We start from the raw sequence: 72,089 nt of genomic DNA on the forward strand, positions 1-72,089 counted from the left end.
GCTTTCTTGGTGTTTTCAATACGTTGGCACTGCCAGGAAAAAAACAGTAGAGGGGCACCTATACAGAGACTCAAAGGTCCTTACAAGGTTTTATTTGCATTAGGACACTATAATAATGATGAATTTAAGATGGCTACGATCCATTTATCATAGCCACTGTCAGAGGACTGTGGAGAAATGAGATAGGACTCAACCACTGTCCATATAAAACATTACTCTGAAACATAGGGCACTTTGTTCCCATAATGATAGTGCTTGTCAGATAACATTGATGAAGCTTTAACATTATTGTGCCCTGAAGTACATTTCATTGTAGCTACAGAGTTTGAGATGAACAAAGGTCTTGCCTTGTTTTTAAAGAAACACATTCAGAATTGCTTGAAACACGAGACCTTTAGCAAATTAATACTATAGCAAAGTCAGACTATGATGTCTACAGACTTGTCATTACATACCCCCTAAAACAGCAGCTCCTTTGCTGGCTCAAGAATGCACTCTTTAGGCTTAGGTAGGTTTACTTCTACCCCCCTTCCCTACCTACGCCAGCTGAAATAGGTTGTTAGAAAAGGTAACAGATGAAGCTGCAAATGGGAGCTCCTCCTTTATCCATTTAGAGCAGAGCCAGTCACTTCGCCAGTGCAACATGAAAACATGGTAAAATTTCTGAAAGGAATGATTCCATGGTATGTGATCTCTTCTGGGGTAGGGCAGTTTCAAATACTAGGCTTCTCAGCAGTTCATCTTAAGGCAGTGCGCTGCCTTAAACAGTTATGACAAATGCTATGACTTACCAGGAAAAATGAGGAGAAAACCAAGCAAGCAAACAAACAAAACATTAAACACTAAACATTTTTGTCTTCTGAATTCTGTAGCACATAGTATTTTAATGCCAAATCAGGACATCTTGCTTTTCTTCACCACAACAGCACTGCAAACTGTGATCAACTGTTCAGCAGGACACCATAGACCATAGTTTATTTTTATTCCTATTCAGGTTAACAGTAATTTGAAGACTGGTAAGCAGATAGATGGCAGAAAAGCAATGTCTTGATCTTTGCAGGGTGCCAAAAGCCCCAAAGTAATGCCCTCCCAGGTATCCAGCTCACTTTCTCAAAGTCATCACTAAGAACTCACAGGAATGCCAGTGAAAACTTAACAGTACCAAAATTTGTGCCATGCACTTCAAGATATTAAGGTGTTCTAATATCTCATAAAGGAGCAAATACAAAGCTGACTGACACAAATGAAAAAAAGTCCTCAGAAATGTTTTGGGTCAGACTCCAGGGAGGGAAAGCTTTTTCTTCTCAACATTTAAACTGAGGCAGAACATGCTAGCCCTGAACTTCGACCACATTTAGGATCCTAAAGAAACTAATTTTTTAATCACATTTTCAATACAGAAGTAACTTGCCTGAAAATAATTGCCCATCTGCCTTGTTGGTGCAAATACAAATAATGAGGGCTGACTCTCATGTACAGCTGCTCTGCAAATGGTTAAATTTTCAAAGTTTTAAGTCTCATTTGCATTATTCAGAAGTTTCTCAATATATTCATACATCCACATTTGAATGGACCACAACCATTTATTGAAATGATCAAATAAATATTTGCTTTAAAATGCAGTCTTGCTCTTGATTTATTGTATTCATTAAATGCTGTCTGCCCTCACAGGGACAGCAGCAAAACCAACACACATCAGTATTATTTTTCTTTGTGTGTGTGTGTGCACGCACGTATGTGTTGAATCTGACCACTGCCAATTTATCTGAAGGTGAATAAGCTAATTCATACTGATATATGACCTTATTTATGCTTTTGATGTTGTCTACCTGCCTAGATAGAAGTGGATTTTATATTAATTCATTATATTCTGCCTAAAGTATAAAATAAAATCTCACAAGACTGCTAAAACTGATTCACATAAAACAGAAGAGTAAAAATTTCTTTGTCTTATTTAACCTTGACTTGACTGTATCCTATTGACTATACATGCATGCTCTAAAACACATTAAGGCCTCTTCCAGATAGAATTAGTTCTTAAATTAAAAAGTACTAAAGAAACTTACTGACATATGCAGGTTACCCTACCTTTTTACAGTAACTTATACTCAATGTTCTTAACTGCTGTGGCTGTTTTTTGATCCTATCTGAGTCTTATGGTTAAAGGAGAATTGATTATAGTACAGTAGGTTTAAATGCTGATAAGAAATAAAAGACTTTCTGTCCTCAGAAAACAGAAGTTTTGAAATCAAATTTAAGGTGAGTAATAAGAAATGTGCCTTCATGAGTAACCAAATTCATACTGGTCTTGCACTGTTTTAAACAAGTGACAGATGATTAATAAAATTACAGTCACTGTGATGACCTCTTTCCTCATTAGTTTTCACTTACACATCTACAGCTGGATATGCTTTCTTTTTTGGAAAACAAAAATGTGGGCACAATTCAGGATTTCCTTAGTCTTTGTCATGAATTCTTAATCGCTATTTTTAGACGCAAAACCTAGCTGCAAAGCAAATAGACATCTAGGCAGAAAACTTGAAAGCCTCTGTTTTCCATGTGAATGGTCGTTCACTGAAGCCAAGGTATGGACCTCTGCTTTTGGCAGATTCTAGTCCATTCAATGTCTCCTAATTAATCCCAGACCGTATTCCTATCCCTTTCCTTTGCATGATAAATTGACGTTCCTTTTTGCTGAAGGCATCTGGGTTTTGCTGTTGCTAACATACATGCTGCCCGTGTTTTATAAGGCCATATGCTCATGATGACAACAGAAACTCCAAGGACTGGCTTTATTACTTTTCTGTGGCACCTGACTAAATTACATAAGGAATGATCCTGAAGGAAGTTGGAGCTGCAGAACATGGGAGACTCCACAAGTTGGCTGCACATGTCAGCGTGAAGTGCAAGGGAGAGCTTAGTGCTAGCAAAAACTCTGAGCAAAGATCTTTGATACTGAAGAGAGTAGGCTTCAAGTTTAGAAAGGCTGCACCCAGTCAAAATGCAATGCCAGCTAAACTAAATACCTCATATGCAGGAAAGAAACCTAAACAGTAGGATATTATGAAAAAAAGACCAAGTGAAAAGGAGAATAATATCTGAAGGCAGATTTCTTTTTCAACCTTGAGCTGATTCTTGTCTTCATAGGAAAGAAAAATCCCTAAAGCTTAACATACAAGCACTCTATGCAGGACTAAGTATAAATAAGACACAATGCTTCTTTAGAGTTTATTATATACAGAAGCTATGTGCCTCTTGCTTCTGAAGAAATTCAGTTAAAGCTTATTGGCTTCCTTAATCACATCAATGCTCATTTTGATCTCTTCATATAGTAACTCTAAAAAAGTTTACAGAAAAAATTGCTCTTTGATAATGAAATAAAAAACAAATAAGGACACTGGGGATTTAAAAGGGTAAAAGCCTAATTGATTGTAAACTGATGACAAAGTGAAAACTGGAAGATTTGTTTGAACCAGATGTTTGTTCTAGAGCTATTCAACCATCAAAAAAAGAATGTCTCCTGAATATTTACCAAATGAGGATTGATGAAAGAGTATAAAAGCTACACTAAACCTTTTACCTCCTCTGTTAAGTAAGGGTCCCAAAGCTTGCAAAGAGGGCTGCCACTGACAGGCATGGCCACACACATTAGAGAAGAGTAGTGTGTGATCTGCAAAAACCATGCTTGGAAGCTATCAGGGAATTTATGGCTTTCATAGCACAAAGGTTTAGAATGCAACTAAATTGTAATTAAGGTTTTGGAACAAAAACTGTGCCTCAGAAGCATAATCTAAACAGTGATCTTCCAGGGCTGGCATTCAGGAAAGCATCAAAAACCTCCGAAGTGTTATGAACTGTATGCTCCTTCTAAGTCACTAAAGTCAGCTGACAACTGTGTAGGGAAATGCTGTGTTTCAGTTTCATGCAAGCAAAGGTTTAGAGGGGTGAAAGGGGACTGTTACTACTTTTGATTTATGGTTAATGCAAAGAGAGGTTTGGGGGATGTGGAAGACAGTCTTTGAAGTAGAAAGCAAAAACAAACTGGGACATCATTTTTAAGAAATCCCCTGATAGTCCTGATTCAAAAGCCAGTTGCAACTAACAGACCATTCAGTGTCAAACCTGAAACAGCTGTATAAAAAACTAAGGTTGGAAGTACTAGCAACTAAAGTAAACAGAAAAGAAAAGAAAGCCCAAAGTATATAGTTTTGGAGCCTACACATTCTTAACTCTCCTCTTTAATGCTGTTATGGATGCTGCTATGCATAACATGTCAGTAAAAGGGTGAAAAACTTACATTTTTAAAACCCTGTTAACCTAATTTACCCTAAATCTATGCTATTGCTCAGAAAAGTAAGGATACATTTCCTTTTTCTGAGGAAATCTCCCAATGGTATTACAAAAAAAAGAGAACTACAAAATGATGATCCTGACAGCCTGATGGCTTGAAACGCATTTGTCAAGATGAGGGTAGCCCCATGGGTGACCATGAAGAGCTCAGCCCCTCACTTTCACACTGTTCTTCTCAGCAGCTCTGCCAGAAGTATAGCACCATTACTAGTACTAGGTGCTTGTTCTTGCACCCTAATCTTTTCTGATAAATAAAGACACCTAACAAATCCAGAGACTAGATTTTCTTAGTCAGAGAGCCACAAACAAATAATTTTAATAAATGTTTCATGGAGGCTGCTCTGTCATATTGCACAGTCTATTTATCTGCTGTTTTAATTATTAATAGCATAAGACAAACTGTCTCTTAGGGTCCAGTAATAGTTGGTGTTAAGCTTGAGGGAGATACAAACATTTCTGAGGAGGCCAAAAGTCTGAATGTGTTATTGCTTCCAATAAAAATCTGAAAAAGCTTCTATGGTGAAACTATTTCCTGAAGATTGGCCAGGAATAAGTGACTCCTGCAGTTTCTGAAATAAAGCCCATTATTCCAGCTTCTGGAAAGACTATATGCCCACTTTCCAGCAACTTAAAACAAGGACAGTCTTCACAATAACTGCAGTTCTGAGGGAAATGCTGAAGTGCTTCACCTGGCATGGATGAAAGGCAAAAACCAGTCATCGCAGCAAAGAACCAAATTTTGGGACTGTAGTCTGCTAAGTACACACAGATGTATATTACAATTCGGAACTTAATCTGTATAACCTAAATGGCATTTACTTTGAATGCAAATGCACTTTTGAATGTAATCTTAAAATGCTGTCTTGGGTATAGATTTGAAAGTCAAACATAGCCTAAGCACATTATTCGTTAGCAATCAGATATTCTATTGCTTCACTATCTTTTCTTTGTGTTTAATTCTTTATATCTAAAGAATGCATTATACTATAAACTTTCAGATTTAACTGTTAGTAAGATTCTCCTGCCACATGACTGTTATTACCAGTCACCATTTATTCATATAGTGGCATCCAAGGTAATTATATAAGGAAGCAACGACAAGTGTTTGATGTGTTAGCAAATGCAAGATGATAGAACTGAGTGTTATAAAGTCTGGACGTATATTGAGAACATTTGTGATGCCAGACAGTATTTGTATAGTTAGCATGATGAGCTTGTTTGCCATAGGGAACATACACATGCAGGGTGATATGCCCTACTGGATAGGTCTAGGATTTTATATTCATTTGTTCAGTAAAGGGCCTGATTCTGCAACTCCTGCTGGTGCTGCATGATAATGTTGTTCTGTATCTCTTCCCAGTACACAGGACATTGAAGGCACCCTCAGTGACAACTGAGTTTCATTTATATCTTTAAGAGTTTTCTTCAACTAGAAATACAGGGGCTAGCTTGTGAGCAAGGAAGTAGAGTTTTCCACTGTTTGGTGTTTTCAGCTTTTTATCACTAGCATTTTTAAACTTATATTCCAAATTTTCCTCATGACAAAGCCTGCCAAGAGGATCCTTGTTGAGGTTCCATTCAAGGTGAAGACAGAACAGCTCTACTGCTAGAGGGTGGCAACTGGCCACCTTGACTCAGTTTCTCATACTACTTGAAAACACAACTTTTAAGTTAACTTGGTCCCGTCTCTGTTTAGGATGTGTCCAGCAACCAGAAGTTCACATAAATATGATCTAGACATCTCCATTCTTGCTCTTTGCCTGAATACAGTCAGGTTTCAGGCATGTCCACGCAGATACCCACAGTGACTTGCTATTCCTGGAGGGGAACATTGTAGAATCTGACCAAAGCACAAGCTACCAAAAAGCTGTAACTACTCTCTTAGGATGGCTGTAACTCTTCTGTTAGGAGAGTTAGACCTGCAGAAAAATAAACAAGATTTGTTCTGAGGGCTCTACAATGGAGGTAACACTAAAAGTAGCTACCTCACATCTTCAGTTAGAGAAAGGAGGAGAATTGGAGGAATTTAGATACCAGCATAAAAACTGTAGAAGATTCAAATGACCTTAAAAATATCCTAAATGTCTTGTTGTATCTTGCTTGAAAGTTTCCCATCTAAATATTTTAATTACCTGGTTTTTTTCCCCCATTAAATATCATATTTCATTTTGGTGTTTATATACAGGAGTGGAGAGGATGGGTCAAGGGACTAGTGGGTCAAGAGAAGGACACAATCTCAATTCCCACCCCCCCACCCCTCCCCATATTAAACACTCCCAGTCTTGTAGTTTGCTTACTGACTCTACCAAAGCTCTGATGTATAAAAAAGAGTATAATTGAAGTTAAGGGCTTGCATAATCCTTTTTCTAAAGATGTAAGATATAGCTATGAACATGCTGCTTACTTGTAATACCTGCTGTGATCTGCAGTCTAGCTGCAGCTTGTCAACAGGATGAACACAAGACAGAGTTGTGTATCTATTTGTGCATGACAGCTGTGAAAAGGAGATTATAAAACTCCACTTAGCCACCAGCCTTATGGAAAGGAAGCTTTAAATGTTAAAGGAAAGATAACACTAAAAAGATATTTTTGTCACAAGAAAATAGTCTGCACCAACATCATACCTTTGTCTAATTTCTTATTAGTATGTATATTACCTCAAAACTTTTCAAAGACTTGACATTTTTATAGTTTTGGGTTCATTGCCCAGATTAAGGCTAATCTCTCTCCATTATATATTTAAAGTGGGATTTGTGGCTTTGGCTGCATGACTCCTATTGAAGTTAATGGGAGTCAGTAGGCCAGATCCTCACATGCTATTTTGACAGTTTTCTCCCTGTGTGTTTAAACCTTCTAAAAAAATGAACTTGAGCCTAATAAATAGTTAAACAAACAAAATCCACTTTGCTATTTTGACTAATAAATTAGGCTTCCAGTGACACCTGATGAGATTTACAAGATTGCTGAAAGAAGATCAGTTAAAAAAAACCCAACCTTAATTTTATGACTGCAGGACTGCAATGGCTTTCAAGGAATAATAAAGGAATTCCTCTGACCTACAAGCTCATTGCAGCTGGTTTAAATATGTGAAAGTTAGAACTTGTCAGGAATGTTTTGTCTTTTTTTTTTTTTTTTTTGTTACTAAACAGCCACATTTTTTAAACTTGCATCTTTCTTTTCTAAGCATATTCTAATTCTGACAAAAAATATCATTAAATATTCAGAATGCAATTTCTACAGGAATAGGATGAAATTTGAAAACCTCTATTCCCTCTAGAATACATAGCAGAAAAAGGCTTGATGATTATGTGAGGGACAAAATTTCTGATCCCAAATGTTAAAAAAAAAGTCAAGCACCCTAATAGAAATAATAAGTGTCAAGGAAAAAATACGTGGTGGCAATGGTGTTCTTCTGGAGTTGTTTTGGTTGAGAAACTTTGTTAATTCTCAAATTTACAGATTGGGACAACAAACCATTGTCACCCATATCTCATTGACAATGCTCCAAAACAGAGTAAAGGATTTAGCAAATACTCCTGAGAGAAAAAAAACCCTGCTTATCACATGTATCAACTTGACTTTATCCTTGGCAAAAGTTCAGTGACTCTATTGAGCCTTCTAGATAACACGCCACTGGAAGCTGAGTAGCTCTCTTTCCTGCTTGTGCAAATAAATCAGTTTAGTAACTAGAAGAGTATTTCCCACATCAGGGAGGAAGGGAGAGAGGGGAGCAGCGCGTTACCTATCCTAGAAAATCTAATCGACCAGTAACTCTGTTCTCTCCCATTGTGACATGGTATTCAGGATCCTCAAGAGGAAAAGGTTTTATTCTGTTGCAGAAATAGTTAAGTAAAATATTAACTATCATAATTTCTCAAAATCATGCCTCTCAGTGGCACATCAGAAATCGAACAGTAGCATCCTTGCAAAGGAATAGCAAAAGTCCGCTAGGACATGGTCTAGACATTATTTGTAGGATTACAGAAAACCTTGCAACACCTTATAACAAGCCCTAAGTGAGTTCACTATGGAAATCAGCACTCTTTAATGAAGGTGGCTTTAAGGGATGGATTTGCTTATTCTATCATGTCAGTCACTTTGATGATGGAGAACCAGCTGGCATATTCTGCAGATCCAGAGTTATATATCATCAGAAGTACATGCTTGTACTGGGAGAGACAATGGCAGACACAATGGGCTACCTAAGGCATATTGCACACAACAGCTCTGTAGTGTTCTGACATTTATCTCTGAGCGAGGAGTGGAGGAACAGCTCACTGGATTATGCGGAAACGACTGTCTTGGTTAATAGATTCAGTTTTGTCCACATTATGGTAGTTTATTATAATTTTATGTATGCTATGTATTTTCCATTCTTCTTCTCAACATGATGCCCAGGCCATTATGAATGATCTGTGTTGATTTGTTATTAATGCATACTGTATGTGATCACCCCACTGCCTCTGGGAATAAAGGTGTAAAGTGCTGGTTAACGTTCTTTCAAACATTTTTCATTGCTTCTTTACTGTGCACAATCTTTACTGACCCCCCACACTAATTTCATTTTAGAATCTGCCTGAAGGGAATAGCTAGAGGTGTGAAATAGCTGGAGGAGGATAATATGACACCTTATTATGAAGAAGCAGTTTGAAAGTTGTCAGCTTGGTCCTTGGTTTAAAAAATACAGCACCATACAAGAGCTGTATTTTGAACAGATGGACCTAGTCACAGCATGAAACCGACAGGCAACCCCACGCAGATTTAATACATATGATCCGTCTCCAGATCTATGCATATTATTATTGTTATCGTTGCCATTTTCATTCTGTTACTGTGGTAGATAGCAATCCCAGCTATAAACTAGATCTTCATCACACAGAACCGATCCCAAAGCATTCACAATCTATGAATGAGATGAGAAAAAAAGGAGAGCGAGCTAAAGACAGACAACTAGTACAAAGAAGCATGAAGAGAGTATTGATCAGTCTGACCAAGCAGCTGGTGGCTGATAGACCCACAGCCTGTGTGAGTGCTCAATTCCCCCTGGACAACTAATAAACTGCTGTTAATCAATTGTAGCACAAAACCACATTAAAGGGCAATTCTCTTTACTGGCTGAATATTTCTGAATGAATACCTTAAACTTCCATTGTCAATACCTGGAGACCTGCAGACCATCTAAATAAAGGGTCTTTACCATAGACACTTAGCATAGCTATGTCACTTCGACATTTGAAGAAGCTGAATTCCACAAGATACAGCTGAAATGAAGATCTTCCACAAAATCCTGGCTGAGAGCAATGATGGTCTGCACATGTCAGCAGCTTGACTGGAAACCACCATTCCGTCTCCTTCCTTCCCTTCCTCACTGTGTCTCTTCCAAGTTCTTCCCCCCACCCCATTTCCTCCTCCTGTTATTCTCTTTTTTGTTATTCATGTTTGTCTGTGTAGCACACAAGAATTTTTTAAGCCGTTTCCCTGTTAAGCACAGGGCCAGCCCTGCATATGATCCACTTGAGGATCACAAATAAAAAGTGACTTTTCTCTCTGAATGAACCAGTTCAACAGTCTCCTAATTTTCCAGTCCTAACCCCTAACATTGTTTGATAGAATTACCTTTCACAACACACTAGCTCAACATTTTTTTTTTTTTTTGCTTATCTTTACATTAATTTCAACAGTTACAACAGGAACAAGATTAGCAAGAGATTAGCAATGAGATGTGCTTTTGGGATGCACCTTTTACACTCAGAGCATCATTCTGAGCTTTTCTTAACATTGGCTCTGAAAAGTTAGAATAGAATTATAAACCCTATCCTCCAAAGGTGAACCCAACCCTCATTTACCCCACTTTTTGGAGCAGGGATACAGTTTGCCAATGGCTGCGCTTTATCACTGCTGCAGAAGACATAGCAATTTGTACTTCTTTTTCAGAGAAATAACATTGGACAAAACCTGAAAGTTAAAGAATAAAATCCTTAACTAGAAAAGATCCCTGGAGTGGGGTGTGTGGGGGGTGGGGGGGAAACCAAACATGTAACACAAGCACAAATATGGAATAGTAAAAAGGCAATCCAGAGAGAGGCTGATATATCTGATTAAGACCTCATGAAAACCAACACAGACAGTGAGCTGAATAATAAAGTATTCAGAAGGAAAGCGCTTAAGCAAATTATTTCTATTTATGGAAACAGGGATGTGTTATGAGAAACAAAGTCAGAAAAATCCTGGCATACGTAGGATGAAGCAATTAGGTGGTGGCAGATTTATTCTTGCCATTATAAACACAATAGGTAAGTTACTTCCAAAACCAAGTCATCTGTGTAGCCTCTACTCTTTTCTGAATGATAGATTATATATAAATCATGTTTTAAGGTACCTATCACTGTAGTATATGACTTAAATTGTAACAAATACCTCTTACCACTGAGGAAGAAAAAGTGAAGAATCAATGAGAATTAACTAAGCTTCTACAGCTCTGGTGTGCAGCAGGGACAAAATAGATGCCTATTGACTTCACTAGAGCTGCACAGAGGATGTAACCCCTTCTTGCCCAGAGCTTTAGAGTAAGTTGCCTACAAAGAAATTGCCATTTTACATGACCTAGGCTTGAGCCTCCTCTCTAATACACAAAAGGCCTGAACAGTAGCAAAGCACACTGTTCCTTCATCTGCCTCAGTTTGCACCAGCTTTCTTCAGACATCTCATTGCTCTCTGAAAAAAAAACTTTCCCATTACTTGAACCATAAAGTATTTCTTTTGAACAATGGGACAAAAGGAATATTTGATACCAATGATGCACAATTTTAGGACTCGACCTGTTGAGTGGAAAAAGCCATTCATGTTGAATTAGAAAGACATTTATAGAACTGCAGCCGAGCAGAAATGCTAATAAACTCCCCTCCTCTTTAATAATTAGATACCCATTTTTTTTGTGTGCAGGAAGTCACTATACAGATGTGCCAGCCATAGATTCGTATTAGTAATTAGCCATGATAATAAGGTAATGCTAAGGTAGCCACATACTTCTGCTACCTGAAAACCTATGACTGGTAGACGGCCCAGAATCCCAGGCACTGAACCAACAAAGTCAAAGCGTGCAAGCAGTGCAAGTACTTTCTGATGGCTAGTACTGGTTCCAGCATCAACTTGGCTCACACTTGTCACCACTCAGCTAGGGATCAGGAGGTCTGCACTGCTTGCCCAGAAGATAATAGAAAAACTTAACACTGCCAAGTCACAGCTGGAGTAAGGTAGGCTGAGTAAGTACAACAGTGCTGTCTTTCAAAACAAACAACAAAAATACTTCTGTTTTTACAAAAATAAATGTCTCTAGGTAAAAAAAGAAAAAAGTTGAAACAGTACCTTCTGGTTACAGAGCAAAATCTTTTAATTATTGTAGGGGTATGGGAATGATTTATGCTTGTTACTTGGTCTGCAGAGTCTGCAGATGCTGCCCAAGAACTACCCCTCTCCTGCTCTGTGCTCCCATGTCTCACAGAAGGCAAGCCTGAGCGTCAGACTCACTGGAAATTTTAGCAATAGGACAGCCTCATAAATAAGAGGTTAAAAACCTAGTGTGCAGTTCTGTACCTGGCATTAACCTGTGTCGGGGTAAGAAAGGGTCTTCTCTGCATCTCTTTTCAATCAAACTGGGACAGTGAACATCCTTTTACCTATTGTTCACCCGTCTCATTTATGTGGACTGCAAGCACCTTGGAGTCATGATTTTATTTTAATTAGCACAGTAGGCTCTGATCTAGGCAGTATGTACTACTGGAATATCAATTAGCTTTCAATGCTCCCATTCAGAAAGGCCTCTGTGCTGCAAATCTGAGAGCTCTGGGGTAATTTTTCTCAGAGCCCTGAGTGCCCCGGTAACCCTTACCTGCCTAGAGCAGTCTCATCCGAGGGCTCCACTCACACACCCTCAGCATGGGAGCTATGCTTCAGTACAGGTCCTTGCCCCAGCCCTTGCCCAAGCTGGGCTGCAGGTAAGCCTGTCCCGAGCCTTGACCCTCTGCTACCACGGACAACTGCCCAGCTTGACCTCAGACGTGCCTCGGCAGGAGAGGCTTGCCCAGCTGTCACAGGGTGGCCGCTGCCTGACCCTGGCTGCTGTCAGCAGACCTGCTCCACTCCTCTGCTCTGGGTCCCGTGTGGCACAGGCATGGCCTGTCTTCTACTCTTGGCTCCTCTTCATCTGCAGAGCCCCCTGCCCCTGCTGTTCCCCCACAGCCAGCCTGGGCAAGGACCCAAGCCCAGATGGAGCCCCCAGGCCCATGGGTGGAAGGTGCCTGGCTGGGGCCCCACGTGGGGCTGGTCCGGGCAACCAGTGCCTATAGATAGATGCCCTCAGGGCCCTGATAATTTTTAACACCGACATGTCTCCTCCTTCTGTCTTCCTCCTGTTAACATGCTGCTAGCATTTTAGTCCCAGAGTAGGGAGTGCATTTCACTTATTAGGATATGTGGAAGAATATGTGCAAAGGAAACAATATGTGCAAACCATTCTTATAATTTAGTACATCCATCATCTGGTTACATTTCATCTCTTTCTTAACTTTACCTTGCAAACACAACCTAAACTACATGCAGTATTCAGAAAGGTGAAGACAGAAGGTCATGCAAAACAGTCTTCTATGCTGCTTCAAACACTAGCAATTCAAATGTTTTCAAAAAGCAAACCCTCCAGAATCATTAATTGACTGAAAATCAAGAGGGATTTTTGTTGGTTTTTTTAGCAGTATCTTTGGATTTTATTTCAACTTCTTTACTTTCAGCTGTGCTGGGGAAGAAAGGATCTTGGCCCATTTGGAGGTTTATGCAAAACACTAAACTATGCCTGATAGCAGAGCTGATCCTTTTAAAACTGATGACTTCATATTAGGAAAATAAATAATATTAGAAAAAGATTCATAGTCAATACAAATACAGAAAATCAACATTTATGTGTTGTGCTATTAGAGAATGAATTATTTTTAAAGCATGGAATGAGATACTGGTTAAATACTGCACTGGACTCACTTTCAAAATGGGTAATACACTAATTTTCCTTCTTTGCCTAAATGGGCAAGCAGCCTGAAGCAAGACTTTCTGTTTTTCTTTACTTTCTTCTAATTTCCTATGTGAATTTATTCATGACTGGTTCTTACTAATTTTTTAAGTTGTGCTCACATTTTTATTTCAAATTAAATAGCTTTTCTTCCTTCTCTTTACTTTTTTGGTGTATCTGTAGAGACAAAGCTTTTGTCCCTTCCTTATGCCATGCTAAAGAAGCCAGATTCAGATATTCTTCTAATGCAAACTTTCCCTTTCCTCAAATCTCTTGTAATCTTCCTCTTTACTGGTAACTCTTTCTTACATACAGTTTGCCACTATATGCAGAGTTGGAGCAAATTCATACATGCAATTAATGAGCATCAATAAAATTAAATCTGATTTTTGTCTGTGCCCTACCTATTTCTATTAGTTCAGTAATGCCATTATGCTCACAGCTGGAGGCAAGCAGTGAGCTATCTATCTCGCTACTATCCCCAACAGGGACATAAAATTGTTGTAGTACCACAAATGTTCTCCCAAAAGAGCCAAATTTTACGCTACCAGTGAATTTGTCATTAATACCTAAGAAGATTGAGGAAGAAGAATTCTTCCCAGTTGCAGGCACAGACATTCAGGGATAAATACTCAGATCACAGATTCTGGCAGAACTCATGGATGTCTCTGAGTGAGCCATTCAGGGGTTTTTTTTGTCTTTTTACCAAACAAAACTGATTTTCTGCCATCTTGTGCCTTTTTTAATTACATGACAAGCCTTTGGAGATATTGATCTTCTGCCAGTAGGGATTATTGTAATATGAAAATATTAAGGAGCACATAAAAGGACAATAAAGCCAAAAGGTCCAGCTGGGCATTAAATTTTGTCAGCAGGGAAAGATTTTACTAGTTATAGCAGCATGGTACAAATGCTCTGTGACAATTCTCTTAGCTCAATATCTTCTTTTAAAGTAAAACCAAACAGATACATATTTTTTAAAACTTTAAAAAGGGGTTTTTAACGGTATTGGTCCAACATCATACTTAATGTTATAAAAAAAAAATTCTGTTGTAGGCCTGTCTTTGCAAATTTGAAATCCAGGCATAGAAAAATAGCAGAAAGATGCAAGCAAGGCGCTGAAATATCTCTCTCCTTCTTCTATCCTTCTGTAATAGTTACTCTTCCTACTTATCACCGATATATTTCTAAATTCTGATGCTTCACATGCCTAGACATTGATATGCTCTCATGAATCATGAGATAGGTTCTCTTCAAGCAGTTTTGTTTCCTCTTTCTGAGGCTACTAATAGAGTAGACATTTTTCAACTATTGCTACCTTTATCAGCAATCTTGCTAATGATATCTCAGACTTCAAAAAATCAATAACATTAAGTTATTAGAAGAACTGACACTGTAGTTAAGAGCAGGATGCAAAACACCTAACCAGGAAGACTCATCCTGAAGATGAAGTGATACTTGGCACAGCTGAGGAAAGAAATGTACTGAAAGTAGTGATGTATTAGAAAGGGAAATCTTCTCTCTGTCAGATGCAACATCTTATGTAATACCCATGCTGCAAATACTTGTGTCCTAATCTACACATAAAGTGTGAATGGCTGACTGTGTTTTTCCTCAAAGGTTTTATGCTCTTTATTTCAGCTTAAAGAAAAACAAGAGAAAAAAGTAATCAAATGTAAGCCTACTGTTTATATTATTTACTCATCCAAATTTCATTTTCAGACATCTTAGGGGCAGGAAAGTTCACTTGATCATCCAATTTGATTTCCCATTTACAAAAAACATGTGATTAAAGCATAATGTGTCTCTGACAAATGCATTTTCCAGAAAGGCACTCACCCCTAAAGAAATCCAGTGATGTTGCTTTTCAGTATTAAGACATTTACTCCTTCCAGAAGGCTCCTTTACAACTTTTCTGTGTACTATCTTCAACTGTCCAACAGACCTCTAAAAATATACACAAATTTAATTTGTGCTTCCAAACAGCATTTTGCCATGACCCAGCTGAGGGTTTTGCATGTTGTTAGTCCCTCAGGGTTGTGCAGGTGTCTCTTTATGGCTCACTCTTGGGTGGAGGGAGATCCTACCACACCCTCATTACAGCACTCACCAAGACTCCTACATAATGCTGTCATTGCTCAAGCCATAGCTGATGCCAGAACTGTCACTTTGGCCATGTTGACATCTAGCCATGCTCCTTCCTAGCCAAAGCCAGATGCTGTTAGTAAAGTCAGGAGCAAAAAACTCATTTTCTCTTGTGTCCACTTTGCTCTCAGCTTTGAGGCTGACTATAGCTGATGCAAATCAAAGACCTGCTCCAGGTGTCTGGAGCCTTCTGGACACCACACCCAGCAGGAGGCATCTTCAGCTCCTTTAGCACAGTGGGGAGCTAGGTCTCTGCGACAGCAGCAGGCTGCCACCACACCTCCTCCAGTCAGAGACATCTAGGTGCCACCCTTCTGGGTGAGGCCAGCACCCTCCCCCTCAAGAGGCCTTGCAGACTGAAACTGGACATGGTGTTCCAAAATTTGTCTTACCAATGACAAACATGAAGGAAGAAAAGTCATCCACCCACCCCTCTGCAGAACTCTCCAACACATTAGTCCTTTTCTCTCATATCAATATTTTTATTCATCATTATATTAAAATAATTCTTACTGAGCTGCTGCTTTCTAGGAACACTGCACACTCCCTTTGCATTGCAGCCCATACTCCTTTTTCCTGAATGTGTGCATCTGTGCAACTGGCTGTTTTAAAAGAGTATTTCATACAACTGGAAACAACTTACCAAGTGATCTATACAGCTCTCTAAGACTTCTGCTGCATCTCTCTCATTTTGATAAAGCTTCTTTATTGTCAAGCACTTTCAGAACAGTCAATTAGCCAGTTCTTTAGAAATTATTTTTATTGACAATGTCAAATCTAAGTAAAGTTACTGTTGAAAGTTATTTTTCTCAGCCAGACTCATAATCTAATCAACAAATAAAATTATGTTTGTCTCACAAGAACCATTTTCACAAAGTCATGTGAACTATCATTGGGTAAAAAAATGCTAACAAGGAATATTGTCATTCACTGGCAATCAAATGGAGGCTGGAGGTAGAGAAGCACTACAGTTTGGTCTCCCTTACTTGACCAAGCTGATGATAAATTAGAATGTATATCTGGATGACAACTAGCTGCATGGTCAGCATACTTATGACATATGAGTGTGACTGCATGGATTTAACATGAGCTACAGACCTGTTTTTTTAGAGAAGCACACTGGAAGACTGAAGAAGGAACTATGTCAATGTGTTCAATAGTGACTGCCTACACACACAAATGTGCGTTAAAATGGATCAATGTAAAAGTGACTGCTACTGCACGTGGTATTCACATCTGAAGTCAGAACACGAATACACTAAAAATTGACAGTTAGAAGTGCATAATGGTTGGGATTAATTAAACTCAGGACTCAATGTGTATCCCCCGACATATCAGAAGCTTTGTTGTAGATATTCAAAGAATAATAATTTGTGTGAGGATTCTCATAGAGATTTTACAAAATAGGCTTTACAGGGTCTTTGACACAATGGTTTGGTGAAGCAGACCGCACAGAGAATTAGCATAATCTTTTTTCATTTGAACAAAATCCCATCCTCAGTGGATAGCTGTATTTTTCTATGATTTTTGACAAAGAAGCATATTTATCAGACTATTACATGATATTAACAATCACTTTTAAAACAATTTCGAAGGAGATATTCAATGAAAACATATCAATTAAAGCTTTTGAAGAAATTATAACCAGGACCACTTATTCTCCTTTGAGTCACTGAATTTCTATGTAATTTTCTTCAGTGGAGTTAGACAGTCAACATACTGCAGAGGAAAGTCTGGTGTTGCCTATGTAGTTTGCTGGTGTGGAGCATCGTCATTTGTGTGTAATCTATAAATTAAACCCTCTTATGGTACCACCTGCCACAGCCATTCCTAACATGAATGCTAGGTTCTCATGTTGTCTATGCTAATTGTTTAGAGTTAAACTCCGGTAGGTGACCTCACAAGTGCTTGAGTATTAAAAGTAGTGAAGATAGGGACAGGAGAGAACAGCAAATCGGTTTTGTTAAAAACTGTACATATTTAAGATGTCCGATCATTCAGAAAAGGAACAAACTATAGAACTTTTGAAAAATAGCTTCCATCTCTATCCAGCATTTATGGATAATCTTGGAGGGGATGTGGAAGAAGGAGCTGGAAGACACTGGGAAATTAGAAAGGTAAGAAGTCAAGAATCTAGAGTTCTACACTTGACAGTACCCCAGCAGGCACACTGCCAAGGAACTGGGTGGGTGAGGTGATTGGAAATCTGCTCAGAAGGCAAATTCCTCAGCTCCATTTGAACAATCTGGTGATTGTCATAAAATGCTACATTGTCCCATGAAATCTGAGGGACTGGTAAATTTCAAGCCAAAAAATACTTATTTGCACACATTTATTTACTATTTAGGTATCTTTATAAACTGCAATTTAGAAGCACTTTTTCTGTGCATTTTAAACAACTGGGCATCAAACAGTAATGTAAAAACAAATAAGTGCTACAATTTTGCATTGAGTTTAAGGTGTAAAGACTACATAGTAAAAATATTCACAGATAAGCCTTTCAAAGTTAAAATTCTGTCTTCTACCATTAACTGCTTTAGCAGACATTGAATAAGCAAAGTATGAAAATATATTTTAAAAAGTTTTCCTTCTGAAAGATCCATTTGTAAGCTATCTTTACTGAAGAATAACAAGTCTGACAACAACTCTGAAAGCTACTAATGGTTGTCACGTCTTGAGGATGATTGTCACTTTTATTAATACTCTGTAAGTGGCTTTTCACACTTTGTTATAGCTGTGTTGGTTAACAGAACATTCTTTCATTGCATCCTGGACATAATTTTCTTGAGTGACTTTACTTGTTGGCTTCTATTGAATTTAAATTGAGAAATACCTACATTATATATATATATGTGTAATGAGATAATAAAAAATGCAGACTGCAATATGAATCCAGTGCAAATTTAGCAACTACACTAACAATATTATACTAAAATTATCAGAATGGAATTGCATCCTGGTGTATTGAAAATGAGTTTGTCTCTCCTCGTTATTTCCTTTGTGGCTCAAATTCTTGTATCTCAGTGTTTAATGGGGAAAATTATTTATGCGATTTATAGAATCTAACAACCTTTTAAATCTTGTCAACAAATACAAATAAATTTTTGGTGCAGATAGAAAATAATACTCCTTAGCATTACCAGCTTACACTAGCAAGGAGTTCAATTTTTACATTACACAAGTATGCATATATAAGTACGTAAAATTTTGGTCCTGCTTTAGGGCTGATTTCAGTGCTGATTTAGGGTAATTACAGTGTAATATGTGCCCAATCCAACCCTGCTGAAATGAAGTACAACACTGATTTCAGTGATTCTTCTGAGAATAAGATAAATAAAGCATGAACTGAGAAAGGGCTGGGGAGGGGGGTTGGGAGAAGGAAAAAAAAAACAATTTAGGAGATTTGCAGTGTCAGCAACTGTTCAGCCCTATACCACAATGGTAGACAAGTTTTTAACTTTTGCTATATAAAAGACAACATATTCTACTCCTATGAGGATTGAATTAACTTTATGAGACATCACGTATCAGATAGAGTCTGAATTAAAACTCAGTTTCTGCTGTAGTAGTGGAAAATGGGCTATAAAGATGGCCAACAATCTGGCTGTCAGACTCTCTTGCCCCTGCACATGCTTGTGAGTACACTTTTCCACCTTGTACCAACAAAAGGAATTTGCATTGCATTGCAAGGACAGTTGGGCTTTACTTCCATTTCAAAGAAATTATGCGGCAACTGTGAAAGAGGATACTTCTTTTAGATTTTTTATGAGTCATATACTTCCACAAGATTAAAAAAATAATCACTATGTGATGCTACCAGTTATGCTTAAATTGGAAGGCAGGATGGAAAAAAAATCTCAAGGCATGAAGGCAGTAGGGCAGAGAGGAAAAACCCTATAATGTAAAGCAGATATAGGCACTGTTTAATTGATCAGTACTGTCTCATCTCTTTGTTCTGCTCCAGAACTGCATTAGAAACAGAGAATTTCAGTACACCCATATCTAAAAATTGAAAAGGAGGGAGGGAAAGAAAACTACACTACCATCTATTCTTAGATTACTGGAAATGGATGACAACATGTTTTACTTTAAGCTTACTGATTAAGGCTAAGTTTGAAATTAAAGGACATCAAAACATGAGAGCTGACTGCAGTTACACTGATAGTGAGAGAAAGACCAAGTAATTATTGTTCAGTTACTATGAGGAGAAAGTAAGACATTGGCTTGCAATGCCAGAAGGGCAAACAGCTTCCTGTCTGACTTTACAGCGTTCATTGGAAGCAATCGGGCTGTTAGCAGCTGTACAAAGGCAACAAGACGGTGACAAAGGCAACGGGAAGGAATAGATTACAGAGGATATATGTTAGGTTTGCAGTCTCATGGCTTGCTGCCTTAGAAAGAGGGGATCTTCCTCTGCCAGCACCCCCTGCAAGCTCTCTCCCTCCACTATTCCCAGCCATTAACTTCTGCGGATGCTCTCTCCCCCTCCCTCCCGGCACCTTGGGCTGGGCACAAGGAGCTGCTAGAAGCAGGAGGCATGCAACTTGGAAGCATAAAGCAATGATTTATTGGTAAGCCCACAGAAGATATCTAGGGCATAACAAGCATTAATTACCCATCCTGACAAAACACTTGAATAGTCATGGCTCTTGAGGCAGGCACAGGTCAGGAAGGGAAAGGCTGATGTGTAATACTCACTGGGAAAAACCTGAGTTGCCATCTCCCACCATATCCACACTGCCAACCATACTGACACCCTGGGTTTTTTTCCTGTAAGTTTTTACACCTCTCCAGGTTGGTGTTTTTCTTCCTGAATCCCTGAATCCCTCAACAATCTTTCCTCTGTTCAGCTGAAGCCTCAGAGAAGCAAGGGAAGACTACGGAGAAAGTTACAGACAGCTGTCCCTGGTATTTGTTGGACCTTTTTAACTCACTGATATAGTAAAAGGGATGCAGGACTTTTGTTTTTCTTCTTTTTTTTCTTTTTTTTTTTTTTTTTTCCTCTTGCTTTCTTCTTTTTCTCCCTTTCCTGGGTTTGCTTTCTGGCAAAGTAGTGAGTGAAGGCAGTTTACAAGACATCTCAGAAGCACTCTCCCAGTGCAAGGTTAGTAGGAGAGAAAGAGGAATAGATGGTGGGAACTCCACTTTTTGTGGCAGTAAACTATAGAGTCAGCTCACTCTACGTTATGAAGACAGATTTGCATTGAAGTGTGTTCAAACTGACTGAGTCTTAACTCGCTTTATGTTTAGGGAACTGTGTGAAGGAAATTAAAGACATAGCAGTTATCTTGGTAACATGTGGGAGGCAAGTAAAGTTCTGGAAGACCAAAAAAGGCAAAGATACTACCTATTTTTCAGGTAAATGGTGGAATTATAGACCAGTCAGTTTAACTTTAGTTCCTGCAAAAATACTGGAATATGTGACACAAGTGATTCATAAGCACCTTGAAGAAAATAAGATTAGCAACAGCTAACATGGATTTGTCAAGAATAAACAGTGTCAAATCACTTTAATTTCCTTCCCTGAAAGAGTTCATAGAGAACTATTAGATCTCTCTTATGCACACCTGATAAAATCTACAGCAGGATTATGCTTATTAAAGTCACACAAACTAGGCAGTACAGACCACAAATGTGTCACATTCAGTAAATGTGGGAATGATCTTGAAAAACTGGAAAAATGTTCTGCCAAATATTGAAATAAATAAACATTATATTCCACACTTAAGCAGAAAAAATAAGCTGTATGTATTCAAAATGAGTAATCACTGACTAGGTAGCAGTTTTGCAAGAAAGATCGGCAGGTTTTAAAAGATCATAAACTGAACATGAGTCAACAGTGTTATCTATTATGAAAAAGTATACCAGGAGGTATAAACACAGCCTGAAAAATGTGCAGCACAATCCTTTCCACTCAGCATTGGTAAGACCACGCTCTATGAAAGATGTTGGCCAACTGGACTCTAGGGGAGAGCAGTAACAAGAGAAAATGTGATTTGAGAAAGATGTTTTATCTAGCAAAGAGAGAACAGTGCTGAGACATAACAACTTTCAAACAGTAAAAAGCTGCTGAAAAATTCTCCACGTCCGTGGCAATAGGACAAATAGTAATGAGCTTAAGCTGCATTAAAAAAGATTCAGGTGAGACGTGATGATAAATTTTCTAATGCTGGGATAATGAAGCCCAATGGAATAGATTGCCTAGGGAGGTGGTGGAATCTCTAGAATTAGAGATTTTTTAAGAATACATTAGATAGATATCTATCAGGAATTAGATGTGTGCTGGGCAAGGAAAGGGATTAGATATCCTCTTGATGTCCTTTCATTCCTGTCGTTTGTGATTGTGCTACTAAATTTCAAAAGGACCACATTACGAACTAAGTATGGTCATAAATATATTAGACTACTGGTGTTCTTAACTGTTCACTCTAAGACTGTAATGCATTTTGATTTCTGATTAAGCAATCTTTAAATTTCTGAGATTCAATAGGAGGAAGGGGGATTAAAGCCTTTGTGTAGTATATTTCATCTGTCAGTGAGAGGTACCATCAATTTTAACTTCATCATAATGCAAATGGGAATGAAAGCGCTGAGATTTTTCCTTAACTAAAAAATGTTTGTTCAAGACATATCACTGCACCACAACAACTGTGCTATGTGTTTATTCAGTGGAATGAATGTTCAGAAAAGTGAATAATGTTTGGAGTAAAAAAAAGGAACACAACCAGAGAAGTCATTAAAAGCTCTTTTGCTAAAAGGAATCATTAATGATATTTGTTCAGTGTTTCATGATTTTAGCTATTAAAGTTACTGTTGAAAAAATACTCCACACAAAGAAATATGTATGTGTCATTGACTCAGAGGCTGACAAAAACAGTAAAAACATACGCTTTAAAATGTATTTTTTGCTTTGGGTATGAGAATTCTGCGAGGCTGAACCTGATGCTGTAAGCTGTTACAATTTGTTAATTTTGGACTAAAATAGTCAAATCGCCCCTGCACAAATGTGTAAGCTGTGTGTCACCATTTAAGGTAAAACCTAAGAACTGAATGTGCAGGGCAAAGCTAAAGCTTTATAGTGTGTGTTAAATTCCTATCTTTCCAGCAGACAAGCACCACAGCAACTAAGCTGGGTGGTCATTTCCCACCTCCAGTGGAAAGATGAAGTTAGGTGGATAATGAAAAAAGGGCACAGAATAATGAAGAATAATCGGATTGTAAATGTTGTCATGAAGACATTTAAGACAGCATTACAGTTTTGTTATGAACTAGCTTTGTTACACCAGGAAAAAAGTGTATTTATTCACAGATGCTAGGTATAAAATATAATCATCTTCCTACTGGGTAACTGGGTATCCAGCTCTCTGAACTCTGGTACACAAATTATGGGTTACATATGTCCATCCAAAGCAACAGCACACTGCGGGCCAGGCTGCTTGCTTCAATTTTGTATTTGGCAAATGAGAAAGGGAGAGGCAGTCACAGAAACCTGTGAGGGCTTCCTCATCTGCTGCCCAAGTCTTTAAAGTGGCACAGGACAAAGACGGTGCCCCACCAGGCAACCACCCAGAGGCTCAGTAGCTTTGGAACAGAAACAGATGCGGCTGTCCGGGGGTCTGTCCCGCCTGTCTCTACTGTAGGAACTCAGGCAAATTGCATATGCTCTAACTGTGCCAGCTCTCCACCTTCTGGGAAATGCCTTACGTTGTCTTCTGACTTCTTGTTGTCAGGGAAGACAAAAAGTCACTCTTGAAAATACATGGCCTGTTGGGTAAAAGCAGTAGAAGGATATCTGTGGAAGAAAGAGTAAAATCATTAAAGACAGTAGACTGGTTAGTTCATGTTTTTGAAACTTTTCTGTCTGATGGGCCCTGGAAGAAACCCACTGTTTTGCAGTGTAAAAAGGAACTTGTTTTTATTATTTAAACAGTATGGAGTCTTGCTAACTATGGTTCTACTTCTACAAATGCATGGCACTAAATCTCTGACCACATACAACAAGTTACATGAGAATACTGTAAGCAGGCACACACAGAAAATGACTAATGGGGAAAAAAGAAAAGTTAATGATTTTGAAACACATTTGCAATTGATATTACTTTTAATGTCCTGAACTACTTTTTATTTAATTGTTTTTTTTAAGAATGTCATTATTTAAAAACTATCACATGCTCATTAGATATTTCAGATACTATAACACAGTCATACTCTTTTAGTGTTTCACCAGTTATCACTGCAATTTAATTTAGCATTTAGTGTCATTAGAGAAAGAACAATCTCTCCTTGTAAACAAATATACTTCTGAATTTGACCTTTGATGATCTTTTGTGAAATGCTTCACTTTACGATTGTCTGCAAACTACTTACAATAGTTGAAATACACAGTTTTAACTATTTGACTGGCCACCTAGTCCACCTGGCTGTTTTTCTTCTTTGAATTTCTGTTCTGTAAAGACAAAATTTTTAGACAGAGGAATATGAGGGAGAATCACAGGGCCTTTGATTTTCTCAGTAAGAATGTAGTTTAGGGAAGGATTGTTTCAGATAAAGCGCATCTAAGTTTCTTTGTGATATGAGAAATGTTTTCATGGATTTGGGTATGTGTGTTTTTCCCAGACTTAAAATATTTTGGGTAACATGGCTGAAAGTATCAGGTTGATAATACGTCACACTGCCATTTCCCAAAATATCAGAGCTGCAGTCAAACCTACACGTTCAATGCAAAATGAGGAAGTGAGATCTTTTCTCCTTCATCTTGGTCTATTACTTGAATTCCAAGGGTTAGGGAATTGCTATAAAAACCTCAGTTCAAGAAGCTGCCTTGCATAGACACACCGGTCTTTATGTTAGCACAGTACATCCAGCAATCAATTTCTGTCATTTACTTTGAGAGATACCAGTGCATATGCCCCAAAAAAATTAGTGAGGCAACCTGCAGAGACAGAAAAGCACCTTAAGAAAATAATTTAGGCAGGTGTCTGGGTTTGGCCTCTGGAGACCACCTTTTTTCAGTGATTTTACTATCAGCTAGCTGATGTGTAAACCTCTATGACATTTCCCATTGTTGTGGTTTAACCCCAGCCAGCAACTAAGCACCACACAGCTGCTTGCTCACTCCCCCACAGTGGGATGGGGGAGAGAATCCGAAGGGTAAAAGTGAGAAACACTCCTGGGCTGAGATAAGAACAGTTTAATAATTGAAATAAAGTAAAACAGTGATGATAATAGTAACAAAATAATAATAATTAATAATAATAATAATATACAAAGCAAGTGATGCACAATGCAATTGCTCACCACCCGCCGACCGATACCCAGACAGTTCCCAAGCAGCCATCGCTGCTCCCCAGCCAACCCCACCCTGTTTATATACTGAGCATGACGTCATATGGTATGGAATAGCCCTTTGGTCAGTTTGGATCAACTATTCTGGCTGTGCCCCCTCCCAGTTTCTTGTGCACCTGGCAGAGCATGGGAAGCTGAAAAGTCCTTGGCTAGCATAAGCAGTACTCAGCAACAACTAAACCATCAGTGTGTTATCAACATCCTTCTTATATTAAATCCAAAACACAGCACTGTGCCAGCTACTAGGAAGAAAATTAACTCTATCCCAGCTGAAATCAGGACACCCGTCAAGATACCTGCTAGCATTTTGGGTAATTAAAAATGTCATATTCTCGTTTCATCTTTCCTTCTGACTGATTCTCTTAAAACTATCCCACTCTTTTCCACTTTGTTGTGGCTTTTTGTACCAGATTTAATACAACAGACTTTTCAGACTTTAAGACTTTTTTTAGCAAGGTGCTTCCTAACTTCAGTTGAAAATGTCTATGAAAGGAGACTTTACTGGACAGGAATAGTTTTCTGCTCTTTTGGACAAAGAGCCCAAAATATAAAGGTGTTTTATGAAAAAACATAAAATACATGCTTCAATTAAAATAATTTATCACTGAACTTCATTGATTTCCTCATATTCCTGTTCTGCCTCATGTGGGTTGGACACATGATGTTAACAACTTCCAGAAAGAATCTGTGTTAGGGATTTCAATGGTATAACACCTTTGCCACTTGCAGGGTGAGACACACGGGAGTATAGTCTCATCTCTTGCCTACCTTTGTAGGAGACAGGGGAGATGTGAACGACAGCATCCAAAGGACATCACAGCAGCATTTCCAAACAAAAATATTTGGAATAATTAGGGTTTGGGGTTTTTTTTCCTTAATTTAAAAAAAAAAAAAAAAAGAAAAGAAAAAGAAAAAAAAGAAAATAAAAGATAAATAAGAAAAAAAAAGAAAAAAAAAGAAAAAAAAAGAAAAAAAAAAAGAAGAAGAAAGAAATCCAAAGCATTTTTCTGAAATCTTTCAGTTCAGGTCCTTTTTACTGTCATGCAAATGTCAATGTAGTGTGTAAATACAGAAGGGAAAATAATACCCATTTGAAATGAAAAGGCACTGCAGGTCATGAAGTAATGAACACACTAGATCAGGGAGAAATTTCTGAAATTCTGCATCTAGACCAACATGGCTTCGTAGCTTTTAACCCGTTAACTTATCTTTGGGGTGAAACTTGCAAATTAAACCCCGAACATTCATATTAGAAGCAAACATGGACAAGCTTTTACATTCAATTAGTCCCTAACATGAGTTCTCCCAATTGACCTTTTATGAAGGACAAAATGTTGGTTTACATTTTTTCTGTACCTGGTTTTGCAAGGAGAGGCACAACACTTCGGCTAAGATTGTTCAGAAACAACACAGTTGCACACTTAGTTCAGGAAAAGGAGGAATCGAAGATTATTATCATCTTACATTTGCCTTGGTTCTAGAGGCTAAATCCTGGACATTTCTTTTAAAAATAGGCCCACCAAAAGAACTTAAGGGGTAAATTCAACCTGTAAATGAGGACAAATTTTCCTACAACAGGGAAAACAAGAGTCTCATTAATAAATTTTTCAGGGTGAGATTAGATGAGAATATAAGAACTGTTTTATAGCTCTTGGATGCAATGGAGGACAAGGTAGATCAACTTAGTTAAAAGATCCCTATTGCTTCAGTCATTGATTATATATGTGTGTGTGTGTATATATATACACACATCTGAATTTATGCCAGTCTTGGATATTACATCATGCATACATGTATCTTCCTTATTCAGCATAGAAACAGAAATCTCAAATATTTAGTGGATTCTCCTCCTAATTATATATTGACTTATAACAAACAGCAGCATCATTGCACTGAGCACTCAACAAACGTGAAAGAAAACTTTCCTCCACAAAGAGGAGAAAACATAATAAGGTTCATACCGCTGTAAGAAACAGAGTGAGGATTTTTGGCATGTCAGGATGTCAAAGATGAGGTCCTGCTGAGAGATTCATGGTAACAGATCAAAAACGGAAGAAGAAATACATATGGAACATGTGGAAACATGTTGGAAACAATATGGAAAACTAAATAAAAGTATATAATTGATACAGGAAAAGTAAATTGCTAATCTGTAGACAAATGCTAAGAAAAAGTGTGAGTAAGTGTGAGTAAAATATAAGATAAAAACTACTATATTGTTAAAACAATCACTGAATATAAAAAAAAGAAAAAAAACCAAAAAAACCCACAAACCAAAAAGGAGAATAGAACCTCAGAGATTACACATGTAAATACACAAGGAAACATCAGAGTACCAGAACCCAGCTGACACATTTGTTTCCAAAAAGAAGTCCTGCTGAGAATTTGAGCCTTTTTTGCTTATGGCATCAGTCATATGTTATGGCATGACACTTACAGCACTGAAACAGAACAGGCTGCAGCCGATCCAGCGTGCGAGACCACACCAAATGGAGTGAATCGCTGTTAAATGGGATTTACAAGCCAAAAGAGGCCTGCTGGTAACTGTCAGAAAGAAATGTGTTGTAAGTATCATGCGTTTCTGGTCTTTTAAATCCTGTGCTGAAATGTGGCATCTCTGGAAGATGCACCTTGCACCAGCTTCACACCGACATAACCAGAAGACAGACTTCTTTTCTCTCTCTCTCTCTCTCTCTCAAATTTGTTCTTTAATGTTTGCTGTACTTCTACTGATATGTTCATGACCCACTGTAGTTATAAGTGCCTAAACTGACTTCTCAATAATCATCATGTAGTGATACCACAAGGGTAAACTTTGTTCAGTATAAACACTACTGTTAGAGCTAACATATTTGACAGATTTCAACAGAGGGTAAAAGCATGTAACTATGGAAGGTACTCCAATTGTCTCACTTTAATATTTATGTCATGAAGTTATCCAGATTATTAACATGGGGGAAGAGCACCGCTTTTTTTAATTAAGCCAGTATTAGATTAACTGAGAATATTACCATCAGTGATGAGTAGGAAAGTGTGGTTTTATTGCTTTTCTCCGTGATTTCTTTAGAATAATACACAACCTGCTGGATGAATACCTTCCAGTCAGAATATTGTCTCCTGTAATTTTACTTGAATTTGAAATACTATTTTAGATCTTACTACAATAAAGGAATGTCGGTAATAACTAGTAAAAACCCTTAAAGAAAAAGCTAATAATGAAATTTTGCCTGAGTAAAGCCTAGATTAGACTTAAGGATCGACTTACTTTCTCTCAATGGGGCTGAACTGATCTTGTGACTTAAGATTCTTAAATCAAGATGTAGGAGAGCTGTGTCATTACCCATAGTTCTGATATTCTGCATGATGATTTCCAAATTTCAATTTTCTCACTGTTCTGTTTTTCCTTTGCATTATGGGTTTTTTTTTAATATTCCACTATATCAGTATTTCTGTTTTTGTAGCATGATTTCCCTGCCTTTTTTCTCCTGTAGGCAGATATACAAAAATGTCTAGAAGGGATGAACCAATACTTGCTTAGAGGTAGGAGAGGCAACATATTGTAACAGAAAATTTCCCCTTGTAACACCCACCCAATCTGCAGCTACATCAGATCCATGAAATGAAGTTGCATGTGAAATTTTCCTATTTTTCCAATGTAAAACTGGTTTGTGTATTTGTCAGATGTGACCAAGACAAGTATTTTGCACAGGTATTTCTATAGCTGTTCTTACTCTTTTTCTTCCAGTTTTCACTAAACTGACAGAGAAAGCTTTTTTCATCTTTTGAATACCCATCTCCAAGTCTGGGAAAATGTGAAAAAACAAGAACCAGATTAGAAATCAGTAGGGAAGTGGAAACATTCCTGGAAAAAAATGAAAGGAAGAAAAAGAAAGATATCCTATAGATGTGTATATGCTGCGTGTATTTTTTGTAGCTCTGAGAAATGTGAAAGTTTGCTTGCTTGCTTGGGGAAAACCAAGTTTACTTCAATTTGTGTCTGACTGCAAGATAATAGACTCCACAACAACTGCCATGAATTTTTTAAACTGCAAGCCAACTAATGCTGAACTTTGAAGCCAGTAAGTATGTTTTAATGTGCCAATGAATTCAGATTCTTAATCTAGGAAAGAAAAAAAAAAACAAACAAACAAGACTCATAACACCCTGCACATTTTAATGCCAAGTGTAATAATGTACATTGGAAACTAACCAAACCTACTTAGTGGATTTTCTGTCACCTAAAGTGTCTAAGTCAAGATCAGTGTCATTTAAAAACCCATATCTGTATCTTTAAATGTAAGCTGTGGTCTTGCAGCATAAATTAATTAGATGAAGAACTTAGTGTAGCTAATGCAGGAAGTCAGACTTAATAATCAGCATGCTCCCGCCTGCCCTTAAAATCTATGAAATGCCAAACAAATACTTTAACAGGAGATCTACTACAGACGACATTCCCAGGAGAAAAATCTGGCCTTTGATTTTATGTATCTATCAATACCTTAAAGAGATAAGTCTTTAATATATGGTTGCGGTCAAACTAAAGCAAATCTCAGATGTACGGAATGTAAAGGTCAAATGACACTTAATAAAAATTTCAACACTGGGAAGTAGTGAAATGAACTTTGTTTTATAACTGGCTTTCTCCTATCCAAAAGAACAGTTGGATTCTAAGTGCTAAATCTCTGTCTTTGCCTTAGGAGCTATGGCAGACCACAAACTCTCTATTTCACTGGGTTGGACACCCCAGTAAGGTAAACTCATTAAAGACACAGAATGGTACATGTTCTGCAATGAAAAGGAATTTTATTTCCAACATACCGAATGCAACAATTCAGAAATAAGTTTTTAAGACTGAGCACAATTAACCATACTGTAGCATTCAATTTAAGAAGATGTGATGGATTTGTAATATATCTTTCAAGTGTAAAGACACTGGAATAACATCAACTGCGTATTCTTTGCCTCACAAATAGGTCATCTCTCTTGTTAATGCAGCACTCTGTCTTCCTTGACGTTAAACAGCACAGGACTGGGAAACACCTTCTCTTATCCAGCGATAACAGCAGTGGCGTTTTCATTTACATGGAAAAGGTGACAATAAGCAAATAAAACTGTTTTATCTAAGTATATTTTTTTGGCAGAAAGGCAAGGAGGCAGTAAAAGAGGGGCCACAAAATGCCCACAAATCCATCCATGCCCAATTCTTAATATAAACTTGTTGGTTGAGGACTGAACTAAAGGAAAACCTCTACATTCTTTAATACACTTTGGGCAAGAAACTCAAAGAAAATGGCCACAATATTGTCATTTCCCTCAAGGAGCAAAGGGGAGAAAAATGGAAAGGACTAGAAGGGCTTAAAAGTTTGGTTTGTATGTCATTGAGAGCCATGTCTGTGAAAGCAGGGAGTTACATGCGGAATGAAGAAAAGTATGTATTTCAACTGGTGTACAAAGCCAAACAAATTAACTATGCCTGAGGTGAGTGGATGCTTTAGCCTTAAGCACTTAAGACTTCACCATTATAAAGGCTACGGGGGGGGAGAGAGATGTAAAGCTTTGCACATGCATCTCGCATGTGTGCCAGACAGAATGAGCTGCTTAAGAATCTCCTATGAGCTAAGAGACTGTATTCAGCTCTCCCTCGCATGCACTCTTCAAAGAGCCGAGATGGGATAGCTGTCAACCAACCTCTCTCAGTTAATTGGCATGGCCAAGGCATGAGGAGCAGCATGAAGCTAGTGAAGGGCTAGTGAAGAGTGCTAGCAAAGCAAAGGTTGAACACAGAGAGGCTGACAGAGCAAGCATGGGATGGAAAAATGTCTAGTAGAGCGAGGACCCCTTCAAGGTGTGGCCAGCAGAGACAGAAGCAGGTAATGGGAGTAGTCAGTGAAGTAAGGTTAGCAGAAATAAGCCATACTAACAGATCAGATCAGTTTAAGTCAGACCTTGGTACCCAGCAAGTCTTAAAAATATTTGAACTGTAAGTAAGTTATTGCAGAAGTATGACAAAAAATAGCTGGTCTCACCATGCCTCATGATTCCAGGTAGAGAAAATTAAATCCCAAGTGCAAGAAAAGTTTAGTATGATTTTTCCTGGTTACCCACTGGTAACTTAAATCAGTGTTTTGGGTATTAAACTCTTTAAACCTTCACCAAGCCCTAATAGCAGGGTCAGAGCAGTAACATGTACAAGAGGAAGAAAAGACCTCTATGTCGTTCTCCTCTCTGAATGCAGTAAATCTACTGCATAGGCACACAGTAGGCAGAACCTGCAAGATTAGCAACGAGAAAGGAAACAGCTTACAGGAATTTTCAGCTTTCTTTCCAGGCAATTCATGCAAGTTTCAAGGGAAGAGATATCCAACACTGCAGCATATGCAGTGTGAAGAGGTTTAGGGGGAAAAAGAACCCTGTTTTCCTTATTGAATGACTTTTGGTTTTGAATAATTAAAAAAAAAAACCCACAACATCTTTCATCATGGTAATAAGGCCATCTCCCCTTCAGGAAAGTTTCAGAAGAGGGCAGATAGCAAACCCCCCATGATATAACAGATTAGGAATTAATTATCCTTCTCACAGCTTTAGCCAATAAAAGAGCAGAAGAAAATAAGTGATAGCTTTTCTGTGCTGCCAGTACCAGAACATGACAACCATCATATCTTCTTAAAAATGCCAGCCCCAGCTTTCTCTCTGCCACTGATAACATTAAATGTAGGCTAATGTCACACTTGGTGGACTGTTGCCTGCTTGGAGAATAACAATACTGTATAATTTGTGCTGATACATTACACATATACACAATCATCTTTTAAAAAATACAATCACATAATGTATTGCATATTTAAAATAGTATAAAGTAAATGTGATTATTAGAGTACCATTGCAGGTAACCACATTTTGTAAATGTTTTGTTAGACTGCATGCATGGATAAATTACTCAAATGTTTCTGGAAAATCTTAGAAGAGGTAAAGGAAGAAAAATAATTACTTTTGGGGGACAAATTCAAAAAGTAAAAGATGGGAGAGGGAAGCCAATTAGAGCTACTGTAGATTTAGAAAACACATTTTGCGGTTAGGAACATCACCTGCAAGATAAAAAAGTCCTCTACACCTATAAGCATGTGATCAGATGAAAGATAATGTTTCTGAACTGAATTTTAATGTGCAAATGTACTTACTAAGTACAAAAAAAAGTCCTCGTTTAAACAATGGAACATTTTACAGCTTTTCAGCCTTCTAATGCCACTTTCATCTTTTTGCATTCCCACATCTTTATCTAAATTCAGGAGGTAGTTACATCTCTGCAGGAACCGTCAGGAGCACACTGACTCTGTGCAGTTCAGGCATCCTGTTCTACTGTTGAAGCACTTGTACTCCATTCAGGTAAAGGAGCTGAATAGGCTGAACAAACTCAGAGATATTTAATGACTCCTGGCCACTCTTTCCTTCCAAAACAAAGTTTCTACCTTTTCGCCTGTTAGCAATTATGTTAAAAACAAAGTGCGAGATCATACTCACAACCCCAAATTCAGCAAATGTTTAAGAATATAATTACATTTCCTATCAGAAAAACACCTGAGCACATTTGTAAAGTCCAGCTTGGAGGCAGTTCCAGTACAGTTAGAGCAGCTAAATATAGTTTCAAGTAATTCCTATGCCTAAAGCAAACACTATGGCCACACCAATCCCAGAGGAAAACCACTTCCCCTTTCTCATGCAGGTTCATAACTCTCAGTACTTCTTTTCCACCTGCTTTGTTCTGAGGCAGTGGGAGAAGCAAATGGGAATCCATCTGCCTCCACTTTTGAAGAGACCAGTCAATTCTATATATTTAACACCTATTTCTGACTATATAAGCAAAAGGACACAATCCAAGCCAGTGACTTATTCCTTTCTATCACTCCTAAAATGGGCAGCTAACAACATACACAAGTCAGACAGTTTGCTGTAATTTATGAAACAGAAAGCAGCAGTATGTTTTCAAATGTGACTTTAAGCATTTTTGACATGAATTTGATATGGAATCAGGGACAGCAAACAACCAGTGAACAGAAAGATGTTATTTTTCAGCATGACTTGACCAAAGTTTTGCAAGACTGATCTTCCTTTCATCATATCAAGATTGAATCAGGCAAGACGTACCAGTGCGTTCATAGAATAGAATAGAAGAGAAGAGAAGAGAATAGGACTAGGCTGAAGGTAGTAGCATGTTGTCTCCTTGATCTAAGGATTCTCAAAAAAGAAATGGATTTCATTGTGTGCAGCAGTGTCTTTCAAGCTAGACAAAGGCTATCTGGCTTAGTTTTAAGAGCAAGTGCTTTGTTTGTGTGTCCTGACAGGATTATCACCAATAATGTGCCTGTATCTCCATAGACTACAGTATCAGGTACTTGCTCACTGGCTTACAAACTATTACAATAAACATGAGGTATTATTCCCTTTAAGTAATTAGAGGAAGGTTTCAGTTATTGTATAATAAAACACCAGCAAACTTTCATGATCACTGATGTAACAATTTTATACAATCACCTCTTTCCCTGGAAAATGTATGTTAAGATACATATGTGACCTGAATAGTACTACAACTGCACAACTTCAAATATACTTTATGCCTTGGAAAAGAAGTTGTAAAACATGCAGCATGTTCTTTGATTAATCACAAAGATTATTTCATAGAATTGTAGAATCATAGAATCATTTAAGTTGGAAAAGACCTCTAAGATCATTAACTCCAACCATTAACCTAACACTACCAAGTCCACAACTAAGACATGTCCCTAAGTGCCACATCCACACTCCTTTTAAATACCTCCAGGATGGTGACACAACCACTTCCCTGGGCAGCCTGTTCCAGTGCTTGACAATGCCTTCCATGAAGAAATTTTTCCTAATATCCAATTGAAACCTCCCCTGGCACAGCTTAAGGCCATTTCCTCTCATCTTATCACTTGTTACTTGGGAGAAGAGACTGACACCCACCTCGCTACAACCTCCTTTCAGGGAGCTGTAGAGAGCGATAAGGTCTCCCCTCAGCCTCCTTTTCTCCAGGCTAAACAACCCCTGTTCCTTCAGCTGCTCATCATAAGACTTGTGCTCTAGACCCTTTACCAGCTTCATTGCCTTTCTTTGGACACACTCCAGCACCTCAATGTCTTTCTTGTATTGAGGGGCCCAAAGCTGAACACAGTATTCGAGGTATGGCCTCACCAGTGCCGAGTACAGGGGGACAATCACCTCCCTGCTCCTGCTGACTACATGATTTCAGATACAAGCCAGGATGCTGTTGGCCTTCTTGGCCACCTGGGCACACTTCCAGCTTGTATTCAGCTGGTTGTTGACCAACGCCCCCAGGTCCTTTTCTGCCAGACTGCTTTCCAGCCACTCTTCCCCAAGCTTGTGGTGTTGCATGGGGTTGTTGTGACCAAAGTGTAGGACCCAGCACTTGGCCTTGTTGAATCTCACACAGTTGGCCTTGGCCCATCGATCCAGCCTGTTCAGATCCCTCTCTAGAGCCTTTCTACCCTCAAGCAGATCAACGCTCCCACCCAACTTGGTGTCATCTGCAAACTTACTGAGGGTGCACTCAATCTCCTCATCCAGGTCACTGATAAAGATATTAAAGACTGGCCCCAATACTGAGCCCTGGGGAACACCGCTTGTGACTGGCTGCCAACTGGATTTAACTCCATTCACCACAACTCTTTGGGCCTGGCCATCCAGCCAGTTTTTTACCCAGCAAAGAGTATGCCCATCCAAGCCATGAGCAGCCAGTTTCTTCAGGAGAATGCTGTAGGAGACGGTGTCAAAGGCTTTACTAAAGTCTAGGTAGACAACACCCACAGCTGTCCCCTCATCCACTAAGTGGGTCACCTTGTCATAGAAAAAGATGAGGTTAGTCAAACAGGACTGTCCTTTCATAAAGCCATGGTGACTGGGCTTGATCACCTGGGTGTCCTGTACATGCCATGTGATGGCACTCAGGATGATCTGCTCCACAACCTTCCCTGGCACTGAGGTCAGGCTGACAGGCCTGTAGTTCCCCCAATCCTCCTTCCAGCTCTTCTTGTAGTTGTGAATCACATTTGTTAACCTCCAGTCAACTGGGACTTCCCCAGTTAGCCAGGACTGCTGATAAATCATGGAAAGTGGCTTGGTGAGTGCTTCCACTAGCTTCCTAGGTACCCTTGGGTGAATCCCATTCAGCCCCATAGACTTGTGAGTGTCTAAGTGGTATAGCAGGTCATTAACCATTTCCCCTAGAATTATGGGGGCTTCATTCTGCTCCCTGTCCCTGTCTTCCAGCTCAGGGGTCTGGGTACCCCAAGAACAAATGGTCTTACTATTAAAGACTGAGGCAAAGAAGGCATTAAGTACCACAGCCTTTTTCTCCTCCTTTGTCACTATGTTTCCCCCTGCATCCAATAAAGGATGGAGAGTCTCCTTAGCCCTCCTTTTGTTGTTAATGTATTTATAGAAACATTTTTAATTGTCTTTTACTGCGGTAGCCTGATGGAGTTCTAGTTGGGCTTTGGCACTTCTAATTTTCTCCCTGTATAATCCCACGACGTTCTTGTAGTCCTCCTGAGTTGCCTGTCCCTTCTTCCAAAGGTCATAAACTCTCCTTTTTTTCCTGAGTTCAAGCCAAAGCTCTCTCTTCAGCCAGGTTGGTGTTCTTCCCTGCTGGCTCATCTTTCATCACATGGGGACAGCCGGCTCCTGCGCCTTTAAGATTTCCCTCTTGAAGAATATCCAACCTTCCTGAACTCCTTTGCCCTTCAGGACTGCCTCCCAAAAGACTCTGTCAACCAGGCTCCTAAACAGACCAAAGCCTGCCCTATAGAAGTCCAAGGTAGCTGTTCTGCTGATGCCCCTCCTTACTTCTCCGAGAATCGAAAACTCTATAATTTTGTGATCACTGTGCCCAAGATGGCCTCCAACCATCATATCACCCACAAGTCCTTCTCTGTTCATAAACAACAGGTCTAGCAGGACATCTTCCCTAGTTGGGTTGCTCACCAGCTGTGTCAGGAAGTTATCTGCCACACACTCCAGGAATGTCCTAGACTGTTTCCTCTCCACTGTATTGTATTTCCAGCAGACATCTGGTAGGTTGAAGTCCCTAGGGACAAGGGCTAGAGACTGTGAGACTTCTGCCAGCTGCTTATAGAATATTTCACCTCCCTTTTCATCCTGGTCGGGTGGTCTATAAAAGACTCCCACCATGATACCTGCCTTGTTGGCCTTCCCCCTGATTCTTACCCATAAACACTCGACCCTATCGTCACCATCATCAAGCTCTAGACAGTCAAAACATTCCCTAACATACAGAGCTACCTCACTGTCTCTCCTTCCTTGTCTATCCCTTCTGAAGAGTTTATAGCCATCTATTGCAGCACTCCAGTTGTGCAAGTCATCCCACCATGTTTCCTCGATAGCAACTATATCATAGTTTTCCCCCTGCACAATGGCTTCCAGCTCTGCCTGTTTGTTGGCCATGCTGTGTGCATTGGTGTAGATGCACTTCAGTTGGGCTATTGATCCTGCCACCTTTTTCGGGGGGAGAAGCCGTAATTCCTACGTGACCATTCTCAGGCACTTCCATGGTTTTTAACACATCCATATCCCTTGCATTTTTGCTGCCACTTGGATCTCCACCCCCTACCTCCATTGAGACGGCAGACCGAAGGACCTTGCTAGAACACTGTCCCTCAAACATTGGCGTGCTGTCCCCAGACTTATCTCTAGCAAGCCTGGGTTTATCCCTTTCCCCCTTTGAATCTAGCTTAAAGCTCTTTCAATGAGCTTTTTTCACGTTCTTTCTGATGCAGTAATAAAGGAGCATTCTTACTCACTTTATATGACCTTTGTGAACTTTGAAAAGTGGTACCTTTAAATAAATGGAAAGAGCTGCTTTTCTATTCCCCTACACAGAGGAGGCTAACCTGTGGCTCATGAGCAGTGTGGGTGCCAACACAACACCTATAGCTACACTTGCTGCTTTTTTGGCCCAGCCCAGCTACCTGTTAGAGCTGAGGGATCCCGGAGGAGCATTGCAAGTTTTCCAGGAACTCATCTCTCTCTATGATCTGCCATCTGTGGGCCATATACAGCTCATGGCCACGCGAAGAATGCTACGTGGCTTCTAAGGTCAGGAATATTTTCCCACCTTACCTTATTACTTATTGGCATTGCGACACAAAGCTGCAGTGCTTCAACCCAAAAAGCAAGCATGCAGTCAGAAGTAATTAAGACCTCAGGAGGTTGTCTCTTTCCCCAACGAACCCCACTAGCTCCCCCTGGTAGGTAGCACAATTCATTTAGGCTATACTTCACTGACACAATCAATGGTGAAATCCATTTTCTTGTGTCAGTGTGACAAATAATGAGTTCACAAGGATATGCATCTTTCATTGCCTTTCATGCATAACATGGGGTTAATCATGGAATTGATTAACTGGGGATGAAAAGACAAAAATTGGCACCATTATAATTTCAAGGCAAGATATATATTCTTTCTGATTCTTTCTCAACCTTCATTTATGAATGATAGATTATTTCTCAGATTCCATTTAAACTCATTATTAAAATGCAGTTATTTGTACAATGCATGCGATTCAAACTCAGATATTTTCTCCCACAAAATACCGGCTGAGAAAAGACTGACCTGAATCTAGAGATCAAAATAGAGAGGGTCATTATTTTTTCTTACATTTTGCTGATAAGAATATTCAAGCTGATTAAAGAAGAGTCTTTGAGCAAGCTAGCTAAAATTTCCTCCTCAGATGTTTTTAAAAAAGGCAATTTCCTTTTACAGTGGTAATCTATTTAGTCCTTGATTAATACAACTTCACTGAGAATTTCATTGTGGCAAAATTATAATTTTGTATTTCTGAATCAGTATATAAGTGACTGACTTCAGGCATCCAAACAAGGAGAGCTTGATTATCAAGAATTGTTGAGACCAGAAAATTCTGAATGGAGCCACTAACTCTGCAGCTTTATGAGGCTGAGGTTTTTTTTGTTTAGGAGCTTAAATATTGATTCAGTGATGACATGGTTTAACTCCAGCCAGCAACTAAGCACCACACAGACGCTCGTCCACTCCCCCCACCCCTGTGGGATGGGGGAGAGAATCAGAAGAGTAAAAGTGAGAAAACTCGTGGGTTGAGGTAAAGAAAATAAAATCTCAACAAGCCATGAAATGTCCATAATCTGCCTCTACTCACTGTTTCCAGGTCATTACCTGCTTCTGAACATGAACCCCGGTCCCCGCTGCATGGCCTCTGCCCACTGACACAAAGAGCTGCATCAGCTGCAGCTGCCCACTGCACATATACGTATATATGTATGTGTGTGTGTGCCCTCATAGCACACCCAGAGAAAAACCTTCCTTCTACCCTACTGGTTTCCTCCAGGGCAATGCAGCTTGATGTTACATTTCCCGTTGTTGCTTTTCTGACACTTTTGGAAAGCGCTACCTGTGTATCTTCCTGGGTAGTACACATACCAGCTGGGATTTTGCATGGGATCAACCTGTTGCTAATGGCTGAGCTGTGTGTCACTGGTTAGTGACACCAGTGAACCTGGTTATCACTGGGCCTTCCCTTTCATGGCTGCATAAGAGCCACAAGAAAAGCCAGTACAGTGTTAAGAGTCATTCTGTGCATTGACCATATAAAAGGGTTCAATGAGTGATAAAATGGTACAGCGCAAGCAAAGCATGCTGGTACTATGATTGTATTTTGAAGACAGATTTCCACTGGCCTTGGAACACATCCCATAGTGACCTCCTTCAGAAGTCAAGCTCTACTTAATTTTGCACACAATAGAGTTTGCAAAGCCAAGATCTCCTTCTATAAGCTAGGAAAGGACTAGGCTGGAAAGACCTGGAGAGAAGGGAAAACACAATGTGCATAGTAGGCAGTGTCAAGTTCCTTATCAGCTAAAACATCAAGCCCTATTTTGAAAGGCAATTTTCTTCATTCTCTGTAGCTTCTCTTGCCTCTTTGCTTATCTGGCTACAGAAGCAGCTCAGGAACGAAGGCTTGGAGGGTTGCACAGCAATCTTTCAATCTCTTCTCAAGCAAGACTACATGGAGCACAGCTTTATGGAGCCATGAGTAGATGCATAGCCAGGGCAGCAACATAGATTTACAAAAGCTGAGGGATATGGTAAGTACAGAGAATTCAGAGAGCAATAGAGGGGCAGACAGAAGAGGCAGAGAAGTGACTGTGCCATGTGTCTAGCATGAGGTAGGCCATGTCAAAAGTTGCCAAATAAAAACAGACTAAGAAACATATTGAAATCATGCTTAACAAAACCTAAGAATTTTTTTATGTACAGGAGTGTCCCACTGCATACAATTACATTCTCTCTTGCCAGACATTTTAAAAACCAATTCCCATTAGAAGTGGATGGTAAGAGAAAGATAATTGCATATGGACTTAATTACACAGCATACATTAGAGATAAATGGCACTCTCATTTTCCAAAGAAAATAATCATAATTACTATACAGCCTTCAGAATCTTTAATTGCCTTTGAGTAATTATCCATTTCTCCTTACACTATGTTCAATTTAATTTGTGCAACAATTAACGGGAATAAAATGCAAAAGTAAAAATAGTCAGGTTTTCTCTTTAATTATTTATTTAAGATTGGGAAGATAAATCATCCCAGATTTTGAAAGCTGTTTTCCTCATTCTAGTTATTAATTTCCTGATATTTATTTGTATTTACTGTTGTTAGCACAGAATCACCTTGTGCGTTCACATATTAAGAAAGACAGCTATAACCATTTTAATGGTTTTATAAATTAGTAAGGTAATAAACAAAAAATAAAGGTATTCTGCGCCAGTGTGTTCTTCATTCATTTTTATTCTGCTAACACAAGTTTAGTTTTTAATTATGATACTATTTTGTGATGCACTGGTACCATCACTGGAAAAAATAATCATGAAGTCTTCATAACAGGAGATTTTGTTGTGGTGCTGCACTACTAAACACTCTCCGAGAAGCAAGACAGAAACTGCCACTTGTGTGTGAGAGTGAGAAAGTATATGTTTTAATGCAGTGCAGGTTAGCTACATTTTGGTGTGGAACTTTTGTTTTTAAAAAAGAGGTGGAGTACGTTCCGTGGAGTACATTTCACAAAATCAGCTTGAGCTTTGCGTGTCCTTTTCTTTCTCCATAAACTAAACCTATTGTAGATTTGTTTTTGTGGAAAGTCAATTTTATGAATGTAGTTTTCTACTGTCATAAAGTGGAAATTGTATTCAGCAGCAGGAACAGAAACCAATAAAATTGTGTTTTCTCTAACCTCTCAAGAGTATATTACAAAGACTTTTAAATAGAATCTTTTTTTTTGTTTTTTGGGTTTGGTTTTTTTTTCAGTTCTGGGGGTCCAAACAAGATTGAAATCCCCCTCCCGTTACACCCCTTGTTCATTTTGCATGTTTTCTTAAATTATTGTTGTCTGTTATCAATATTCTTTAGCCTCTACGTAGTGATAGGTGTTTTAAAATCAAGCAGCTGCAGGATGTGGAACTGGTGGCTAAGTCTAACACAGGACTGTGACATTCTTGCTCACAAGAGTAGAGCAGAAGACAGTCGCACCAGCAAGCTGCCCCCCATCCCTGGACCACTAACAGATGCTCTGTGAGGATGGAAGAGGCCCTTCTGTATATATTGACATTGTTAGTGAGCATCAGCACCAGTCTTGCAGTAACAGTCTTTACCTATAAGTAAAGGTACAACCATAATCTCTTTCAAATTCAGCTCTTCCAGTAGTTTTGCATGTTTGTCCTATATATTTGATGATCGTTTAAGGAGGCAGAATATTATGATTACCACAAATTAGCTATGCTATATCTTCAACCGGGTAAATGATTTCCATTTTGTCAGAAGTTGGTGAAAGATTGGGTTAATAAAACCTTATATAAAGTTTTCTTCTGACACAGACTATACTTATTTCAGCTCATCTGAATTAAGTTTACAATGACTCAGTATAACTCTATATATTCTGAACATAACTTAACAGGGCATAACACAGGTCTATTCTGAAAGAGCTTGAAAAAGCAAGGATGGGAAGGAAAAAAACCTCAGTGATTATTTCATCTGAAGCTGACAGCACCTGGTTCATTTCATGGCCAAAGAAAGTATCCTCAGTCTTGCAAGTGAGCTAAGCTGTCTGCAAAACAGGTAATGAATAAAATGTAGAAATAAGGTATGGGACAATAAGAAAGCATGTAGTTAAACATAAATACAATACAATTCAATCTCATACATCTCAGGAGGCACATCCATACATATCAGCAAATGCTCAGTTTCAAAGCTGCATATTTCAAAATTGAAGTTAATTGAATAGGGTCCCTTGATCTCACTACAGAGCTAATTCAAATGCCCTAATTCCTAAATTTCATTTTATGAGAGAACTTTATTTATCCTCTAAGGCCTGTTATTATTGGCTTATCATGTTCCTTTTGAACAGGCTGAGCATCTGGATGGGGAATTCATCACAGTGTATGGAGTTTTTTTCTTGTTCTGTGAAAGCATCCAATATTTATAAGATCTACTAGCATTGCTTACAGTGGTAAACGGCAGAGGGATCATGAAATGTGGAACTAAGACAGGTTTCTTACTGTCTGTTTAAGAGACGGAGTATCTGAGAATATTTCCAGTGCAATTAAAGGGTTTGACTGTATGTACCCCGCAGCACAGCTCGGAGCAAGAGTTAATGTTTAAACCATTCTACCTCTGTCCTTGAGATGTCTGTACACTGAAACTCCTGCAAGGCACCTTTTTATTTCCCTTGTCACATATTTGCTGCTAATAGTATATGATAAAGAAGATAGGATAATGTCAGAGAGGAACTGAGAGCCTGCAGATGTTACTAATGACACAATCCTGTTGGACGCTTCCCCCAATTTTCTATACTGTTCAGATTTTGGGTGGAAGGATCCTATTACAAACCGAGATTAGCACTTACAGTTTTGTCTCTTGAAAGCCTGTATCACCTGCTATCAAACTTTTCTAACCCCGTTCCACAAAAAAACCCACCCCAAACCAAAAAACAAAAAGGTGCCACAGCAGATGGTGTTTGTAATCGATCATTTAATTATCTCTGCAAAGAGCACAATGTATGGAATATAAAATGGCCACAGAACAGAGTCCTAAAAAGTCAAGATCCTCTTTCTATGGAGGAAAGAAAGAACCTTTCCTCCCTCATGTATGAAATTGCAGTTGACACATTATTCAGTAAATTCATGCAACATTTCTAGGTATTAATGACAACCCAGTGAAATGCTGAACTTCATTAATTCAAAGTAAGAGAAATTAAAGACATGCTAATGATCCATACTGTTAAAGTGATCATCTAAGGAAGGTCACGCACTGTACTTCTGCCACGTCTCGTGCTAAGGAGGGCCACTGCAGAGGCTGCTGGGAGGAATTGCGACAGCAGGTGATGCAGCTGTGAGCTGTGGGGTGGCAATGCCTGCACTCTGACATGCTGTGCCATGGCTAGATCCCTTCAGCCTTGCCTCTCGGTCACCAGGGGAGTCTCTCAGGGAGAAAAGCAAGGCCTTAAAAACTTTCCAGTAAAGCAACACACCTTCCCCAGAAGAAAAGTCATGGTTCAGGGAAGCCATGTTGTCTATTGCCCATCCTTAGCTGGTGATAAAGTCTGAAGTCTGAAATTACAGGAGAAATTAGCTTTTCATATGTGTGCATTCGGTGCCTGCGTCATGATATTCTGGTCTCTGCCATGTCTTCTAGGTACTTACGTAATAAAAAAGTCTCTGCAAGTGCCCACCAAAGTAGGCATGATGGTTTTTGATGCAGTGTTAACTTTCATCTGACATGCTAAAGCAACAGGTCATAACCAAGTGTAGAAAAAGTGTAGCACTTTTTGCGGAAAGTAAGGTAGAAGAAAAGATCTAGCTCCCCATGATTATTTAGTAAAATCACATCATATAGCTGTAAAATGAATATAGGTAGCACAGAGATCACTGAGCAGAAATTGTCAGAAAACCTTTCAGGAAATAGCACGAATAAAAATGAAAGTCAGGGAACTGAATTCTGAATTTTTACCTATCTTATCAAGAAAGAAGTCACAGATGGCCCACTGAGGAATCAATTATGGATGTAAGGACCATGATCCAAAAGCTTTGTGCCAGTGAGATGAATCTTAAAGGTATGATAAATGATGATAATATTAGGAGGGAGATATGTAGCACAGGAGAAAAGATAAAGTGAAAATGGCCTGTAGGATGGGGCCTTACTCATTTGTCACAGCTGGTACTGAAGACATAAAAATTGCTTGCTTATCCCCCTCCCCACCCCACCTCCCAGCCCCAGTCTCATCCAGCTGCTTCTGTATTCTGAAACTCTGCCTCAAGTATATGTAATTTCAATATGCTGTTGGGTAACAGCCGCCATCAGTTTTGGTAGCCTGTACTTCCCAGGGAAATTTGGTCAGGCTCAGACGTGGAAGTGAAGAAATGAACTCCAACATGCATGCTCTATTTCCCTGCATTTTAATATAACCGGAACTGGAAAAGCTTTATATTCCAGGTTATTGAACCTGCTTAAAATTCTCTTTTTGAAATGTGTTCTCTGCCATCTGAGCTTCTGTTTGAGTCACAACAGTAACGCAGGAGCTCATCTAGACTGTATATAGTATTGAGGGAGGAGCTTACAACAGTCATCCCCAGCAAAACCCTATCTTCCCATATAGATGGGACACGAATATGTTTACCTTGCCTTTTTGGTAGTAATGGAGTAGGATCCATCCAATGAGTAACCAGATGCATGCTGTAGGGACAACTGTGTCCCATCCCAGGGCTGGAGATATTTTTCTGTAAAATTGGTGGGTTCCTGTAACACAGACCATTATTCAAATATTATTAGATAATGATGGCAACTTATATAACAGAAAAACTTGTATAACAGAAAAGCTATGACTTTCTTTTATAGGCAACCTAGAGAAACTCTGTGAAAACAATTTGAAAGTGCTAATATTAGGAAAATACATTTGGAAGTAAGTAGAGTTAGCAGGGATGGAACATTATATGAGTGTCTTCTCCAAAATGGAGAAACATGACTGATAAGAAGGCTATTGTATTCTGATTCATCCTGTTTCCTTTGTGCATTCATAAACTTCTACCTAAAGATAGATAAAAATTATTTTTTTAATCAATTTCCCCTCTGCTCCTTCATGAATCATGTATTTCCATAGACTAGAACAACAATTTTAGATTTGCAAGTTGCACTTTATTAAAAGGCATAGACCTCATTCCAAATCTTTATGGCACTCATCTGAAAGCTTGCATCTTTTACTTTTAAACAGTGTGATAGATAACACAGGGTTGACTTTTATGATGGGAATGTGTCTGGGAACAGTAACATTGCCTTTGACATAACAGAAAATGCTGGTTTTTTTCCCCATTCATTAATATCAGTTACCCATTAACTATTTTTTTACTTCAGTGAAACATTTTTTAGTCTTTTGGTACAAACCAAAAAACCAGTAGTTTTTCAAGTAATCAGGACATATTCCAGGAATATACAGACTTTCATTCAAATTCCCCTTTACAAGGCTACCACAAGGTTATAGTAGTTCAATACATACCTGTATAGTCTATGCAGAAAGGAAAAGTATCATTAGGTAAGAATGAGGATAACCCTTAAGATTTCTAAAGCTAACAGAAAGTAAAAATAAGAGGCAAGAGCACTACCACATAGAGTAGTTTCTGTTTCCTTGGTCATTAATTCATATGAACCGAAGGTAAGATTTCAGAAATGCTGGTGATGCTGTTTATGGAAGATTCCAGTTAATTTCAGCATTTGCGAAATTGTTAAGGCACTGTTTACACTCTAAAATGTTTCATTTTCACTCCACCTGGAATTTGAAACTTTTCAGTAAATTTAGCCTGAACTGATTATCAATTCTGATAATACTGAAATAGCATTTTACAATAAATAAATAAATAAATAAATAAATAAATAAATTGCTGATTTGTATTTTGTTTTGCCTGCCCAGTACTGGTCATGCAACTTTACTGGTGGTGGCTGTGAATGGGGAATAGCGTGGCAGCAGACAGGACTGGAAAATAACAGAAAATAGAACCTTTTTATAGGAAACATATTTTCTTATACAATGAAATCTGAGTTGGATTTTCTTCTGGCAAAATTGCCTCAATACCATATTGCCTATTTTTACCCTCTCTGTCAAAGGTAAGCATGGTTGTTTACACCTTATGAATAGCAATAGACCAACAGAAATTACTTCAAAGTCTGTGCAACTAATTTTTTTTCAACTAAGAATTTGATGTACTGTGAAGTCCAAACATCTGCTGCTATTTAACATGGGAGAAACAATAGATTATTTCTGCTGCTGCTCAACAAGGAGAAAAATATGTAATTTCTGCAGTCTTGCAACTGCTACTGCTTTCATAGCCTCGTTTCTTCTACCACAGGAATTCTAGCTGTTCTGCAACTGGAAATTCTCCAGTACTAAGAACTGAGAATATATAGACAGCACTGAACAGGGACCTTCTGAAAAATCACTTCTCTTTCATTTCTACAAGCCAGCAAATATTTTAGTGAAGAGGTTTAGGAAGTCTCAGGTTAGCGTAACAGAAGATTAGCCCCTGGAGCTTGTAGGAATCGTGCAGGCTGGTAGCTGCATTCAACCACTGGCTCCACCTTCCCTTTTGTGCAAAGATTAACCAAATGTCTCAGTTAGGCTCAGTAGGAAGACTGCAGGTGCTGAAGTAGTAAAAATAGGAATAACAAATAATGTGGAAAAGCACTGAGAGAGGTATAGTCTGCCTGTACAGTGAACAGCACCTATGCAGAAGGGGTCTAGAAAGGAAGATGGAAATCACAGGCTGCAAGGGAGCAGGCAACACATTTTCCATTTAAAATATCTTGTTAACTTACAGCTGCCTTTGAAGCACTGGTTCAGAGGATGAAATAAGAACAACTAATTTTAAAATGTATTACAACTAATGTGGAGTTAGGAATTCTTATACATAAATTTCTGCCTGAAGCACACATGGGTTTGTGCCCCCCAGTTACATTATGAGAAAAAAATCTCAAAGTCATAGGGCTCTGCTAAGCTATGTATCCTGAATTCAATTTATAGGAACATAGTATGAGGCAAGCCCACAGAACTGTGGATATCAGATTTTAACCTACGTGTAAATAAACCTACAAAGCATCCAAACAGTTTCCAGTGTAACAGTTTAACAATTTGATGTAAAAAGTTTTACTCTAGGAGGCTGAATCTTAAAATAAAAATATTTAATGAATATTTGTATGGGATGTAATAATAATAATATAAAGCTGTTCAGGGAAATAATTTAGATCAGACAGGTTGCATCCGCACAGCACAGGACTTTGCCCAGGTGTCCTCCGGGCCCTCTGCGGTGAGTCCCTGGCCCTAGCAATTATTATTTCACTTATTGTTTCTTCAATTCAAAGTGTCTGAAATAACGTGAGGGCTGCATTTGCTGCCCACTGGAACAGCGTTTCTTTTCCTTTTCAACATGACATGGGCATGGTGCAGGAGCAATTGGTTTGTCTGGGGCTACAAGGCCCTGCGGGAGAGAGATGGAGGGCTGTGCGGGTGGAGGGTGTTGCTCTGGCGTCCTCTCCCCACAGGGTGGGTCAGAGGCTGTCTCCAGTGCTTATGTGCCCCCAAATTCTATCTCAGAGAGACAAGACACATCAGTCCAAAAGAGAGCTTGAGCATGAAATTGTATATATGAAGTGAGGACAATCAGGGAACCAAGAATAAACCAGGGACTGATGCTATTTGATAGTACAGATGCACTCCTAGGCAGCCTTAAATCTATTATCCTCTCAAATCTGAGTATCTTCCTGTAGTTTTTTTTTTTATATTTATAAATAATAAAAAAATACCTGTAGCCTGGCTTGTTAAGAGTGCTCTTTTATTTACCACATAACCTTCCCCCCCCAGCCCCGCCCGCAACAGGGACCTGAGCGTTTTAGAATGGGTCGCTTCCTTCTTTGGTCATGTCCAGAAAATCCCGTTCAACACCGTTCTCCCCCAAAGTGTCCCTTTTAGACCTGCCAGTCTTTTCTGAGTCTCATCTTACTGGTGTCTCAGTCAGTGACACTGCCTGAGCATCAGTAACCAAAAAGTAACAGATTTCAGCACTGGAACAACACAGCCCAGTATGAACAGACTGTAAATCCTAAAGCTGACTCCTAAACTTTCATGTTCTACCTTGTCCCAGCTGTGGGTCAGAAGGTGTGCAAAGAAGCCTTATTTCCCTCCTGCCTGTGGCAGGCTGAAGAGCTATCATCCTCATTAGGGGCTTCCAAAAAGCCCCAGAAAGCCCTTTGGCCAGGCTTGGATGCCACACATCTTTCCACTTTAGGAGCACAGCTATAATCGTTAGTGGATTAATGGAACAGGAGTGCAGTTAAAACATAAAAAAACAATTTATCGATTTATTTCCACAATTAGCATTAGTTGTCTCACACACCACTCCATATAGTACAGGCAACACATATTTCCTGACTGGAAAGTTAAGTCTTACAAACTTACTTGTTTCTTCTAGGTTTAGTACCAGTCATATGGCCCTCGATGCTCAGTAATATTCTCTTTAGATTAATCTCACAGTGTTATATCACCCCTGTTGTGGCCTGATTTATCCTTCCTAGATACTCTACACATGCTACACTCTTTAATATGTAAGTGTAGCCAGATCAGTGGCCATAAATCTTGATAAGTAAGACCTGTAGGCTATACTGAAAATTATGATGATACAGAACAAATAGGGGAATGGCTACATGAAATAGCTACATGATCAGGAAGCAAGCTAGGCTGTAATTTTACAGCATGTCAGCTACTCTGCTAAAAGCAGTCTCTGTGTGTGCTCTTTCTCTGTGGTGTAGGAGGGTTTGCCTACCCTAATTTCATTGAACTACCTTGCATCTACCATGGGATAAAAGCACACACACAGGTTACTGTTGAGCATCTATTTGCTATAAACTACAGTCCAGTTTAACTCACAGTAATTTGTTCCTCCAGCAATGCTCAAAATATTTTTCATGTCTGGGACAACGCCAAGGGAACTGGAGAATACTTCTCAATAAAATCAAAAGCTTCTGGAATGTCAACAAAGCAGTACTGTAATTAGTTTTTGCATGGGGTAATTTTTTATAGGCTCATAGGGAAATCCCCCAATATCTGCAAGCAGTTCTACATTTTTTCCTTCAGAAAAGTGTTCTCGTTACACACAAAGCAGCCATCATCCCTTTTTTTTACTATCTGTAATAGAAAGTTCACTTTCAATAGAATGAAAAGTCTCAGTAAAATCAATATACAAACATTAATCCAGAAGACTTTCCATAATATTAAATATCTCTGCAAGTTTAAAACTAGAGTAGTGCTTTGTAGAAATATTTCTTTATTATCAACTATTTAAAAAAAGTTAAGTAAGTGACAAGAATCCTTTTTAATGAAAAAAACAATTCATTTAATAAGGGGAAAAATCTCAATAGCAATGATGCTGAAGGAGACTACAGGGCTTGGGGATAGCATGCAAAAAACACGGCAGAAAAGATAACAGGTGCAGAGTTATGCTGCTTAGAAGAAGATATCAAGAAGAAAACTATTCCATTTTCTGCAACTTTAGTATATTTAGTACACCTTGTGATATATAACTCTGGGGAAAAAAAAGGTGACTCCTCAGATACTTCTTGAGTATACACCAGTTTCAATCAGTTTTTTACTAAGAACAATTTTTCAGGTACAAGTACCATGACTTTCTATGTAGGGAAACTTAGCAAGGAAAGCTTCCCTAGTTATGTGTTCTGTAATCTAAAGAGTCAACAGCAGGTTGACTTTGCTCTTTGGCAAAAATTTTAGTACAGAAAGCAACAAATTGGCAGGGAAGCAAATCCCTGTCCTACCTGAAAAGAGATGTTCATCACTGAATTGGCATTACCATAAAGTTATTCAGAAGTGACTGAGAGAATATTCACATTCGAATAAATGGTGTATGAAGCAAGAATAAATGCATTCAATATGTATAGATTAATGTAGCAGTGATAAGGGGAGCATAAGTACTTGGCATGTTCTTTCAGATGAAACATCACTGTAACAATAGAGTTGAGAGGCAGGCAACTAGGTCACATTTAACTTCAGATGGCAAGACACATATACAGGTTAGATATATTAGCTACCATGATCCCTTTTCAGTAATAGTAAAAGCAAGGCCACTCTTTCTTGATATAATTTTACATTTTGAAGAACATAATGAATTCAAGCATGTAATTAATTTTTTTTTTTCCAGCATTTTTACCTTGTTACTAAGCTTGAAATATTCTTCCATTAGCTAAGAGGCATTAAACCACCATTAGTTAAGAGGTATTAAACCAACAGCAGCTTCTGGCCCAATCCACTTACTTTGTTATCTATCTTCCACAATCCTTCCAAGAAACTCTCCATGAACAACTGGGTAAAAACAATAGCAGTATTTGGTAGGTTTCCATAAAGCGAAGGTGCACCAAACACCCTGTTAAAACGATTTGCAGCACATGCACAGTGCACTACAGAGTGTAGCGCGGAGACCCTGAGTGACTGAGGACTCACCAGGCAGCACCCAAGCACCCAACACTCGTGCTGATGTGAAGGTAGCACAGCCTGGGGCTTAACTAGCTATTTCAGAATGAGCCTGCCTGGCTTACCTGGAGGGCTGCTACAGGATCCATCATATGCTGTAGATAAGACCCAAGTTTTCTCATTGATGCCAGTGCAGTACAAAACAAAAATAGAAAATAATCTTACAGTAAACTCCCTCCAGACAAATGAATCCATTTCAGAACACACCTGTACAGATGCATTTCAAGTGAGATCAGGCCAGTGAATATTACTAGATGCCAGGACTAGTTGGCTTTTTGTGCCTGAAAGACAGCTGAAGACAGATACTTTTACAAATGCCGTTTCAGAGTTGAGAATAGAAACATTCCTTTCTTCAATGAATACTGCTGGCTCAGTATCCTATTACTTTTTTTTAAATAATATCATCTGCAGGACCAGCTTTGAGTTACAATGCACAAGACACTACACAAAAGAATAGACTGCTCGAATATTTTATAAACTCCATGGGTAATACAGACAAGGGATGCAACCACCACATGAAGGAATGGAGTGTCTTGACTATGGCAGGTCTTTACAGAGCAGGCCAGGGTGACCATTATGTCATACCCTGGGGGAAACCACAATGCCACATATACTTCAATTCCAGGTTAAAATGTATTGCTTGCTTTTTTGACTAAACAGTACAAGAGAGTTTTCCAAAATTACCCAAGTGATTTCCCTATTTTTTCCCCCCCACTGCAAATCAGCAACATTTGTGTTCCTAAATCACTTAAGATTTTATAAACCACGAGTACAATAAAGCAAATTCTTTATAGGGAGTCCTAGCATCTTAGATATACCACTTGTCATTGCTGCAGGACCAAATCCACAAACCCAGCCAAATGCCCTTCACTAAAACATCATGTTACCATGCCTGCAGGAAAAAGAAACAGACTGCATCTGAGAAGCAAACACCAAGAAAGGTTCATAAATTTTCCTTAGGTCTCTGATTCTTCACACATGCTATATGACAAATAATTTTGAACAAACACGTTGAGTAAAATCCTTCTGCTCATTGACAATTCCTAGGCAGTAAGAAAGACAATACTCCTAGAAAGAATTAATGGGGATATATTAATAATACTCAGGCATAATATTATATTTCTCATTAGTAGCTATCAAAGTAGCACAATCCCCCTCTTTATTTTCTTTTCAGTTAAGAAACTGAGAAACTGAAAGACAATATGATTTTTTAAAACTGAGAAACTGATAAACAATCTCAGGTCCATGCCCAATACCTATCCATAAAGACAAAACCTCATTGTTGCTTCTTGAAAAGGCTAGAAATACTGAAGGGGAAAAAAAAAATCAAATTAGCACACTATCTTAGCTGTCTTTTGCACTGTGAAGTGCAGAAGATACTGAATAAGAATAACTGTTTTTTTTTTTCCCTGCACAAAGCTTTGAACAATTATATTATTTATTACAGTGATCACGAGCATTTTACTAAAAACTTTGTAAGTATTTATACATTCATCTTTTTTCCCTGGAAGTTTTTTAACAACAAATGTTGGCAAGATAGTGGATACAGATAAAAGTGCATGAGCCATACTCCCATGACAGAAAAAAATACTTTAAGTTACTTTTCCTCTCATGTCTGCTTTGAGTATGCAACTGGCTCAGATAGAGCAATGAATTAGCTTACTTTTCACTAGTTAAAGGAGAACCATGAGACTACTCAGTCTTCTGTTACGAGTAGTAAGGGTTGAAAACAATAAATTAACATATGAAGTAGTTCATTCTCTTTTATAAACCACAAAAAGCTGGTTGCCACAGGTTCTCTGTGGCCGTTTTTATATTTTACACTATATATTACACATTTTAAAATTTGCATTAAAAGCTATATGACATAACTGGGCAGCCAGAAAGACACACAAGACACTCCTTTCACAGACGGTTTCCTTTCACTCCAGGGCTGGAGCAAGAGCTTTATGCCTGCTTCTCAGCTAGACGTCTCTCAGAAAAGAGGTCTTCTACAGAGGCAACAGCAGTGTCCTTCTTTCTCATCAGCTATAAGGCTCAAGGAAAGTGAACATGCACAAAAACAAGGCAGCAGTGGAAAGCTGCTCTGAGATCTTCTAGAAAGTGCAGGAGACTTGAGAAGCAGAAAATAGGTTAAAACCCACATTGCATCCCCCGGCTTCACTCTCCTGCACTCAGGATTGTCGTGGAAGAGTGGAGACTGCTCCGGCACACTCATACCATGGATGAGTAGCTGAGAGATTACCCATCCCTTGTGTGCCCTCTGAAACACCTTCCGATGGAAAGGAGCCAGGCTGTCAGTGCAGAGAGGGAAGGTAGCAACTGCAGGAGGCTGTGAGCCAGTAAAGTGCACGGTTGTGTATAGCTCCATTTCTGGAATGTGTATTGAATAAGTCTACAGTCCAAAACATGCTTTCTTCAAACCAAATTCAAAGGTATTAATGGGGATAGGATAAGGTGTATCTGAGGACAGATTTCAAGTAAGACTTCTAAAAAAGACTTTGAACTGCGAAGAGAGAAAATCCAACTCTTGGCAAAGACCTTATAGGCATAGCTTTATTTCACTTTGAGTCCTCACTCATCCACACCATCAGGAAAGGATACATTCACACTGATCTTTCGGATGAAAGGTACAGGTAAGAGAGAAGCGTTCAATTTGTTTCCACAAGCCAGGACCAAAAGCAGTTCTGCTGGCAACTAGACTGAGTTTGAAGCTGATCTCTGTCAGCAGTCTTTAACAGTTTGACTTTTATTGCTTCTTCACTTTACTTAAATCTCTTTCAGAAACTAAAGAAGATATTCTGAAAAGGAGAAAATTGACGCCACTGCTCTGGCAATTCAATGCATATGCCTTGGCTGTTGTTTCTTTTAATTGTTCTGCCTGCTCTCTGACTGCATTTCTTGCTCTTTTTATGCAGCCATTTTATACCACTTCATAGCAAACTTCTATGTAGGAATAAAAATAATGAAAACAGTCCAGTCACTTAATCTGTCTCTTACACCCCAAAGAAAAAGGAGAAGTAAGGTGTGTTATCTGAGCTGTTTTCAAATGCCTATTTGGGGGCTTTCTGTACATTTCTGCTATGCACACAGATGTAACAGCTGTCCCTGCTGTAGCATAGTTACAACTTTTAATGCAATTATCCTCATAAGACTTGTTAGAGATGGAAAATGCAGGAATAATACTGCCCGCTTCAAGTGGAGAAGTGCCATTAATCCAAATTAACCCAATGGTAGGCTGAGGTCCATTGAGGTTAAATAATTTACTCCAAATCATACAGTAAATTGGTAAAATAGTCATTTTAACAAGTGATTTGCAACACTTGTTCAAAATTTCTTTCAATTTTATTTGAAAGAAGTTATAAACTTGAAAACTAAATGTTCCATTTCTCAATGAAATCTGTTTTACGGGACCTGTGAAGATTACCAGATTTCGAATTTGAGAAAAATAAACAGGCAATAATAATTTTGGAATTACTGGTATGTGATTTAAATCATTTTAAATTTGCTATTGATGAAAAAAGTTATTTACCTACTTCTATAACTTTGGAGCCCCTCTGAACACTTTCAGTCCTGAAAGATGACCTTGTGCTATTCTGGTCTGTTCTTTATGCCTCTGTGTACTGTGAACCAAACTACTTGAGGAGTTCCATTTCCACTAGCAGAAATACTGATCTCAAAATAATTGTTTGAAAAAAACAACTTCTTACCCTCTCTCCAAAAGACCTTTTAATCCCTTTAAGATCTTATTTGTAGTTCCTTCATGCTACTAAATAGAAGAGTCCAAGGGTGCCACATTTCCTACCCAGTATCTGCTGCATGAGTTGTCAGCATCTAGATGTAGAACTCTGATTCTTGCTACACAGAAGGGATTTACATGCATGTGCTTAAAAGCAAAGTAACTGTACCAGTCTTAGCTGCACACTGTGCTAAGTTAGCAACATGCTAACTTAATGAGAAGTTAGCATGAGAAGGCTTTTTTTATTCAAAACTTACAGATTCTGTCTGAGCTTGAAATAAAGCCCCCTGAAGTATATATGGTAGAGAGTGTTTTTTGCAATGACTTTGGAGGAAACTCTTAGGAATAACAACAAGATTTTTTAGAAAATAATCTTTGTTAAATTTTGACTCCTAGCCTTGCCTCAAAATCTGCCTCAACTTAAAAATAATTTTTTTTTTACCTCTCAGGATATTAAGACTTTATAGGCAGCAGAACCATGATACTTTCAAGTCAGTGAGATTATGTGGCACTCATGGCTGAGCTGGGAGCTAAAATTCCTCCAGTCATTCCCTTGTTCAGCCTTTTTCTGAAGTCTTGTGAAAGCTGGGTACTTGTTTTCCCATCTCTTTCTTACTGGCTGGAATGCAGCCAAACAATAAGCATTAACTTATTTCTGACTTCTTGGGAGCAACTATAACCCAGGTATAGTACAAGTCTCAAGGTTGCCCAGGCGCACATGACCAACAAAGTAAATGCACCCTTACTGTGAGAGAATAAGGAAATCCAAGCAAGTATGAGAGTTACATTAAGCCTAGAAGTATTCCCAGGTTTAATGCCAGTCTGTTTCAGTAAGCTTATGTTTATTATTTTTTTGTGTCATTACTTCCATTTCAAAGCCTGCTGCAGGCCATTTATTTCCTGGTTTGGTAGTCCTGTTTCCATATTCTGTATGTTAATTTCAAGCTTCATCCTTTCCTCTGCTATTTAGGAAGGCTGTTTTATTTAACCCATTATTAACGTAATAAATTTGAGGGAGTCTGTGTGGCTGTCTTTGCATATTAGTTATTATACAAGGAGGAACAAGGGAGATAAAATATACATGTCAATAATGGAAGAGAAATTTAATGATATGTACAATATTTCTGGAAATCTAAGTTGGGTTCAGGTATTGTTACATTCCTCTTCAAAACTTTTCTGAAAATACATTCCAGTAAAGTACGATGCTGGTTATCTCACACCAGACTTGATCTTCTCCTCTTAAGGCTGTGGTAGTTCAAGTTTTCAGCAACACTTACACCTGTTTTAACCTCGTGCTCTACCTAAGCATGTGAATTCTACAACATACATATGTCATCCCTCCGCAAGCATGCACAGAACTCTTATGGGGTAGAAATGACACCAATAATTTTTAACGGTTGGATATTCTGGGTTTTTTTGCCAGCTGTTGCTACTACTCCAGCATTATGAACAGCAAATTATATGCATATTGCATTTTCTGTATAATAGATGCATGAAATGAGTTCAAAAGGGAGTGAGGTTTAAACTTTCAGATGCATTGATTCATTTTTAGTTCTTTTGGGTTTTATGGAGACTTAGAGACACAAAGGCCTGTTAAGTACCATGAACCTGAATAAGGATTATGAATGCTTAAGCCTCAGAAAAAGGAAAGCATTAGAACCTTAAATTTTGGAAGCTGCTACCAACACTGAGGTGTCTCCACACTTGATGCAAATACCAGGCAAGTCTTCAGATTCTGAGTCTTAAGATTCTTTCTTAATTCTAACTAAAAACTGACATAGCTTTGCTTAGAAACTTCTGACTGAATAAAACTTGCCTTTATGGTCTGTTAATCTACCTTCAGAACACACCTTGATTATTATTATGTAACACCTGCAATGGATGTCCAAAGTGGACACCCAAAATTTGAGGCATCCAACATTTTTAGGAATATGAGTAAAAGGATTCCTACAAGGTCACAGAAAACCCCTAACTTTCTACCTCTGAACAGTTGCATGCCATACTTGCATTCTCCAGCCACTCCAAATGATTTCTTGGTAGCCTATTCCTAATAATAAGCAGATTCTCCAAACTTCAGAGGTCTCAGAAGTGACAGACTCTGAAAACTATGGAAGTCAGAAAAACAATTCTTTTGCTTTAAAAATGCAGTGCTTAGGCTCTTTCATCACAGAGAAAACCATTAGGTTACCTCACCTGGAGGAGGGTAAATGCCAAATCAGACAAATCAATGTTATTAATATTAATTTAAAACTATTTAATAATGTATTGTTTGGATCATTCTCTGGGTTTTCTCCTTGCAATGCATAGGACTTCATAGTGGCAGCAATTCAGAACAGAGAGAGGCAAAGCAGTTTCCCTGACAACAGAACTACAACTTGATGCATGAGATATAATTAAAAGGTCCAGAACATTTCCCTTGCAACCCAGCCCTCTTCTCATTATAATGTTTCACATCATAGATCACATGGGTGACCAGGCACCTGTATTCTGTTTACTTTTTGCTTTCCCTAGTCATGCTGAAAAGCAGCAAGTAGAAACTGTGTTCCCCTAATTAGGGAGTTCACTCACCTTTCAAATAGCAGCCAAGCTGCTGAGCCAGAATCTGTTGTTATAGAGCTGCCTCTAAAGAGGGAAGGGTGGGAAAAAACATGAAAAGCCAGAGAGAAGCCATAATTAAATATTTTCTTAAGTGGCCTGGCTTTTTTGGGAATACAGTCTTTGAAATATTTTTCCTGATTCTGGAGGCTGAAAAAATACATGGCTTTTTCCATCTGCCTCAGCCACTTCTCAACTTTGCATGAAAAAGCACAGGCTGTGCAAGTTCTGCACAGCTGCAGTGAGTGTGGCTTGATCAGCAACACATCCCTTTCAATTTCCTAGTTAAAGAATTTGGCTGGATCCTGACACCCACATTACCATCCACACAACATCACACTGCAAGGATGGCAGACTCTGACACCTGTGGGCTTTTTGAGCTTTATGGAGCATCTACTACTATTTCTTAAATGCACAGACTTCTGCATTCATTAAAATTGCCACAACATTAGCCTATTGTGTTATAAAGTAATGGCTAATTATTAATGGCAAAATTCTCACTTCCATTTAACTTCTTTTCATCACCAAGCAAAATAGCTAAAAAAAAAAAAAAAAATTTTTTTTTTTTTTTTTTTTAAAAAGGAGAACATTAAAAATTTCGATTTGGGGCAGAGGAACTTTCCAGCTGAGTTAACTGCAGGCTATCTACCATGTGACATCAGACTATTAAAGTGTGTCCCAAGGAGGGTGACTGAGGTGGTGAAAGGCCTCAGGGGCAAGGTTTACATGAGGCAGCTGAGGTCACTTGGTGTGTTCAGCTTGGAAAAGAGAAAGCTGAGGGGTGACCTCATTGTAGTCTGCAGCTTCCTCACGGGGGGGCAGGGGTGGGGGACCTCTCTCTGGTGACCAGTGGCAGGGCATGAGGAAATGGAATAAACCTGCATTAGGGGAAGTTCAGATTGGATATTAGGAAAAGGCTCTTCACTGAGAGGGTGGTCAGTCACTGGAACAGGCTCCCTAGGGAAGTGGTCATGGCATCAAGCCTGTCAGAGTTCAAAGAGCTCTTAGTCATATGGTTTAGTTTTAGGTAGTCCTGCAAGGAGCAGGGAGTTGGACTTGATCCTTATGGGTCTCTTCCAGCTTGAGATATTCTATGTAAACCCCAGCAGGGAGTGGGAGGTGACTGTTAATATTGCAAGTATGTGACAAAAGCAGCATGCTGCCATAATTTAAACAGCCTTTCCTGTGCACCTTGAGATATGCTGCAAACTATCCCTGCTTATAGCATCAGGAGAAAGCTGACATTACTTAAAACCTTGTGTCTCGAAAAGCTCTACAATTTATTGCTTGAAGATGCACTTAAAACTCTCACCTTGCAATAGAAGGTGAGACTTTTCCTTTGGATATTAAATATTTTGGCATTATTGGTTAGCTGTAATTTTTCATAACCTTATGCTGTTATTTCCTGTGCAAATTGTATCATATGCATATAAAAATAATGATTTGTGAATATTTATATCTGTTACTTGAGCTCCAAAAACATTGGTAAGTCAACTCTGTGGATCCATGTGAAAGAACGTTATCAACACACAAATCTGGGTTAAAGCAAGTTCAAAAATTGAAAGAAATGTTTAAAAATATACTATTATAACATTTTTATTGTATTCTGTGGGCTCTGAACATGCAGCTGAGCCTTTTAAATCTTACTTACTTATAAATTTAAAAATACTGTGCCTATTTCTGACTACAGTTGACCTCCAGAAGAATTTTAAAGAAATTGGAAAATATGTCTTTATCTCCTTATTCACACAATTTCTTATGATCTATGAAGGCTCAACAATTTGTGCTGACATTGATGAACGGTCTTTTGCTGGGGTCTACATTCAAATGAACTCAGACTTTTTTTCTATCTGAGTGGCAGGAGTAGTTGAAGTTTTTGAAGTTACTTCTACATTATTACTTATAAGTAATGAGAATCAGATCCAAAGTTCATAAAATTCATAATAGTATGTTTATTTTTAGTTTTTTTGAGAACTGCAAGTTCTCAGAAGTGCGGATCAGTTTTGCTGGCATGCTTCCTGTCTTTCATTTTCTGCCACTGGCATTTTAATCAGATTATTTTTGTTTAAATAAGTGACAATTATTTCTGCAAGATCCTAACAAACTTAAAATATTTTTTAAAAGTTCTTATAAAAACATGTCATGAAGCAAATACAAACACCATTTGGAAAAAGAAACAACAAAAAGACTTCCATAATACTCCCTAGATTTTGAGAATTGGCTCCCCAGGTACTAATTATGTATTTTTTTTCTATTGGCCTGTACACAAATTAATATATTGCACACAAATGCTTTAATCACTGCTATTTATTTTAAATGGTTTTCTGGCTCAAATGTTTGAGGCCACCTTGATATTGTCATTAAACACAGTATTTTACTTTTTAAAATATAGACAGTAAGATAAACAAGCTACATCACTGGAAGAATTCATTAGGTATAGTGTTGATGTGTATATTTGTTTGGGTAGGTTTGGGGCTTCAAATTAGTCTCAAGGCTTGCCAAATACCAGAGCTGTACTGAGTAGCGTAATTCTATGAACAAAACACTACACTGAGGGAAGGGTTTTTTGCTGAATTAAAAAATTAAAGGATGCTGGATTAAGCAAGACAGGCCTCCTAAAGAAGGGCAATGTGATCATATTAAAATCAATGTATGAATGCATAAGTAAACCCCATGAATTTGTTATTTCTTAGCATCCCAGTGCTTCACTTTCCAAACTAAACAATGTTTTTGGCCACAGGTACATCAGGGTTTTTTTTTCCTCCAAAGCAGACTCGAAGACTGATTCTATTACCACACCTTTCATGAGGTAGCATCCGACTACCTCAGCTTTTAGCACAGATATATTACTGCTGTAGGTACTGGACTAATTTCAGTGAATGGCAAGGCAGGAAAGAGGGGGTGTTTTCTCTCCCTGCTGTTTTCTAACTCTAGCAGATGTAGCGTCCTCTGCTGCTTCCCTGAAGATGGCAGAAAATGTGCTCTTTCAAAGGCACCTCCCCAAACAGAATGTATTTCCTCTGTCTAATAGCAAAGACTTTTTCCAAATGCTGCATGGATTAATATTGTTCAAAGAAAAGGTCACACAAATCCTTTCTAGTGGGAGAAGTATTTAAATGACTTAGCTGCCCCAGTTCATAAACAGCAGCTCCCATAATATTAGTCAGAGGGGGTTTCAGCTTAGTTATTAACAGTACTGAAATATTCAGTGGTATTTATACTGTGTCTTTGCCTAGCGCTACATAGGCATACTACGATTCCTTACTGGAGACTGAGCACAGACCTTTGTCCTTTTAAAGCCTTACTTATGCCTTAGGGTGTGAATAATGTGTGCTGATTCCCTGAACATCTCCTAATACCATGGTTTTGGGTTAGTAGAAAGCAGCCACTTGAAGTTTTTAAATAAAAGGTTCCTGACTTTTCTACTTGAGCACACCATAGCTCCAAGTTACATTCATCTTATTCATTACAAGCTTCTTCCTTTACAGTCACTTCCTTAAAAGCAAAAGGACATATATTCAGTTCCTGATTTATCTGTTTCATTCTGTTAACAGGAAAGCATGAAAGTAACCAAGGACAAGATCTGAATTAATATGCAGTAAACCCCTTAACTTATATCTTGAAAATGTGAAAACATCATCACATGTATCTGTCTATAGACCAGTCTCTTCTGTCCTCATAGATGACATAGCAGATGCTGTGAGATCTCATTAGTAAGACTTCATTACCTTGACAATAGATTACCACCATTTATTAGCCATAGAATGAAATTTTATTTTACTATGTATTATATATATAAAAAATAAGATATATTAAAATTATAACTTTTGTAGTAAAGAAACACTGAGGTGCAGTAACTTTGACTTTTCATTATGCTTGTTCATTTATTTGTTAATTCACAGAATTCAGTAAAACTCTCCATGTCTCCAACTGGGTTGTGAGACTTGGTGAGACTCTAATGTATTGTAGTGATAGCATTGTTCACTGTGTAATTAAGAAAAAATTAATTAAACAGTACTTTAAATGTATGGTCAAGTCCACTTATCAGCTCACTTAATGAAATAGTCATCTTAGATGGATATTTTTTCCACGCACCAAATCATCTTGCATTAGTGTAGTATAAATCTGCTCATTTAATATAATTTGTAATAATAATGATTTCTGGTTTTAATGTCAAGAGAAGAATCACTGGTTGCCTGCTCCAAAGAGCACTTAATGTCCATTATTGCACATGGCACAAACAAATTTGCAAATTTAAACAACCTTTTCAGCAAGTTGTTGTCTTCAGTCTAGCTGGACAGTGTAGGTGTGGTAAGAGCTATTGTATTTTTATCCATATGCATAAAAACATTTGAAAGTCTTTAAGATACCAAGAGTCTTTAAATTTTTAAGATTGCAGGGCTATTTAAACATATAAAAAGTGAAAATCTCCTCTATGCACTGTACTTCAGCTGCCATGAATAAGTTGTGTTGATGCTGACTCCTGTCCTCAATTATGTGTCTATTTCTTCCTTGAGACTACGAAAGAAGTGACAGTGTATCACAGAGTTGATGATAAGACCAGCACATCTGAATGAAACTACATGGATGAAGGAAAAAAAGCTAGTGAGTTTGATGATGGTTCTAGGTACATGTGTCTCCAATAAAAGCCAAGTGAGCAAAACTATTGTCTTGCAAGCTCAGAAAATGCTTAAAGGTGGGAAAAATATAAACAGTAAGTGCTACATCAAGAGTGTATACAAGAACAGGCATAATTACTGAGGATGCATGATTTGCTCTTAATCTTATAAAAAAACAGTAAAAATGGGTTTGAGAACTGAGTGGCACCAGGTAGCTTTAACACAGTATCCTTTTATATGCTTATGCTATCTGATTCTCAGTAGTGGTTTCTATGGACATCAGTGATAACTCTTTACCTTCAGATATCTTGGTACCCTCACTGTGTAGCAGACACCTACGAGTTGTGGAACTACTGGTAAAAAAACCTTCAGATAGAGCTAGATGATCTGCAGTGATAGTAAAGGGCTTAGCATGTTTGGATGGCATCACAATAAATCTGGATAATGTCTCAAAATTTTACAAAACTGTGCTACTTTATTGGTCCAGGAGTCCATATGAAGTTTGCTGTTACTAAGTCTCTAATCAAACTTACTCTGTAGTACCGTATGATCCTAGAATAATTCCTGGTTTCCGGTGTGGGGAATTGTGTTGTATTCAAATTGCTGTGGGTGCAGCCCATCTGGAGCCGACCATATCTAAGCCAGCTACCCCCACTGCCTTTATACAGGGACAGAAACAGAAACTTCTGGGGCAACATTCATCTCACTCTAAAGCAGATGTCAAAAACAGGCTGGGCGACCTGCCCCAGTGTTTCTTCTGTTAATAGCAGATCAGGCCTTCAGGTTTCAGTATGTGTCAGCGCTATAAAAAGTGTGACCGACCACATTTAGAAATGTTACACATCCTTTCCTTGTTCTGAGGGTTACCCTCTGAATGCATAAAGCGTTAGTGATGGCCCCTGTGCTGTAACAGGTATAGAACACTGAATACCACGTCATGGAAGTCAACTCAATGCTATGTAGCACACTGTCCTGTTGCAACTATGTAAGGCTCAGACCCTCACTTGAACTTCATCCTGATTGAAAGAGTTGCTGGAGATCATATATTGAGAAACAATAATGGACCCCTGTAGACTCATCTCACTCGGTCATGCTGCGTTTCTTGCCAACGATCAAATATACACCTAATAATCAATAACTTTATATTCCCAATGTACACACTGTTCTTAAATTATGGTATTTAGATGTAGAACCTATTAGTATCATCTAACTGAATGATACTTTACAGATGTCATTTTATATAATCCTCCCCTACCAATTTAAGGTTGGGAGAAATATTCATATTTTCTGTACTCTTCTTGTGTAGTTTTCCTTCCCCAGAAGTTTTTTGTTATGTTCTGCTTTCTCATTATTCCTGGCGAATAATGGATTTAATTTAAATTTAACATTATTGTGTCAATTTTACCTTCCCAAAGAGCTTTCCACTTGATCTTTACAGCAGCCTTAGTAAAGCTGTGTTTCTGCCAACGGATGAACTTTGGTGTTGTTTTTACAGTACTATTATGTTCTCCATGCATGAAACATTAAGTTTATGACAGGCTGCCAGTCTGGAGGCAACAGACTGGTTTAAATGCCTCAGGGGTGTCATGCCAATCAATTCTCTTGTCTTGCTCTTACCGGCCATAGAAATATGTATTAATGAAGGGTGAATAATTAAAGAGAGGGGATGAAAAGGGACAAGGCAATGTCACAAGAGTGGGAACTCAAAAGAATGGAGTTAAAAGAAAGCTCCAGTCTGCTGAAACTAAGTCTCCAAAACACAGTAACATTCACAGTGTGTGAACAGCCATGTGTTTCCTCCTCATCTGCCTCATTTTGGAACTTCAAAGCATCTAGTTGGAACTGAAGACATCAAAAGCTGCAGAGATATGAAAACTTTTCCTCCATGCAAGTCCTACAATATTCAGGAGTAATTCTATTGCTGTTACTGACTTCACAGCAGTGTAGCCCTCCTGGTTCTTTCAGAAGCATCAGACAAGAAAGTACTGTGTGCTCTCCAAATGCTAGACTGAAGTTTCTAAAGAACATGTATTTCAAGTATGTAAGAGGAGTGTGTCCTCCACCAGTTAAGTCGCTTTAAGCACACGGAGCTCCTCGTATCTCCAAGGAATATTGGAGAGGAAGGAAATGACAAGGAAATATTGTCAAGCAGCTTTGGCCTTCAGAGAAGACCAACATCTACCTGCTTATCAGGGTCCCCCTCTACTTGGCATGTCTCTCTAGATATGTGTTTAAAACTGAAGTATGCATCTGAAAAGTATAATAATAATCTCTCAGACAGCTAGCATCCTCAGTAAACCTCAGTTTTATTTATTATTCCTTGTATCTAACCACTTCTTTCATTAGATCTCCTTGCTCTCCTTCCCTTCTTATCTTCTGAATTGCACAGTGAAAGGCTAAACAAATTCTGTAATGAGTTCTCTGTATTTATCATTGTGTTCAGCTCTGTGTTTCTACCACTCCCTCAGGTAATCAGGAAAGCATATCAACCACTTCTCAGAACAAGTACTGGATTTTCTTATCTCACTTTGAACATAGAAACATCCATGGCAAACTCCACAGAGGCTCAACTAGAACCATTGTCATGGTCAGTTTAACACTATCTTTAAGTACAGCTCCTTTCCATATGCATTGGGCCAAATTAGATACTGACTTATACGGAGTTGCAAGGTTATGTTGTCTCCAAGAGTAAAGTCAGTAACAAATAAAGTCAAGGACAATACAAAATACAATACCAGGATATTATAAGTACAGATGAGGTTCAGATATTAAAAGCAGCTTAATAAGCCAAGTAGAAAAGGCTTGCAGTCCAAATGAAGTCTGTGTAAGTTCTGTACACAGAACCTATGAGCTGGATTTGAGTGAAATACTAATTAAAGTAATAATAAAAATGTTTATCCAGTTGACAGCAAAACTATTTTTTTTTTCTTTGCACCTCCTGTGAAAACAAAACCAGCATGATATTATAGAGATATCTTGAGAAAAGTTACATTTTTCAGGGTTTTTTTGTTGATCACACAGGCTTGGACCTTCTAAATATAATAAGTAAAATTCCTATTTAAACCCTGACACAAGACATTTTATGAACATGGAGTACAATGAACGTGGTATATGAAACACATAACAAAGGATGCCACTTACTAGCTGGTGACTAGCGGATATTGGGATGTGGGATTCAGAAAAACATAAGAAAAAAAGTATTAAAGGTGGTGATTTAAAGTAAGATTAGTTTACAGTGGATAGAGGTAATATGATAAGGTACTGCACTGTGGCAGAATGGAAAACAAACTTTACTTATTCTTGAATACACTAGCACTCATTTCCAAGAAGTTTCCAAATTTTAGGCCATTTTTGTGTCACTTCACTTGCTAAAAGGCTATCAGTGTTCTCAGCTACTATCCCAAGAGTGCAATTTTATACAGAAGATCTTACTGTTCCCTGATGCAGATTTAAATGTTCATTTTTAAACAGCAGTTAGTTGCAAGAATCTCAGATAATGGATTATTTCATTCACAACCAGGTGGAACCCAGTAGTCTTCTTTAGTGGATGCTTATTTCCCTATAGATTGTTTTCCAACATTTGGTTACAATTATGGCATTATATGGCACTGTCAGCAATGAAATTATAATAATTTCCACAGAAAGTGGACAACTGAATCTCTCAATAACTGAAGTTTTAGAGCACTTAAGGGCAATCAGATGTGGAGTGCAGTGCTATTAAATGGTGAGTGAAATTCTTCTCTTTTGTGGTTAAAGTTTAGCTCATACAGAAATGTCAACCTCTGAAAAGGACATAGCAGTAATCTTTCTTTGAACCTTAATGTATGGGGTTTTTTTTTGCTTTAGTTTGTCTTGCATTTGGAGCAGCGGCTCAGTGACAACATTTCTCAGATTAGTTAGCCGCACTTTTCATTGCAATCCCAAAAGGACAAGGAGCAGCATTCTAAATCTTGTTTGCCAGCATTTTAACTTTTAGTGAGCAGCTTACTGAAGATCTAGTAATTATTTATAAATTGCATGTAGGTCCCAGGTACTTTGTATTCTGAATTAACTTACACAAGAATATGCCCAAATTCTAAGTTAAGAAAAAAAAATTCAGAACATGATAGCAACATGTAGATCATCCCCAGTTTTCTACAAAGTTTTCTCCCTTTCCTAATCTCTTTTTTTTTGATAGGTAGTATGTAAGGTATAACAGACTTTCTACAAGTGTACCAAACACAGTCAGTATAAATGCATAACACAAAATGGAGCACAAAGGCTAAAATCCCATTGCAAGTGCTGCCAGGGATTCTGTAAGCACTTGCAGATTAAACCAGAACTACAACAGAATTCTGCAGGAATTACCATACTCGCAGAACTGGGCTGTAATCAGATGTAAAGGATCATTATTCTTCCCTTCTCGTTTACCAAGCTTCAGACTAGTTTGGAGATATGTGGTCAGAACTACTACCCTGAGCAAATACTGCTTCAGGCTCTACCACCTGAAGACTCTGAATCTTGGTCACCTTCAGCCATTCCTCTAATCTCCACATATCTTGTTTTCCTTTGGGTTTCTGAATTTGAAAAAAAAAAAACCCAACATTTGGTTATAATTACTTTCAGGCTATCCATTTTCTGTCTCCTGAATTTCCTAGTATCCCACTGTTTATAAATCCAAATAGCTATATGGCTATCTCTGTTTAATCTCCCTAGATGCAATTCAGTACCAATCTATGAGTTCCATTTTTTATTGTTCTTGTCAATTTTATGTGTATAACTTTGAATATCTGTTAAACTTGTGATTAATTTTAATTAGCTACAGGCTATCAGTGTTCAAGATCTAGTGTCATTTATACCTCCTCTTCATGCTACAGAAAAATAAGTCTAAAGTTGACCTATTTAAAAAAAGTTATTATTGAACTGCTTTACTTGATATGGTGATCTAATTCTGCAGGAATAGTAAAGCTGAAGCAGAGGGTAAATGTACTTGAAAAGGGTAGTTTTATTCCCTCAGTAGGAAAAAAGGAGGACAGTGAGGTGTTAACAGCAAAGATGTTCTTATGTACTGAAAAAATTTGAGAGAATCACTGTGTTCAACAGTTTTCTGATTTTACCATTGACTCTAAAATACAAAGGAAAAATATAAAACCTTTCCAATGTAGCATAAAGTTAATCCCTGTAAGGAGGTAATGAAGCTGCTAATGTTTGGCTAAGTATCATCCTTAGCTAACACACTGCTATGCAGGCATAGAAGAGCAAATGACTTACTTCAGTGTCTCACACAAGTGCACATTTATTATAGCAGGGCAGCAAAGGCCAGCGAAAATATCAGTCAGATTACTCTGATGCGGGTTGCCGTTACACATGACATAGTGGAGCAGAAACCCAAAATACTGGTTCTAACTGAAAGCAGCAGAGACACCTACACTTACAATGAAATCCCTACAATGGGTTTTCTGCCTGCTTGACCTTCTTAACCCTCCTCTTAGCCACTTGAAGTGATTTTTCTTGTTCAGGCTTGATTATCCATCATCTTATGCCCAGCCTTGGCAGTTGAATCAATAAATGTATATATGTTTCTAATAAGTTCCCTCACAAAACAAACAAAACAAAAACAAGCTAGGCATCTCAAAGCAAAAATACATATATCAATTCTCTTTTGATTGCTATTAACTGGTACTGCACATTTTGTAGTGATTACCTTACATGTCTTGCAGTATTACAAGACAGCAGGGGGCCACATAATGTAAGACATCAGGAAAATGTCTGAACTCAAAATGGGTTGTAAAAGGTGGTCACAAGAAGGGAAGAGAGCAATAACATTTTTGAGGATAAAAATGTGAAAGAATGATAGCAGCAAGTAAGTTAAGAGTTAAAGATTTATGCTACCATAATATGAAGTGCCTAGAAAGGCAAATAACTTGAAAACCTTTAAAGTCTGACAGTCACATAAAATTAAATACTACAGCAAAACAAGCTAAGAGACACCATCATGGAAATGTGATTAGATTATGTGTGGTGCAAAAAAGACTTTTAGCCCAGTTCCCGCACAGGGAACATGAGGGCATGCAAATTTTTTTGCAAGTTACCAGTTTCCTTTTGGAAATAAATATTTGCTCATGTCACAGGTTGGTCCATAATGACCACCACTGATAACTGACTATCATAAATGAGACATAGCAACTATTTACAAACCTGACAATTTTCTTAAGCTACTAAGGAAACTCTGAAGTTGGATGGACTGCAATCAATGAATACACTCCAGCAATTACCACTGTGAATGCAGATATAATTACCATGCTTTCCAAGAGGTTATGTGTTAGAACCTCTTTCTAAGAAAAACCCACTCTGGAATAATAAAAGGTCCTACAAAAACCGCACCTCTCAAGTGTGATTTGTTAGTATATATGAGGACTCTTAATGAAAAAATACAACCTCATGTGTTCAAACCTTCACCTTGTCTCACTCATTTAACAACAGTTTTTACAAACAATGCAAGACCTGAAGAGAATTACTATACATTTCTTCGCCATACTCAAATCTACCACAAGGTGATGCAGGCTCTATTTGATATTTGTGGTGGGACTGGCCTTGCTACAAAAGATTTGCCCGCTTTTTAGAAAGTGGTTCCAAGGCAGTGATTTTCTTAGATGAAGTCAGCAAAATACACACCTAACACCTGGGAATATGTTGTTTATTTGCTTATTTTAGAAAAATGAGTAAGGATATGTAAAAAAAAAAAGGGATGTAACTTAAACACTGGCTAAAAATAGAAGAAAAAAAAAAAAAACAAACTAACCAACAAAAACTCTATGCAAAACTTTGATTTATAATGTCGTTTCTTGGAATCTTGAGAAAGTGCAGAAAACACTAAAAAAAAACCTGAGCAATTACTGTGCACTAAGGTGGATAAGTCTTCATGACACATTGAACAGAGCTACAGGGAAAAATAATTGTTGCCTTATGTTGGAGCAATGTAAAAACTGTATCTTCTAAGAGACATGAGATGTTGCAAGTAGTAATGAATACGTCTTTGAGGAAGAAGTATGCTATAATGAGAGATAAAAAGGTTCTAAAAGTTTGGGTGGTAATAGGTTTCTAAACAAAGAATTGAATCAGCTTTGGAAAAATCAGATATCAAAAGACTTGGAGCCAGGCAGAATACTACTGTTGATATTTTAATGGGATCCTCATGAAAATGGAAGTGATTTGATGCTCTGCTTATACTCAAAAGGGAGATAACAACACTAAGTTATTAGAAAAGTGAACAGCAATCATGTTCTGTATTAAGTAGCCTGATAGTCCATGTGCTATTTCTGCCTGTAACATCTGTGACTGGTGAGCATCTGTATAGTTTATTTTGGAAAGTTGAAGAAAAAATAAATTTGGCTATCTACTTCATTCTACTGCAATTGCAAAAGCAACATTTCTGACATTAAAAGAGAAACCATTTGGCCTGAAAATGTAATGGACCCCAAACATCCATTTTCTTCATAAATATCTTATGAATATCTTGCTTTGTTCTGAAATTTAAAATAGAATGATTATGATTTTATTTATTTTCCTGCAGATGCAAAAGGTGGGTACAAGTAACTATTTAAATGATAGTTAATAATATTTACCTAAAATGTTTTAAAAATATTTCCAAATGATACGCTGACTCTATTTTCACTAGGCAAGTACTAAGTATACAGTATACCAAATTAAATATAGTTCTTCAATATATTGTATTTGTTCACAGTTACATAAAGCTTCATAAAGTCATACCATTTGTTTAAAAATGAAAAATAGCATGAAACTTTGGCATGAATATTCAAAATACATGAGTTTCAGCAATCAATTATCATTATAAATAAATGGTAAATTCTAACAATTCTATCTTTTCTGCTGTGGTTCTATGATGTTATTTTTACTGCTCTGAGAATATACCAGGATAACACTCTTTAGCCAAGCATCTCCCACAAGGGTTAAAATGTTATCTCTCCTATATAGATAGGGACACCAAGAAGGAAACATGAAAAGATGTACAGTGCTCAGCAAGTGCAATTTGGAAATTTAAACCAGATCTAAATAAAAGTACCTTTCCAATTTCCAACCTATACTATCCTTCAAATGGAAAACATTTTCAGACGAAGCTCATTTCATACTTCCATCTGTGGTTGAAAATAAATCAATTCTGTGGTGATACATCATCACAAAGCACAAGCAAGTTTTGTTATATAACGCTTTCAACTTCTCAGTTTCAATAAAAAAAAAAGCACAACTGGCCTTCAAATTAAAAAGGTCTTCAGAGACTTCAATAAGAAATGCAATGAAAGAGCAAAGTGAAGCATTTAACACAGAAAATTACATGATGGTAAAATGTGATGTTAATAGTGGCAAATAGGGACAAGGAATGTCTTTCCTAGAAGTTAAAATGGCCTTCCAGTGTTAGAGAACCAAAACATAGCTGAGGAAATGTGGTAGGCTGGACTACTGTGAAGCAAAAACTAAAAAATCCTTGATATAACTGAAGCTTAAAACCACTTGTGTCTTAAAAAGATAATAATTGGTACTGCTTTGATCACTGAAGAGGAACTAATACTATTCTAAATTTCCACTAGATTGTATATTTTATATATATTTAATTTGATGAATGAAAGAAAACATGTGTCAGAGGAATCCGATTTGATGGCACTGCATCAGAGCCTGTAATTATAGTCATGTCTGATGACTTTCCTGGTTCTCTGATATGGAAAAAAGTTACTTCATTTATTATCATTCCCTGGAGGAGTTGGTATCACTCAGTGAATCTCTTGAACTTCTGCAGACTAGGGAAAGAAGACCTCAAATGTAAATATTTCACAAAGGGTCTTCTATTTTTCTGAGAAGTATCAAGCATTGTGTATACCACATCAACATTCAAAAAAGCTTGATGACTGTGACAATATTTTCACAGCTGAGAGCACAGTGTTTCAATACCAACAATTCACATCAACCCAGAGTGGGTAGTCATTTTCCCTAGTACACTCAAAGGTCACGTAGTAATTCTGCAGGAGTAAAAGGGACAGAAGTGGATAGATGGGCAAATAAAAATGTTCATGCTGCCACAACTATAAAATCAATCAATACAGGTCAGTTTGAATGATTCATTGAGACAGCTGATAGGGAAAGAACTGAGAAGTTTTACCCCTTGTTAAGTATATTTATATGAAGAATAAAATAAATACAATAACAAAACCCACATGAACATTACCTATGGTGTGGCAAATCCCTTGCCAAAAGGCTTCTTTATGAAAACTTACATATGACTGATTCAGTGTACTGTAATCAGATGAGAAATAGCACAAAATAATGTAGAAGTAAATTTTAGCTAAAATTTTCTAGCTTCCCCAAGAAACAAGAAAACCTTTATTAAAAATAAAGACAGAGTTCTATTTGACATTCACATTGCAAGACCCATGGACTACTGTCGTGGTTTAGCCCCAGCCAGCAACTTAAGCACCATGCAGCCACTCGGTCACTCCTCGTGCCCCGGTGGAAATGAGGAGAGAATCAGAGGAGTAAGAGTGAGAAACACTCCTGGGTTGAGATAAGAACAGTTTAATAATTGAAACAAAATAAAGTACAGTAGTAGTAGTAATAATATAATAATAACAATAATAATAATATACAAAGCAAGTGATGCACAATGCAATTGCTCACCACCCGCCGACCGATACCCAGACAGTTCCCAAGCAGCCATCGCTGCTCCCCGGCCAACCCCCACAGTTTATATACAGAGTATGATGTCATATGGTATGGAATAGCCCTTTGGTCAGTTTGGATCAACTATTCTGGCTGTGCCCCCTCCCAGTTTCTTGTGCACCTGGCAGAGCATGGGAAGCTGAAAAGTCCTTGACTAGTGTAAGCAGTACTTAGCAACCACTAAAATGTTAGTGTGTTATCAACATTCTTCTCATGCTAAATCCAAAACACAGCACTATGCCAGCTACTAGGAGGAGAATTAACTCTATCCCAGCTGAAACCAGGACAGCCACATAGAGAAATTCCAACAGAGGAAAGTCCAATGATTTTAGGAAAAAAATCACCATGAGGTTAGACAAACACCAGAATAGATTGCCAAGGAGGTTATCAAATCTCTCTCTGTGGCAATTTTCAAATTTTAACTTGTCAAACAATCTGATTTAACCTCAGAGTTGTCCAGGCTCTGAGTGGGCAGAAGAAGAGGGACTTCAGGGCACTGGGGCGATTGCTCGCAGGATCGGGAGCACAGGTTGTGTTTTCCTCTATCCCGTCAGTGGCAGCAAGGAACACTGAAAGGAATGGGAAAACTCACCTGATTAACAGGTGGCTCAGAGGCTGGTGCCATCGCTGGAATTTTGGGTTCTTCGATCACAGGGAGGTCTACACGGCACCGGGCCTGCTGGCGGCTGATGGAGATCGGCTGTCTCCAAGGGGGAAAAGGATTCTCGCCCAAGAGTTGGCGGGACTCATTGAGAGGGCTTTAAACTAGGTTTGAAGGGGGAAGGGGATATAAACAGGCCCGCTAGTAAGGAGCCCAGGGGCGGCATGGCAACATTGGGGGCAAAATCGACAGCCCAGCTTAAGTGCATGTACAGCAATGCACGTAGCATGGGCAACAAACAGGAGGAGCTGGAGGCCCTTGTGCAGCAGGATGGCTATGACATAGTCGCCATCACGGAAACGTGGTGGGACGACTCTCATGACTGGAGTGCTGCACTGGAGGGCTATAAGCTCTTCAGAAGGGACAGGCAGGGTAGGAGAGGCGGTGGGGTGGCTCTGTATGTTAGGGAGTGTTTCGACTGCATAGAGCTTGACAGTGGTGATGACAAGGTGGAATGCTTATGGGTAAGGATGAGGGGGAAGGCTGGAAAGGCGGATGTCCTGTTGGGAGTCTGCTATAGACCACCCAACCAGGAGGTAGAGGTAGATGAGGCATTCTATAAGCGGCTGGCAGAAGTGTCGCAATCGCTAGCCCTTGTTCTCATGGGGGACTTCAACTTGCCAGACATCTGCTGGAAATACCACACAGCAGAGAGGCAGCAGTCTTGGAAGTTCCTGGAGCATGTGGGGGATAACTTTCTAATGCAGCTGGTAAGCGAGCCTACCAGGGGAGGTGCCCCGCTTGACCTGCTGTTTACCAACAGAGAAGGGCTTGTGGGAAATGTCGAGGTCAGAGGCCGTCTCGGGCTTAGCGACCACGACATGATAAAGTTCTCAATTTTGGGTGATGCTAAGCGGAGGGGCACCAAAACTATTACCATGGACTTCCGGAGGGCAGACTTTGCCCTCTTCAGGACCCTGGTTGGGAAAGTCCCTTGGGAGGCGGTCCTGAAGGGCAAAGGGGTCCAGGAAGGCTGGGCCCTCTTCAAGAAGGAAGTCTTAAGGGCGCAGGAGCGGGCTGTCCCCGTGTGTCGTAAGACCAACCGGCGGGGAAATCGACCGGCCTGGCTGAATAGGGAGCTTTTGCGGGGACTCAGGGAAAAAAGGAGAGTCTACCGCCTTTGGCAGAAGGGGCGGGCAGCTCAGGAGGAGTACAGGGATCTTGTTAGGTCCTGCAGGGAGGAAATTAGAAAGGCAAAAGCCCAGCTAGA

This window comes from Pelecanus crispus, chromosome 1 (assembly GCF_030463565.1).
Source record: "Pelecanus crispus isolate bPelCri1 chromosome 1, bPelCri1.pri, whole genome shotgun sequence".
In the NCBI taxonomy this organism is placed as follows: Eukaryota; Metazoa; Chordata; class Aves; order Pelecaniformes; family Pelecanidae; genus Pelecanus; species Pelecanus crispus.